The 72,089-nt window shown below is 40.0% G+C and overlaps 3 protein-coding genes across 4 annotated transcripts; 2 read left to right on the top strand and 1 right to left on the bottom strand.

The window, feature by feature from the left end:
- Window positions 1–14,989: 14,989 nt before the first annotated feature.
- LOC103704980 (uncharacterized) lies at window positions 14,990–16,715 on the top strand. The gene has a single exon (XM_039130918.2). It carries the CDS (start codon window positions 15,032–15,034, stop codon window positions 16,388–16,390), a length of 1,359 nt encoding a protein of 452 aa, XP_038986846.2. The 5' UTR covers window positions 14,990–15,031; the 3' UTR covers window positions 16,391–16,715.
- A 9,795-nt stretch (window positions 16,716–26,510) lies between these two features.
- Window positions 26,511–59,852, bottom strand: LOC103704946 (regulator of nonsense transcripts UPF2). Of its 2 annotated transcripts, none has more exons than XM_008788479.4 (18): window positions 59,742–59,852; window positions 59,457–59,513; window positions 53,978–54,045; window positions 50,574–50,661; window positions 49,324–49,526; window positions 44,877–45,221; window positions 41,759–41,863; window positions 41,428–41,555; window positions 40,228–40,404; window positions 39,961–40,042; window positions 35,883–36,167; window positions 35,585–35,782; window positions 34,331–34,432; window positions 31,559–31,810; window positions 31,250–31,468; window positions 29,775–29,945; window positions 28,511–28,696; window positions 26,511–28,034 (listed from the first exon to the last, which is right to left on the bottom strand). In XM_008788479.4, exons 2-18 carry the CDS (start codon window positions 59,473–59,475, stop codon window positions 27,048–27,050), a joined length of 3,615 nt encoding a protein of 1,204 aa, XP_008786701.3. In that variant the 5' UTR covers window positions 59,476–59,513; window positions 59,742–59,852; the 3' UTR covers window positions 26,511–27,047. The 2 variants fall into 2 exon arrangements, with proteins under 2 accessions (XP_008786701.3, XP_017697728.3); XM_017842239.4 differs by having other exon boundaries at window positions 31,580–31,810.
- A 3,998-nt stretch (window positions 59,853–63,850) lies between these two features.
- LOC103704947 (protein SIEVE ELEMENT OCCLUSION B-like) lies at window positions 63,851–68,902 on the top strand. The gene is made up of 6 exons (XM_008788480.4): window positions 63,851–64,197; window positions 65,872–65,967; window positions 66,244–66,692; window positions 66,794–66,903; window positions 67,365–67,990; window positions 68,077–68,902. The coding sequence occupies exons 1-6, from the start codon at window positions 63,997–63,999 to the stop codon at window positions 68,692–68,694; spliced, it is 2,100 nt and encodes a 699-aa protein (XP_008786702.2). The 5' UTR covers window positions 63,851–63,996; the 3' UTR covers window positions 68,695–68,902.
- Window positions 68,903–72,089: the final 3,187 nt, after the last annotated feature.

Here is a 72,089-nt window from a genome sequence, read left to right as displayed (position 1 = left end):
ATCGCCGTACTCCATGGTTTGACACTGCACAAAGTCGTCATTAGAAATCGATTTCTTTGTATCTAAAGTTTATTTTCATGCGATTCGATCTCCTTTCCTCTCTATATCTTCTTCAAATTCAAGACTCCTTTCACCCATCGAAAGGAGAAGAACAAAAAGAAAGCCATTGGGTAAGGTGCATTCTGCAATTCTTGTTTCCATTCCGAAATATGTTAAATTTCTGAAAAAAAATCTTCTGAATAAGGTGACATTGTTAGGTATTGTAAAGTATTCCATCAACCTTATGTTTTGCAACAATAGTAGTAACAGACTATATTTTATGATTGTAGCGAAAGATCGATTGCTAGAACATCATAGACCTAGGAAATTTTAGAAGACGGCTCCGAGGTTGCTCCAAATACGCAGTAATTAAGTTCTTGAATACTTCTTTATTTTTATTTATTCTAATTAGATGAAAGAGCTAATTTGAGTATTTGGAATATTGCTTTATAGATTGACAAGCAATGAAAGTACTTCGAGTGGGCTGACCCTCCTGCACAGACTGAGCAATTTAATTGGTGCTAAAATTTTAGATAAATTTTTAAGACAGAAAAGTTTCCCATAATATTCTTCTTCCTCACAGTATGAATGCCGCAGTGCAATAGGGAAACTTTTTTAATCAAGCAAAAGTAATCTGACAAATGTTTCAATGGAATGGTCTAAAGGTAGGTTCCTTGGCCATACTCGCACACAGCTTTTATTTGGCATATCTTCATCTAGGGGGAGATCCAAAGCTCTTTATTACGAGTAAAGGCACATAACCTAAAGATATATTTACCAGTCGCATGCCATTACTGTATTGCATGGCTGCTGCTTTTTGCTGTCCATTATTTGTGACATTATGCTCAGAGAGGTACCTAAAATTGAGGAAGTTGCGCCAAGGGAATCTGAGAGAAACATTGCTATGCCTCATGCATTTAGGAATCCTTGTCATGGCTCGGCATGGCAGGGTGTAGGGTGCTCACAGGAGGAACAATTTTTAGGAGTAGAATGCAAACTAGTTGAATTGCGATGATATGTGGACCTTTAGCATGCATTGTGTGTGGTGCATGCACTACAATAAAATAGGGTTTTGCCGACTGTTCTCCGCCGACGCTAATAGAAAGCGTCGGTAAATTTCGAAACAGCGCCGACCTTTTATGACGCTTTTATATAGCGTCCGGTAAAATTGAAATAAGACGACGCTTCGAAATTTGCCGACCTTTTACGACGCTTTTGTATAGCGTCGGGTAAAATTGAAATAAGACGACGCTTTGAAGCGTCGTCGGAGGAAAAAAAAAAGGCCAACAAAACGCATGGATCCCCTGCCTTTTTCCCCGATCCCCTGCCTTTTTCCCTCTCTCTCTTTCTCTCGCGCGCGCGCGGAGGAAAAAAGGGTTAGGGCAACAAACCCTAACCCTTTCATCCCCAGCCGCCATCATTCCCCCCCTCCTTCCTCCTCGATCATCTCCCCCCAAACCCCCCACCGAGCTTCGGATTCCCCTCCCCCTTCGGATCCCCCTCCCCTTCCGAGCTTCGAGGACGACCCCGCGCCATCGAGAAAGGTGTTCTACCCCTCCGAGCTAAGGATACGGCGGTGGCGGCGGGCGGGATGTGGTTCGACGAGAACATACCCTTGGAGGAAGCGTTTGATAATCTGAGATGCACTCGGGAGGGAGATGTGTTCTTTCCCTCACCACCTCTACTGATATAGATTTGTGAGACAACCCTCTTGTATGTGCTTTTTGTTTTTTAATCTAACTGTTGTTTTTTTTTTTGGAATTTGTTTGTGGTTGCAGGAGAGCAAGTTTCTGAAATTCTTGGGGTTCATGTGGAATCCACTGTGGTGGGTGATGGAGGCGGCGACCATCATGGCCATGCCCTCGCGAACGGAGGGGTGAGACCTGGAAACGCCATAATCTGATTGTTTTCTCTGGTGCATTTCTTCTTCTTTTTTATTTTTTTTTCTTCTATGACGAACCCATATGGGTTCTTGATTCTGTTCAACAGGGGAAGCCCCCAGACTGGCAGGATTTCGTGGGGATTATTACCCTGCTTCTGATCAACTCAACGATCAGCTTCATCGAGGAGAACAACGCTAGAAACACTGCGGCAGCCTAGGTTGCCATGAAGGTGCTCCCTAGACATCGGAAGCCATCTATGACACTGATGAGGTTGCCATGAAGCTCTGGCGGCCCACCCTGAAGCTTCTCCTGGTCACCATCGGGGACATTAGGGTCCCCGATGGAAAATAATTTTTTTTAAAAAATAAAGGCTTTTAGCGACGCTTTTAAGTGTCGCGAAAACGCGTCGCTAAAAACAGACCTTTTACGACGCTTTTACTGAGCGTCGGAAAAAACTTTTCCCACTCAGGTATCGGCGACGCTTCGGCAACGCTTTGCGTAGCGTCGGACGGATCTTTACCGACGCGTATAAGCGTCGGTAAAGATTATAAAAAGCACCGGGAAAGATTACTTTTTTTGTAGTGATGTCTTTTGAATATGAGTAATGTGATGTATAATTTTAAAAGAGAGGGTTATGAACTTATGATAACATATTTTTAGCAAGAGGGTTGGTGAGAGGTTGAGAATTCATTAAAAGAGGAGGCATTTGGGAATTGATAAAAGCATTGCACCTTTCTTTTAGATTGAACTTCAAATTATATCTTCCAGCGTCTTGTTGAGTAGATCTCGTTGCCGTGAGGTAGGAGGACTGTGAGGTCATCGCCATGGACATCGATAGAAACTTAGGGTTTGGAGCCTATGTAGCCTGGCTACCGTCGATAGAGGCGATGTCGAGCTCAACATGAAAGGAGATGATGGAGGCAATGCTATTTGAAAGATATACTATCGAGCATATCTCTAGTTTTCAAGCCCTAGAGAATCAAAAAAAAAAAAATCTTTTTTCGGAAAAGAACGAGTGAAGCAGGCATGTGACTTCGATATGCATCGCACTTTTCCAAGCCAGGTCAAAGTTCCATGTATGCTTTTAAGACCCAAATTGTTTAGGCTTGGTTTGCTTGCTTATAATTCAAGGATTAAAAGATATTTGAGCATGGTTTACCAATTGGAACTCGAGCTGTTCATGAATAGCTTAGCTTAAATCCAGGACAGCATTCGATCCTGGTCTGGGCTACAAACTTAAGAAGGGGCTTTGTGAAAAGCTCTGGGGATTGCCAATGGCTAGTTGCCGGAGTTCTCTGTTCTCGTTGTTGACGCCGATCTAGGCGAAGGAGTGTCCCGGCGTTGCGGGGGCCTGGCAGTCCAAGGGTTCCGGGCGGTGGGGCGAGCGACGGAAGCGTGCTTCGGTGTCTCCCAGAGCCACCCCGCTCATCGTCTTCTTCCTTGCAGGGTGTGCGATGGAACGGAAGAGGAAGCAACCGGTAGGGACGGCATCGGAGGGATCTGCGAGAGGCAAAGGTAAGGGTTCCGGTGCCTGGACGAGGCCCGGGCCGTGGGTGACCCAATGGCCCACGGCCGCGGAGGTGGAGAGGTTGAGCCACTGCTTCCTGGAGGTGCTTGTCCTCCCGGAGGGGCTGATCGAGGCGGCTCGGCTGGAGTGGGAAGGGCGGGCGGCAGTGGCCCGTAGCTTCGGCCGCCGTGTCCCAGCCGAGTGGGTGGCGAAGGATGTCGCCGCTCGGATAAAAGCGAAGGAGGTGGTGGCCATCCCGCTAGCGGACGGCTACCTAGCCCTGCGGTTCCGGTCGACGGAGGACCGGGACCGGGCGCTGAGCGAGGGCCCGTGGGTGGTGGCGGGGCAGCTACTCGCCATGAGCCCATGGGTTCCGGACTTCGAACCCGGGGAGGAGGCTGTGCAGACAGCAATGGTGTGGCTCCGCCTGCCTCGTCTGCCGCCGGAGTACTGGTCGACGTCGACCATCCTCCACATCGCCGCTCGGGCGGGCCGGCCGGTTGCTGTGGACGGCGTCACCGAGCAAAGGCAGGCGATGGGTATCGCCCGGGTGAAGGTGGCAGTCGACACCTCAAAACCCTTGCTACCGGGGGTGTTGATCTAGGGGAAGACGTAGGTGAGGTGGCAGCCCTTCATCTTCGAGAATGCCCCGGCTCTCTGCTCCCGGTGCGGGCGGATGGGGCACGAGGCCGTGGCTTGCTGCTTTCCGGCGACCGCTCGTGCCGGGGGGGGGGGGGGGGTACGGCCTCTGCGGAGGTGGATCCGGGGGGTGGGCCTGCTCAACCGCCTCCAGACGCCGGGGTGGAGGTCCAGGGACCGATCTACGGCCCCTGGATGGTGGCGTCGCGGCAGAGACTCCCGCGGGAGAATCGGCCGCCGCGGCCGGGGGAGACAATTGAGCCACAACCGGGGCCCGGGTCGTCTTTGACTCGGCCGCTATCTCCGACGGCTCGCCCAACCACGCCGGTGTCTCCGGCGGACACCGATGGCTGGCAGAAGCCAGTGAAGGTGGCACGCCGCCGGTCGCCACTGGCCATTGGGGGGAGGGGCACCCGGAGCCTCCCTTCGGCCCCCTCCAGGCAGACTCGGCCATCGAGTTCCTAGCCGAGTCAGGGGACCCGGGGCCGAGTCGGCGACCCGGCAAGGCCCCGGTGCGGGCCGATCCGGAGCGCAGCCGGGCGGTCACGGCCCGGGCCAAAACCCAAAAGCGGCCCAGGCCGCCGGCGGGCCTTGGCCCGCTTGGGGGTCCTGGACAAGGGGCCCAGCAGGCCCACACAAATATGGGCCGAGGAGCCCAGCGTACCCGGGCCCACAGGCCCGGGCGCCGGGGTCGCGGGCCGGCGGGGACGCAGGCCGCTGGCGTGGCCTAGGCCATCGGCGCGCCCCGCGCCACTAGCAAGCCATGCGCCAGTGGCGCGCCACTTCCCGGGCCCCGTGCCAGTGGCGCGCCACTCCCCGGGCCCGCGCCGGGTGCTGAGATCGCGCCCGGATCAACGCCCGGCGCTTTGGTCGCCTTGGTCGCGAGGGCCCAGGCTCCGTTGTGCCCGTGCGAGGACGCGTGCGGCCAGGCTCCGCTGGCCGTGCGGTCTGCTCAAGGAAAAGGGGTTTTGGGCCTTCAGACCCACCCCACGGGATTTCTCTTGGGCCAGGGGGGTGCAGGCCGAGAGGCCCAGTTACATCCGGGCCTGGGGAGTCAGGATGACCTTGTTCTGTAGGGCCAGAGCGAGGAACTGGTTGGGCCATTTCAGTACAGCCCTCCTTGTGGGGGGGAGTGACTTGATGCCTGGGCCCCCCGTGCATGACAGCCACGCCCTCCTCACGTCGGATATGATGCGTGAGGCACAGCCTTGGGACGTGCAGGAGGGCACTGATCCGGATGGAGTTTTCCGGTTCGGCCCTCTGCCTCTGGCCGAGGGAGAGCAGGTGGTGGCCACCTCCAATGGGAGTGGGGTGGGGGACCACCCCGTGCCGCTCCCGAAGGGGAGTCAGGCCATGCCACTGACGCCTGGAGGGGATACTGACCACACGGCTGTTGTAGAGCATGTCAGGGCGGCAGTCATGCAGGTCATATCTGATGAGCTCGAGGTGGGCCCAGGTAGCATGCTTGAGGCTGGCCCCGCGATCCAGGGGGAGGATGGGTCTGAGGTCGACTATGTGAACTATGATCCATGAGGATCCTAGCTTGGAATTGTAGGGGGGCGGCCAAGCCGTCCTTCATATCTTCCTTTAAATGGTTAGTGCAAGTTCACTGTCCGGAGATCTGCTTTTTGAGTGAGACCAGGCTATCTGGTGAGGGGCTTGCACATCTGAGACGGCGCCTGGGGAGGGACTGGGAGACATATGCAGTTGAGTCTCAGAGGTTGTCGGGAGGTATCCTGCTCCTGTGGAGGCGAGAGGTGGCGACCTTTGATGTCTTCCACAACTGCCCCCAACAGGTGATTATGATTGTATCGGCACCAGACGCCGCTCCATGGGTACTATGTGGGGTGTACGCGAGCATGGATTACAGGATCAGGAGGGTCCTCTGGCGAGAGATCACCAGTCTCACTGCCCAGGGTGTCCCGACAGTTGTAGTTGGTGACTTCAACTGCATCCTAAGTTCGAGTGATAAGAGGGGTGGGGCTGTCTTCATGGATAGAGCGGACAGGAGGGAGTTTCGCGACTTCGTGTCGCGTATTGGCCTGGTGGACTTAGGTTTATCCGGACCTCAGTTTACTTGGTGCAATAATCAGCTCGGCAGTGGAAGGGTTTGGGAGCGTCTAGACAGGGCTTTTGCATCCCCGGACTGGATCCTCCGTTTTCCCACCTGCAGGGTTAGTCACTTACCTCGGATCGCCTCGGACCACTACCCCCTGTTGATTTCTACATCATCGGAACCTTGTCATCACAGCCCCTTCCGCTTTGAGAAGGTTTGGCTATCGTACCCGCAGTTCTGGGATATTGTCCGTGATGCTTGGCGCACCCCGGTGCGTGGGGATGCTATGCACCGGATATCACGCAAACCAGAATTGGCTAAGAGGCGTCTCCGGCGATGGAATCGCGAGGTTGTGGGCGATATTTTCCGAAGAGTTGAGGGGGTTGAGACTGCGATCGCTGAGTTACAGAGGAAGGAAGATCTTGAAGGTGCGCTCTCGGAGGATGGCATGGGTGACCTCCGGGGGCTTCTAGCGACTCACCACTCACTACTACGGCAGCACGAGATCTTCTGGCGACAGAAATTCCGGGTTCAGTGGGTACATGAGGGGGATCATAACACCAGTTTCTTCCACCGGACGATGGTTATCCGGAGGCAGCGGAGCATGATCCACTCATTGCGAGATGGGTCTGGACATCGGGTGGAAGGTGAGCCTGCCATCCGACAGATCCTGCTAGATTTCTTCCGTGCCAGATGGACGGAGGACGAGGACTCCGGCGACAGAGTCCACCCCCCGAGGGTGGATGCGCGAATCAAGGATGATGAGAATGCAGTCCTGGTCCGACCGGTGTCGACTCAGGAGGTACAGGAGGCAGTCTGGGCCTTGGCTCCAGACAAGGCCCCGGGACCGAACGGTTTTCCCCCATTTTTCTTCCGACAGTATTGGGGTATCATTTGGATAGCGGTGGTAGAGGTTGTTCAGTGTTTCTTCTCTCAGGCGATGATGCCAGGGGATTGGAAGGCTACCTTCATCACGCTCATCCCGAAGCGTCAGGAGGCAGCAGACCAAGTCACTTCAGGCCCATCAGTTTGTGCACAACCTTGTATAAGGTTGTGGCAAGAATAATGGTCGGAAGAATGAAGCCCCTTCTGCCTGACATTATCAGCCAGGAGCAGGGGCGTTTTTAGCTGGCAGAAACATTTCCCATAATGTTCTGTTGGCCCAGAAGATGATGTGGGATCTTCAGCGAGCATCAAAGCGACGTAGCTTGATGGCTATTAAGCTGGATATGGAGAGAGCTTACGACAGGGTCAGATGGAGTTTTCTTTAGCAGGCACTGGAGGCGTATGGGTTCCACAGGCGGTGAATTGGTTGGGTCATGGGGTGTGTCAGGGGGCCAAAGTTCTCTATTTTGGTCAACGGCACACCGTCATCTTTCTTCGAGTCCACTATGGGGCTGCGTCAGGGATGCCCTCTATTATCTTATTTGTTTATTATTTGTGCTGACATTTTGTCTCGTGATTTGCAGAGAGTGAGTGCTCGCAGGGACTTGGAGGCCTACGTCCCCGCCCCGGGGGCCAGTCCTCTTTCTCATTTACTCTTCGCTGACGATTGTCTTTTGTTGGCCAGGGCGCGGATCTCTGATGCACGGGTCCTTTGTAGGGTGGTGGTGGATTATTGCGCGGCGTCAGGTCAGAGAGTTAACTTCCAAAAGTCAGCTGTTCACTTCAGCCCGAGCACGGAGAGCAGGGTCAGACAGGAGATCCGAGGAATTTTGTAGATACCTGAGCAGAAGGAGACATTGACCTACCTGGGAGTCCGCATCACAGGACGCAGACTACGGGTGGCAGAGTGCTCCAGTCTGGTGCAGCGGGTAGAGAGCAGGCTGGAGGGATGGAGAGCGGCCTCCTTATCTATGATGGGGAGACTGACTCTAATCAGATCAGTGTTGGGATCCATGCCAGTATATCTCATGGCCAACACCGTGGTTCCGAAGATGACGTTGCTGAGAGTCGAGCGATTGCTGCGGTGCTTCCTGTGGGGGTCACACGGCGGAGGACGCAGGGTGCATTTGGTGGCCTGGGAGCACGTCTGCCGGCCTACCAGTGAGGGCGGTCTCAGGGTGCAGTCCCTGTTGGAGCGGCGTGAGGCCTTCATCGCTCGGCATGCAGCTCGGTTTCTATTAGAGCCACATGGGTTGTGGAGTCAGGTGATGGTAGCCAGATATGACCGCGAGGGCTCAGGGGTGGCATGGAGGGGGCGGCGAGTTTCCTTCATATGGCGTGAGATTGCGAGGTACCTGCCGACGGTGTCAGCAAATACCAGGTGGCTGATAGGCGATGGGCGGAGTATTGATGTGACGACGGACCCATGGATTGATACAGTTCTACTGAGGTGATGGCCGACCATGGTCGATGTTGAGGCAGTGGAGGGGTTGCGGGTCTCCGATCTTCTTGCCCTGGGAGAGTCTGGGTGGGATGACGCCAGGCTACGACAGCTGTTCGGAGGACACCTAGCTGAGAGGATCCGGTCCCTCCCGGTGCCTGAATGTGGGGGGCCAGATGTCAGGATCTGGGGCACCTCTTGCCGGTCCAGCATCAGACTGGGAGACCTTTCCCAGGTTATCCAGCGAGAGCATGAGCCGGGACAGGACTGCACCTGGATCTGGAGGTCAGGGCTTCACCTGAGGGCGGCACTCTTTCTATGGAAGGTGGCGTGGGACCGCTTTTCGACGAGAGCAGTGCTGAGCAGACGAGGCTGGGGGATCCCAGCGAAGTGCGGTACATGCAGTGTCGAGGAGTCGATCGACCACGTGCTCTTCCAGTGTACGTGGACGAGGTTGGCATGGTAGTGGGCAGGGATCCCGCGAGAGGTCTGGAGTGGGAGGCTTCAGTTTTTACAGACGATACAGCAGTGGTTGGCCCGCCCTCAGACATGTCAAGAGGCTATCAGAGCGACCTGCACAGCTCATCAGATCTGGTTGGCCCGGAACGCCCGTACCCTTGGTGAGCGCAGGGTGTCACCAAGGTTTGTAGCGGAGTTCGCGCGAGCACAGGCATTGGAGATCAGACCCTCTTCCGATGGACCTTCGATAGCTTGGGACACCTGGGGTTCCCTCTCTGCTTCGGCAGCTTCTCAGATGGTGTTTTTCACCTGAGAACCCCCACCCCCGAGTTTCCTCAAGGTCAACTTCGACGGATCTGTACAGGATGGAGGTGCGCGGGGTGGTGCAGGTTTTGTGATACGGGGCCCGCACTCCAGAGTGGTGGCAGCAGGTGGTTGTTAGTTGTTCGGCATTTCGGTCCCTGGGGCAGAGCTACGAGCTGCTTGGGCGGGTCTTCGATATGCGAGGCAGGTATTGCGGGCTGGCTCGGTTGTCCTGGAGGGCGACTCGGCCACAGTCATCGGGTGGATCCAGGAGGGGCTGAGGGGTGTGGGCGCAGACCACCCCTTGGTTCGGGACATTGGGATGATGTGTGGGGTTGGGGTGGCCGTCGAGGCCAAATATGTATTCAGAGAAGCCAATGGGGCAGCCGATTGGGTTGTTGCCTTTGCGGCTCATCATTTAAGGTACACCCTTTGGGTGGGGGAGGCGGAGATGCCATTGGCACTCCATGAGCTAGTGTATTTTGACTTTATTGGATGTATTCATACACATAGTGTATGATAACCCGCTTTTAGCCAAAAAAAAAGAAAAAGAAGGGGCTCTGTGAATTTTGGTCCAAGCTAACCATCAAGACCTAATGAAAAGAGGCCATGCAACCTACTTGAATCAACCCACAAAATAGCGAATTGAACTGAGTGCAAACTAAAGCCTTCCTCTCACCACCTTGGTTTTGTCACATCCTATCATTGTTTTGCTTTCCTTCGTTGCGTTGTTTCAGATACTTTGTTCCACGCCATTCCTTGGAGGCACTGCAGCCAACGCCGCGGTCAATCCTTGGATGCTTTTTTTTTTCTTCTATTCTTATACAATCCTTGGCTGCTTTCTACCATGAATTACTGGCGCTGACCACCTCAAAGGCCGGCAGCATCTTGACCTCTTGAACCCAGCGAACACAAACTTACAAGAAACTACCAAAAACTCAAATCAGTCACCACCTTTTCTAGAATCTAAGTCTGCGTTGACGTGGTACTTTGACAATTCATGTTGCCCATATATCAAGAGCCATAATTTAAAAATAATTTAAATACTAAACTTATATTTAAAATTTAAATTTCAAATAATTACAGTTTATCAATGTTATGTAAGGTCTGATTTTGCAAAATAGCATTTAAACCACCTGAGATCAGATTTGTCCGACCTGTCGCGCTCCGTGGTTTGATAGTGCAGGAAGTCGCCATTAGAAATCGATTAATTTCCTCCTACCCAAAGCTTGTTTTCATGCGTTTCGATCTTCTTTCCTCCCCAAATCTTCAAACTAAAACTTGTTTCTTCAAATCCAAAACTCCTTTCCCAATCGAAAGGAGAAGAGCAAGAAAAATGCCATTGGATAAGCTGCATTTTGTAATTCTTGTTTTCATTCGGAAACTTGTTGAATTTCTAAAAAAATCTTTTAAATAAAGTACGTCATCAACCTTATGTTTTGCAAACAATAGCGGTAATAGACTAATTTTTTATGATTATAGCGAAAGATCAATTGCTAGAACATTATGGACCATGGAAAATTTTAGAAGACGGTTCCGAGGTTGCTCCAAATATGCGGTAAGTTCCTGAATACTTTCTTATTTTCATTTTCTCTAGTTAAATGAAAGAGCTAATTTGAGTATTTGGAGCAGAGCTTTGTAGATTGATGAGCAATGAAAGTACTTGAACTGGGCTGACCCTCCTACACAGACTGAGCAATTTGTTGCTAAAATTTAAGATAAATTTTTAAGACAAAAAAATTTCTCATAATATTCTCCTTTCTCACAATATGAATGATGTAGTGCAATAGGGAAACTTTTTTAATCAAGTAATTTGACAAATGTTTTTTTGTTTTGGTACAACGGTGGCTCACACCCTACGGGTGTGAATACGGCGAACAAAATATGAAAATAACAAAGAAGAAAAAGAATCTGGCACTATGTCTCGCTCCCTCCAAACAAAACCTCCAGAATGGTGAGCTACATAGGAAGCGGCCTAATCAGCTGCACAATTCGCTTTCATGTAAACGTATGTAGCCTGATGGTTATCACACTTCTGCAAGAGTCCGCGAATATCAAGTAGTAGCGGTCTGCCCTCGCATGCACGTCCCCGACCACTGATCCAATCAATCACTATGGCTGAGTCGCCTTCGAGGATGATCTGGTCTGCACCGAGTATCCATCGAGTATAGGATATGCCCTCCCAAGTGGCTCTAAGCTCAGCACACACCATCGAAAAATTTAAAATCCGCTGGCCTCCCGTCGCCACTAGTCTGGAGTCATGTCTCTAATGACGAAGCCTACGCCTATGCCTCTGCCTCTTCCATCAACGGCCATACTATCATCAAAATTCACCTTCAGAAAACTAGGGCGTGGGGGCACCCAGGATACGAAAACATATCTGGACGCTGCAAAAACAAAAGGGGTATCCTAGATGTCCCTAACCAACATGATGGGTGAAATTTCAGCGGTGCTAAAGAACTCCTCTGTGTGCAGTAATGCCCTGGTCTAAAGGTAGGTTCCTTGGCCATACTTGCACACAGCTTTTATTTGGCATACCTTCATCTAGGGGGAGATCCAAAGCTCTTTATTACGAGTTAAGGCACATAATTAAGCCTAAGATATATACACCAGTCACATGCCATTACTATATTGCATGGCTGCCACTTTCTGCCGACCATTCAGTGTCAATTATTTGTGACATTATGCTTAGAGAGGTACCCAAAATTGAGGAAGTCGCCTTAAGGGAATCCGAGAGAAACATTGCTCTGCCTCATGCATTTAGGAATCCTTGTCATGGCTTGGCATGGCAGGGTGTAGGGTGCTCAGAGGAGTAACAATTTTTAGGAGTAGAATGCAAACTAGTTGAATTGCGATAATATGTGGACCTTTAGCATGCATTGTGTGTGGTGCATGTCTTATGAATATGAATAATGTGATGTATAATTTTAAAAGAGAGGGTTATGAACTTATGATAACATATTTTTTGGCAAGAGGGTTGGTGAGAGGCTGAGAATTCATTAAAAGAGGAGGCATTTGGGAATTGATAAAAGCATCCCTTCCTTCCTAAATGCACCTTGCTTTATTTTTGTTGCTCTATAGAACTATGTTTAGATTGAACTTCCAATTATATCTTCCGAGTCTTGTTGAGTAGAGGTAGGAGGACCACGAGGTCATCGCCATGGACATCGATAGAAACTTAGGGTTTGGTGCCTATGTGGCCTGGCCACCGTTGATAGAGGCGGACTCAACATGAAAGGAGATGATGGAGGCGACGCTATTTGAAAGATATACTATTGAGCATATCTTGAGTTTTTAAGCCCTAGAGAATCAAAAAAGGAATCTTTTTTCCGGAGCGCACTTACCTAGAGTAGGCATGAGAATAACCTATAAGATAGGCAAGTGATTCTTTAAGACTTAGATAATGTTTAAACTTAATATTTTGCACAAGGAGCATTTGATGCACTTTTGTTACTAATTTACTTCCAAGGGGTGGAAAACAACTATCACTACACACTATGCGTAGAAGTGTTGCATCACTATGGAAGTGCTGTAAAATAATATTATAGCTATTTTTTGATTCAGAAGTCCCCCTAATAGAGACCATGCTTTACTACCGATGTCTCGTATATATATATAGTAGTCACAAAGATAAATGAAGTATCTTATGTCAAGCAAGTTGCTAGCTTTAGTCACTTTGAGAATGACTTGCAAACTATTAGTTAATCTCAGTAATAAATGGGGGTTGATATTAGATAATCTCAGCATTAGTGGAAGATATTTTGCTTAGTGACGTAGTTAGCCATGACATGCAATCCTTGTCTTTGATTCAATAATCCCGATTAAATTACTGCCATCATTCGGTATCCACCCTAAATACCATTTGCAGTGAACAACGATGCTCGTCGTCGCGTATTTATCTAAGTAACAACTAAAGAAATGTTCACTTGGAAGCGTCTTCTAGGTTGGATTTATTAACTACTTATGTAATGGAAATATCTCCTTGAGCAATGTCATTAGGACCACATTAGGACATGAATGGATTATTCTATAGGAATTTTCTGACCTATTAGAGCTCATGGTATCCACTTTAACGGCAATTGGCCTGCTCCCATGTTCTCTCAGATGGGCTTTATGTTTGGAAGTTTTAACCTCTAATCCTTTTTTAGCACAAGTGGTTAGATAATTCTAGTCTTGAAAAGGAGTTGTTTGTTGAAAACAATCTTTTTGGCTCCACCTGTTTGTTCCTTCTCGGTAATTAACATCGAGGCACAGATGAATTGAACCGTGTTGAGTCCATGTCAAGAGAAAACACCACTTGTTGCCAAGTGGTCGCTTGTTTTTTACCATGAAGTTTCCATACAACTGGTTTATCTTTGGATAGCCAAATTCTAACGCCGTGTGGGCCTCCTTGCTGTAGAATAGTTCTTATCTTTTGTTTATTTAAATTATAAATCTTTCTAAGATTAGATGTAAATTATACTTATACCTAATACTTTGAAAAACCCATATTTATCCTCTTGAAGTTTATTTTTATCCAACACTTTAACCTATAACTTAACAGAACGTTAATCAAATCATTAGTCTTAAATAGAATCTAAAATGACCAAAATAACTTTTAAGTGACATAACAACCATCCAAGTATGTGCATCTGCCTCCCCACCTAAAGGCAATTTTGACTTTTATAAATTATTGGATGTAAGTATAATTAAAGTAAACTGTAGGAGTAGTTTTCTTATTTGGTATTATTATTATTATTTATTTATTTATTTTGGATTGAAAGAGTTAGGGAATGCCTAACTCAGCATATTTATTAAGTAGCATGGTCCTTGTGGGAAAGAGTTACTTTGCCCCACCATAAAAGAATTTGGTCGGCATAAGAATAATTTCAATGGAATGGGATGGGAGAGTTGATGAGTTGGTTGCTCGTGGCAGCAAGATAGGTTGGAATCTTAGTAATTAGGCTGTGACCGGGACTAATGAAGGGATAAGTGATTACAGGGAGACAAATATCAGGGACATGTGTAGTAATTAGATCATCTGATGTCGGCAACAAAGATCATTTGAAAGCGATCGCGGTAAGTGATTTGAACATTGTTTGATTTTTAATCTTGCTTATGTTTGGAAAATATCCTTAAAATGATCTATATATACTTATTTTTATGTTTCGAAAATACCTTTAACAATTTTATCCTACACTGCATGTACTAGATTACTGTATCACAATGGCTTGGTTTTATATTTTCATTTGTGGAGTGCACATGCTATGTCCTGCTGCATGAATGATGCTGCATGAATGAAGAGCTACTAAGGTAGTAGCCTGGCAGTAGGGGCGATAATTTTGTCTGAGTTGCTTAGGTTCGAAATGTGCAGGCGTCGATTAAATTAGGAGACCAGATACCCCACGCCCGATTGGCTCGTTGGTGGTTATGCTTTTCTTCTACTTGTACTAAGGTGGTGTTGGAGTGACGTACCTACACGTGAAAGCGATGAGCCCACAGGTCGGAGAAGGCACGCGAAACCTACGACCTGTATCGAACACTTTTTAGTAGAAGGAGAGCTCAGTGGGGGCTGCTACGCAGGTGGGCTGGTCCCTCCCCTCTCTCCAATTTTTCACCAAAAAAAAAAAAGAAAAAAAAAAAAGAGCCACGATTGACTGCCGCGGAGGATATAATTTCTCGCTAATTTAACCTCGGACCAGTCAGAGTCATCCACTTCCCCTACGTCATCTCCATTTCCGCCACGTGTCTCTTCCTTCCTTCGAAGCGCCACTCTTTCCGCGCCTATAAGTACTCCCCCAATCCTTTCCTTTCTCTCCCCCTTCGCTCTTTCTACGCCAATGCCGCTTCCCTTCGCCTGCCTCTCCAGCTCCTCTACCACCGCAGCGGAGGACCGCACCTCCTCCACTGACGGTGACCCGACCGCTCCTCCTCCTCCTCCTCCACCACCGCCGCTGCGAACGCTTCAACTCTCCTCCTCCACTGCCTCCGACTCCAGCTCCTCCTCCGACGGCCCCGCCGTCACCAGCTCCTCCGCTGACGACTCCGCCTCCCTCGTCACCCTCCCCTCCATCCACTCCCTCGCCCACTGCATCCTCGACCCCCATCCCTTCTCCGCCTCCTTCCTCTGCCTCTCCTCCCTTCAGACCGCCGGCGGCGCCGCCGCCGCCGTCGCCGTCTCCGCCCCCACCCTCCACCTCTATATCGCCTCTGCCGCCGAGATCTCCGTCTACGACCTCGCCTCCTTCCGCCGCCTCGACTCCTTCCCCGCCGCCCCCGCCGCCGGCTCCGTCAAGTCCGTCGCCTTCTCCACCGATGGCCGCGCCTTTACCGCCCACCAGGACGGCCTGATCCGCACCTGGAGACGCTCCACCCGCTCCGGCCGCCACCGACTCGTGGCCTCCCTCCCCACCGCCGCCGACCGCCTCCGCCGCCTCCCGCTCCCCTCCAACTACATCACCGTCCGCCGCCACAAGAAACTCCTCTGGATCCAGCACGCCGACGCCGTCTCCGCCCTCGCCGCCGGCGGCGGCCTCCTCTACTCCGTCTCCTGGGACAAAACCCTCAAGGTCTGGCGCGCCTCCGACCTCCGCTGCATCGAGTCCGTGGCGGCGCACGACGACGCCGTCAACGCCGTTGCCGTCGCCGCCGACGGCACCGTCTACACCGGCTCGGCGGATCGGAGGATTAGGGTTTGGGCGCGGTCGCCAGGGGAGCGGCGGCACGGGCTGGTGGCGACGCTGGAGAGGCACCGGTCGGCGGTGAACGCGCTTGCCGTGAGCGGCGATGGAGCGACGCTCTACTCTGGTGCCTGCGACCGTTCGATCTTGGTGTGGGAGAGGGAAGACAGCGCGAATCATATGGCAGTCGCCGGGGCTCTCCGCGGACACCGGAAGGCGATTCTGTGCCTCGCGTGTGCGGGGGATTTGGTGTTCAGCGGGTCTAGCGATCGGACGGTGAGAATTTGGAGGAGGGGAGGGGAGGGGAGGGCGTATAGCTGTCTTGGGGTTTTGGAAGGTCACGGGAGCGGAGTGAGGTCGCTGGCGGCGGTCCTGTTGCCTCCGCCGCCGCCGGCGGCGGAGGCGGCGGCGGAGGAGGAGTACCGGGTTTGTAGTGCAAGTTTGGATGGGGAGGTGAGGGTTTGGCGGGTTCGGGTTTGGAAACACAAAGGAGTGGAAGCAAAACAAGTCTTGGTGTAGTTTTTTTTTTTTTCTGTTTTTCTACGATGTATATTCTTCCTGTTGGTAATGATATTGATACAAATTAAGGAGGTTATTTTTCCTACCTAAAATTTGACAATAGACTCTAATCTTTTCACATCTTCATTAGAGTGGGATCCAAATAAACTAAACTCTCAACAAGCTAGGGTTGATCTCGGCTTGTTTTATAATTGAATTAAGCTGAATTTCGAGTCAAACAAATGTTGCTAATAAGCGATGGCGATCGCCGGGATTTAGGAAAGGTTGTAGCTCAAATTCTTTATTATATATATATGTTAGTCAAATTTCAAGCCCAACTCAAGTTGTTTTTGGAAAGTTCTTTGCCTACAATTTTAGCAAAAATTAAATAAGATGATCGTAATGTACTTATTTAATAAAATAATATGTTATGCATTAAAATATGATACCATGATAATTACAATATTATAATAATTCTTGTAACAATCTATAAATAATATAAATAACAATTTTAATCTAATTTGTATTACATAATAATTATTATTTATCGCAATAATACATATAATAAAATATATAATTATGGTTATAGCAGCACATCTAGCCTTTATAACATCAAATTATTTTATAGTGATATATATACTAATTATCTTCATATTGATATAATAAGAATTTTATGATATTATTTTTTACTATTATAATTATAAAAATAAATTATATATATTATAAAAGTATATTGCTTTAATAGTTATTATAAATTTATAATAATTATTAAAATATTTATATTGCAGTGGTTATATATAACAATATTGTATGATTAATAACAACAAATTATTTTACAGTGATATCATTATTATAATAATGATTATTATACTAATAGTATAATAATTTAATAACAATATTGTTTTTTAGCTATAATTATGAAAGTGATAATTGATATTATAGCATAATAGAAAAGTAAATAGTTCACTGTTTGCCGAGGAGGTAAATTTGCCAGCTCATGCAAAATAACAATCTCTCTTTCAATGTCAAACAAACAAATAGTTATAATTACAATTACACTTATCAATTACAAACAACCAAACACAGCCTCTTCCTGCAACTGCAATTCTAATTCCAGATAATTGAATTGCTGATTATAATTGAGTTGCTAGAGACCAAATGGCCCCTTAGATGGATTACTTAAGGGTGAAAATGAGTTAAGCTGGGTTGAATTTTATGTTGCCCCAGCTCGAGTCAACACATAACAAATCTGTGCAGGCTCAGCTCGAGCTTGATCTGAGCTTAACAATGGCTACTCAATCTCATCTCATACAGGCTCAAGTGGAACCGAGCTTCCCTTTAATTTTGCAAGGTTTAACGTTTAGGTTTGTTAACTTTATTTTTTGAGAAATATGTAGGATATGAACTCGAACCCAATTGCAAGGCTTGTCTTTATGAGAGAGATGCCAACTAACTAAACTAACATTAGCTATTTCATTTATGATCCAACATTTAACAAGCCAATTCTGAACTGGTCTTGAGTAGCATGAATCATTTGCAGCCTTATTCTTAACAAGCTGATTTTGAGCTTTAGAATTGTTTAGGTTTCCGGTATATAAAACATATTCAATACGTTTCCTTCGTTTAAGCTCTAACGTCTTCGTCAGGCCAAGAATTTAAATTTATTCAAATCCAATCACAATTATCATGATTAGCTAAGGGTTTCACTTCTGGAATTTGATATGTTCGTAACGACCTTTATCCCATTGAAAAAGAAAAGAAACAAAAAATTCGACGTCTCTGACATTGTGGCAGCCTGTAAAGAAAGAACTCATACAAGCCTGAGCTGGTCTTGAGCAGCACGAATCATTTGCAGCCTTATTCTTAACAAGCTGATTCTGAGCTTTAGAATCATTCAGGTTTCCGACTTATAAGACGTTCGATTGGTTCATATTGGGATGACATCAATTAGGAGAGAATAAAGTGTAGATTGAAGAATCTTTGTAGCAAGCAAGAGGAAGCATTTGCCTACTTTGTTTTGCTAGTACTGTAACTATCTATATTATTTTCTTTCTTTCGGCATGCAAGCTATTGTTTAATTGCATTGTTGCTGCCAACTTCCTTTCTTTCTTTCTGGTAGGCCTCTGCTTCTTTTTCACTTCTGGAATTTGATACGTTCGTAACAATCTATGTCTCATTAAAAAAGAGAAGACACAAAAAATCAACGTCTCTGACGTTGTGGCAGCCTGTAAAGAAAGAACTCATGGCTGAGGGGGTTAGCTTGCATGCTGAATGCGTGAGCCCTACACATACTCAATAGTGTCGAATTCTTGCCACAACTTTCAACTTTCTAAAATGGGGCGACTGGCCCTCAAACTCTTTAGGTTTAGTATAATCAAGGTATGAACCACACCCTACATGGCTTTATGTATATATATTTTGTATGTCTATTATTAAGTCAATCATCATTTCAATTTAAAGAACTATGCCTCTGCGAGGTGCTACTTTATTGTATGGTCTTTTGTTGTCATAACCTAGGACCTCACAAAAAAAAAAACTAGCCGGATGGCATTATTTGGATTTCTTGGCTCTGTATATGCACCCAAGATCTACCCCAGTGCATAATAGATATCTGCACGGATCCTCATATATTCTCTCTATTTAAGCTCTGGTATCCTCGTCGGGCTAAAGGTTCACAAGCACCCTTATTATCCTTACCAATTAAACATCAGATCTTGGAATACATTTAAAATTAGGCCAATTATCTCTTTAGAAAAAAGAGCCAGGGCAAATAGACAAACAGTAGCATTAAAGTAATCACCGATTTCTTGCTCCGGCATCATGTCTTCTTCTCGTCTGATTAGTTCATCTGGACGCTTTCAGGCTTTTTTAAATGACACTACATGCACGTTATCAGAGAAAAAATTGAAGGGTAAGTAAACCAATTTATAGTCGTCTTTCTTGTCTTCTTGTCTAAATTATCCTATCTAATTAGGCTGGAGAACCAAGTCAGAAACAGGTAGGCTTTGTTTAACATCAATACGATTAGTTGGAAACCGGAAGGTGATGGCTCCGAGATGCATTAATAAATAATAATAATTTTCCAAACAACGGGTGGAAGCATACATGCATCATAGGATGGTCAAGTCTGAATGTGGGGTTACCGACACTTTGATGGTCACAAACGGGAGGCACCTTGCATGGATTTAGAGGAGGATGGTTCATGTTACTAATATTGATTGGATCAGCATCTTTGCAAGAATCTGTTGGAAAATAGGAAGAAAGATTTCTAGAGAGCAAAGGATGAAGAGGCAAAAATACTTCAAATTTTTCTTTCAATTTGGCTATTGCCTTGCTTGCATAAAACCACAAGACTTGCAAGATATTTATAGGACTCCTAGGTACATGAATAAATTCAAATATATGAACCACATAATGACCTTTCAACTTTCTAGACAGACTCTTTATACTTCTAGGAGTCTTTACATTTTCCAATACAACTTTTCAACTTTCTAGACAGACTCTTCATACTTCTAGGAGGCTTTACATATTCCAATACAATTTTTCAACTTTCTAGACATGTATATTATCAAAATAATAAATAAAGGGATAAGAACAAGTTTAATTCTCAACATGCTCCCCCCTTAAACTTGTTCCTCCAAGTGCTATCACTCCAAGCAACCTTCTTAGCTTTTAAAAAACTTGAGCACTAAATGGTTTTGTCAATATATCAGCAACTTGCTCACTTGACTTTACATAAATGAGCTTTACATCTTTTGTCTTCACATGTTCCCTTATGAAATGGAACCGAGTATCAATATGCTTTGATCTCTCATGATGAACCGAATTTTTCGCCAATGCAATAACTGATTTGTTATCCACATAAACCTTTGTTGAACTTTCTTGCTTTAGCTGCAACTCTTCAAGTAATTTCCTCAACCAAATAGCATGACAAATACATGAAGATGTTGCTATATATTCAGCTTCACATGTTGACAAAGCACCAATATTTTGCTTCTTCGAAGACCATGTAAACGCGGCTTCACCAAGATAGAACACAAACCCCGTAGTGCTCTTTCGATCATCATAGCTTCCAGCCCAATCGCTATTGTTAAATCCAGTCAACTCCAAATTTGCATGTGAAGAATAAAATACTCCATAATCAAGCGTACCTTTGATGTATCTTAAAATTCTCTTTGCTGCCTTTAGATGAAAATTTTCTTAGTTAACTTCACCCCATAATCCATCGGGGTATCAACTGGTTGACAATCATCCATGGCAAACTTCACCAAGATTTGTTTCGCATACTTCTTTTGAGAAATAAAAATTCCATTGTTTCCTTGCTTTACTTCAATGCCCAAGAAATAAGCCATAAGACCCAAATCGGTCATCTCAAATTCCTTCGCCATCGAGCCTTTGAATTCTTCAATCATGGATAAATTATTTTCTGTGAAAATCAAGTTGTCTACATAGAGACAAATGAACATAACATCACCCTGCAGATTAGTCTTCATATATATCGCATGTTCATATAGACATTTAGTAAATTCATTTTGAATAAAGTACCCGTCAATTCTGGAATTTCATGCTCTTGGTGCTTGTTTAAGCCCGTAGAGTACTCTTTTCAGCTTGTAGACTTTCTCTTCCTCTCCTTGCACAACAAAACCGGGGGTTGATTGACATAGACCTCCTCTTCAAGATGCCCATAAGAAAAGCGGACTTTACGTCCATTTGAAAAATTTTCCACTTCTTTTGAGCCGCCACTGAAATCAACATTCTCATTGTCTCCATCCGAGCTACTGGGGCAAACACTTCTTCATAATCAATTCCATACTCTTGCTTATAGCCTTTAGTTACAAACCTTGCTTTGTGCTTCTCCACCTCTCATTTTGCATTTCTTTTAGTCTTGAAAACCCATTTGACACCAATCGCCTTGTGTCCTTGTGGAAGTGAAGTAAGCTCCCATGTATTGTTTTTGGTAATGGCATGTATCTCCTCTTGCATCGCCTTTCTCCACTTTGATTCTTGACAAGCTTCTTCAAATGTTAATGGATCAAAACCTGCAAAAAGACATAGCATATTGAACTCATCATCAGTATCAATTTGACTTGTGACATTGTACAAGTCTTGGATGCTCCTTGCTCGCTGCTGGAGAAGATGAATTTTCAGCAACATTCAGCCCCTCGCTTGTGTCTTTTTGCTCCTTTTCGTCATCAAAAACAACCTGCTTTTGTTGGTCATTGCTTGCCCAATTCCAAATTTGCTCCTCATCAAATTCAACATTTCTTGACATCACAATTTTCTTGGTAGTTGGATTGTACAGCTTGTAGCCATGAGAATTCTCTCCCTAATCAAGCAAGACACACTTCTGACTTTTGTCTTCAAGCTTTATCCTTTTTTCTTCTTGGATTTTGGCATAAGCAACACCGCCAAAAATCCGCAAGTGGTTAACTCTTGGCTTCCGTAAACTCCATGCCTCCTCCGGTGTAGTATCACAAATTCTCTTTGTGGGAAACCTGTTAATCAAGTAAGTTGCACACACAACAGCGTCAGCCCAAAATTCTTTAGGAACTCTTCATTCCTTCAACATACATCGCACCAAATTCATGATGGTTCGATTCTTCCTTTCCGATACGCTATTTTGTTGTGGTGTTTGAGGCATAGTGAATTGATGTACAATTCCATTCTTCTTGCAAAAAATTTTGAATTCAATACCACGATTAGTCCATGCTCAATCCAAATCGACCTATATTGCAGTATTCTTTAACCAATATAAGCCATAAGTCTAATCCGCTCTAATACCATTGATAGTACTTCCAAAAAAACTAGCTCAAAAGTATTGTTTAGATTATTTAACTCTATATAAGTACCAATATCTACCTAATGCATAGTTAATATAAAATTAAGCACACACCCTCACGAGTTCCATAGGACATATTACAAAAGAGACATGTAAAACTAGCAATCTCACTAATCATTTCTAGTTTTGACAAGATTGTAGACTGGGTAAGATTTAGTATCAAAGCAATTGCTAAACTGGATCATGATCAAGGAGATAATTAATTAAGTCATCACCCATAACACCTGGATCAATGTGAGAAGGAAATCAAACTTAAGAACAAATAACTATAGCAAAATGGTACACCATATTAGAGTTACATTAGAAGTCACAAGCTAGCATCTTCTTAATCCAACCTCTTGATTTTGCCACACCCATGCATGGGATAAGGAGGGGGAAAAAGAAGAAGGTGATAACATGATCCATGTATATCTAAGTGCAAGTTGGCCAGTTGCTCTGCAAATCATCCAAAACTTTCTTCCACACTTTCCCACTTTCACACTTGTTGAGTATTATAATATCACTGAATCCAACGCAGCCTTCACGATCCAAAGCGGCGTTGCATCTTCTTCTAAAAATCTTATGGTGAGAGTGTGAATGCGATCCTTTCCAGGTCTTTTCCTCCAACTAAAGCTGTGGCAGAAGTAGGATTTTTATGAGCAGAACAGACAAAACATTGCCAACGTTCCACCGTTGGATAAGACGGTGACATTTTTAATTGCTTCGCAGTCAGAGAAGGGAGAAAAAAATACTATGAGGCCATGGTTAGCCAACAATAAGCCTCCTCTCTTTTTTATAGTAAATCAGATTTATTAAATTAATTTAAAATAAATATATCTATAGAAATTGGTAATTAAAATATTAAAAAATTTGGTAGAAATATCTAAGTAGTGTGATTAGCCATGTATGATACCATCCAATCTGTAGCGTTGTTTGTTTTTCTGTAAACATTGACTTGAAAAGATTGTGAAGCTGTCCTTATTTTAACTAACATCCGATCCACATGATGAATTTGCTACCCTATCCACTGAATTTTAACAATAAACATCTTCTCTTTTTTTTTAGTAAATTAGATTTATTAAATTAACGTAAAATAAATACATTTATAGGAATCGACAATTAAAATATTAAAAAGATTGGTAGAAATATCTATCAAAGTAGTGTAATTAGCTATGTATGATACCATCCAACCTACAGTTGTTCGCTTTTCTATAAACATATATGACTTTGAAAGATTGTGAAGTTGTCTTTATTTTCTAACAATCTCGTCAAAATGGACAATAAACTTTAACATCCGACCAATAAGACAGATCCATTTTTTTTAGCTCCAGATCCTCTCAACTATACACAAGATGCGATGGTGGTGAATGGAAGAGAGATCGCAAATTAAATAAGGTCTCTAAACCTTACAAGCCAGTGCCCATATGAAAATGTCCTGAGGAAATGCTTAACAGAGATCATCAACTTCGATTATCAGCTCTAGCGTTTCTCTTTATATTCTTTTCCTCGCCCACTAGGTAGGAACTGTGGGTGATCACCATAGAGTAGTAATTTTGTTTTTAGACATCAAGATGAAGCAATTATTGAATAATATTAGTTAAGTAATTGGATTATTGTCTTAAATCTAAGTACTTGATTATTTTTTTTACTAGTTTTGGCCTGCTTTTCTTTTAAAAAAATATAATGTTCTCATTGACGATTCATAAACTTTGAGGGATCAAGCTTTCATGTTCGTGAAGGCGTCAAATGACCTTTTAGCGAGAAAAAAACAAACAAAGATGGTTGCTTATTTATTATTCAAGGCCTATTGTGGATATTTGGTTACATGATATGTGGATTGGTGGGACATTTTTGTCCGCTCCACTAACAGTCTGACGTATTTTCCATTAAAATAGAGTATGATCCGAAACAGACCCCTTACCCGAGCCTGGCCCGAAAAAGAAAAAAAATTGACCCTAGAAACATTTTTTTAAAAAAAAATCCAAGACGAGCCTGAATTATTACATGACATTTCCAACCTCCAGTAATATCTCCTATAGGAGATATTTCCTCCTCTTTGTACTCTTTACTTTCTCGACAGGATGTACTTACTTTAGAGCTATATAATTTGCCGTTTTTACCAAAAAAAAAAAAAATGTTTGCCCTCTCTCTCTCAAACTAGTGAGAATGCTAGTGACTATTTTTGGTGTTGTATTTGTTGAAATGGGGGCTTCATTAATTTGTTGACAATGCTTTGGTGATGAAGGATGAACAGGGACAACCGATGAACGAATTAGAGAGAGAGAGAGAGAGGTGCTTACCTTCCAATGCAAGCTCTTTTTACCAGTGAAGATTATTACCTTGTAAGATCCTTAGTTACAGTGGATATAAAAGAACATTGATTTCATGTTGGATGAGTTCATGCAACATGCAGTGAAAGGCGTGCACGCAGCCACTAGCAAAGATCTTGAGGCTACGAAAGAACATGGTATGAATTCATTATCAGATTTTATTAGGGAGAGAAGAATAGGAAGATCTTGAACTTGAGAAAATCTCACTGCAAAAATGCATGATTTAATCACTATGCTGAGCTTGTGGATAGTGCTTTTGTTGAGTCATTCGAGTCTTAGCTAATTAATAGATTGGAGCCTAATGAATCCTGGATTTCTTGTTTGAGTCATCAGGTGGATTCATGCGGTTTCCTATTATTTTCTAATATTTTCTATTAATCATTAAATCACTTACTCAGGCACATAGAAGAGGTTATTTTGTTTTTATGTTTGCTTTGGTCCACAAGTTACTTGGTCATGAAATAATGGATGCCTTGTAATTTGATTATATAAGTGGAGAGAGGCATTTTGGTCATAAGCTGTTTCCACAAATCATAGGTAACATCCTAAAACACCTTTGCATATTTTCTACTGGGAAACCTCACTTGCAGGTCACATTTTCTCAAAAACCAGATCTGGATACAAAGTCCAGCCAACTATAGGCTTAGTTCTAGAACCCAAAATCCCAAAGCCATAAATTTTTCCTTTCCCCTAAGCTGTTCTGCACAACATCAGGTTCAAATGATATACTGTTAGAATTATAGTAAATTTCATGAGAAACCTAGTTAGTTTGGTTAATTAGCTCATTGGATGTGACCTTAAAGTAAGGATGTTACCAAATGATAGGTGATTACTATGGTAATGATTTCTAAGTTGTATAATCACTAAGACATAAAAAAATAGAAGAAAAAAATTAAAATGAATGCACAGAAGATGGTAAAGTAAAAGAGACTACAAAAAACAAAAACAGTTTTGCTTAAACTCAAGATGGTAGCTTACCAAGGCCACTTTCTCATTTAAGGACTAACTAAAAGATGGAAAATTTATGTGATAAGAGAGTTTCATGTTTTTTCACACCCAAAAGCCTATGGTGTAGTAATCATGGGAGGTAATTAGGGTGTGCTAGAAAAGGAGATTATCCAAAAAAAATAGTTCCAATAATATGACAATACCTTTTTTTATTATCAACATGAATTGGAATTCTAGGTCATTAGATCAGCAGCTTCTGCATTATTGCCACAACTTCAATATTCTTGCCGTAATTTCCTCATCCCCCATATTAAAGTGATTCAAGTTGTACCACAAAGCTATAACTTATGATATAATTTTATGACAATATACAAAAAACCATTAGCCAAAATATTCTTTTCTAGATGAAAGAAAAAAAAGTGCTGAAAAAGATGCTAGAAGCATAGATGAACCCTTCAAAGACCGGAGTTACCGAATTAGCTGTGTAACCACTGGATCAATTGATTCAATAGAATTCCAATTTAAAATAAAGTACATTTATTCTTTTGATTTTTATTAAAAAATACAATAAAGTACATTTATTTTTTTCATTATTTTAAATAGTAAGATTTTGAGAAAAATCAAGAAGAAAGAATTACATTTATTCTTTTTATTTTCTTATCAAAAAGACAAAAAATATATATTTATGAAAAGAACGACAAAACTTATTAATACTTTCATTATTTCAAATAGTAACATTTTAAGAATATCCAAAAGAATAAAAGTGTATTTTTATTTTCTTGATTATGTATTAAAAAGCAAAAAAAGTTAATTTTTTCAAATAAAAATATCATCGAAACTTTTAGCATCACAAAAGATATACTTCATTATATACTTTTTAAATCACAATAAAACAATCAGAGACTATCTTTCCGTGGTTGAGTCACCTTTTTTTTGTACAATTTTTAAAATCCGGTTAACTCGGTTTGGAACTGCCCGGGCGGCCTAACCTTGAGAACTATATAAAAATAATATCATCCAAGGCCCTAGCCTTAAAGCATGAGTCTGGAAACAGGGCTTCAGCACCTTGGTAAAACTTCAAGACACAATAAACAAGCTGCATCCATATCCACGTACAAGTCCGTTCTATTTACACTTCAGAACTCCACTAGTAGTAGGCTAACTGCTAGCTTTCATGTCAGCAACCTCCTTATACAACAAAATAGCTGTTATCTCACATAAGAGATCCAAATTTCCAGTACAAGCATGAATAATATCTAATATTAACTTCGAGATCTCCCATATTCAAACAACCCTAAGAAGACAACTGCATAAACAGCATCGGCAGATTCGTCAAGACTTTGCTCCTCAGCAGCTTCCATTGGCAGGGCTGCACTTTAAAAAGACATTTTCCCATGGATGAGCATAAGACCAAGTTTTGAGAGAATTTAATTTTGGATTTGTGACTGCCACCCTTATCAAATTTGAAAAACACAGGCTAAGATCGCAGTTCTAGCGACCTGTCCTTTCTGATAAACCTGCCATGCCATTCATTTGTAAGAAAAATCGAAGAGTACTCATGGCACCAATCACTGCCAACCATTCATCTTCTCCTACCATGCCCATGATAAAATCCACCAGATGAATGGAGCCGCTGCCGTGCTCCTCCTGTCCTTCTTGCACCATCCCAATTGCCACGACCCACCAGCCTACTGCTACCAACACTGCTCCCAGTTTGCATCCAAGTTCCAGTCTGGGATGAGATCCCATTTGATTCCTCCTCTTCCCTCTCATTGTACTCCAGGATCCTCTGCTTAATGCTCTGCTTCTCCTCCAGCTCCGCAGCCTCTTTCTGCTTTGTGCTCTGCACGAGTGAGCAGTCCTGAGGAATATCCATCTGCTTCGTCTGCTGCTTGCTCCCCCTCTTAAGAAGCACCTTCACCCTCACCTTGTGCCCTGCACCGCTGCCACCCTCCTCATCCATTGTCTCCTCCACGCTCTCCCCCTCAATGGTCCGTGTATCTTTAGACCCCTCAAATACATTCATTGGTATCTTCATGTTCAGAGTGGGCCTTGCCCGTAGCTCTAACTTGCGGGACTCCAAACTCTCCTGCATGAGGGCTCTCAGCTCTCGGTCAAAGTCCTCTTCCTCCTCAGGATCAACTTCCACCAGCTTCTGCCTGACCTGAATACTGTCTTCCTCATCAGAACCCATGGGCCCCCCATCATCCTCATCATCACCATCCCCTTCAGATCTGTCATCTGATCTGTCCTCATACAACAGCTCTTCCTCATCTTCATGTCCTTCCGGATCAATACTGCCACCATCTGAATAGCTTTCACTGTCTGGTGGTTCTTCATGCTTCCTGCCATTTTCCTTCTTTCCGTTTGCTAAGATGCTGCCATTGGCTGTGATGGTAGTGGCTGTTTGGGACAGAGTTTTCTGAGATTCACTATCCGAGTGCTTCTCACTGCTGGCCTTTTCTATTGAGGCCATGCGCTCATGTTCTTCAAGTTCGATCAATGCAGCATTAACTTCCTCAATGGATGAGTAACGAGTCATGTTTGGTCGTAACTCGGCAAACATATCCTGCAAGCATTTTAATTTATGAGCATGTTCACTAAATTTAACCTAGTGCAGAATAAATACAGAATTTCTTTCTTTCTTTCTTCTTTTTGTTTTCAAGAATTGCAGTGGGAGGACCATCTTCCAGGATCGAACCTGGATCCTCTCCTTGGTGCAAGCAGCAAGGAGAGAAATGTACCAACTGACAAACCAAAGTCCCATCAGCTGGGATATCTATGTATAATTCAACAATACTGTAAAACAGAAACTATGTCCATAGTCAGGTGTCTAAAAAGAGATATCTGGCTTAAAGGCATAAGTATTATGCATACTGCATACGCAAAGTAAACATAGCTATAAGGTATGGATAAGTGCACAGACAGTTAAAAAATAACCTTACATTGCTAGGAAGCTCAAAGCAAGTTATTGGAAATAGGAATATCATTATTTGATGATAGAATGCCAGACTAGCGAAACTTAACAAGTAATCTTTAACTAACCTGAATGTCAAACTCAATATCTAGTGGTATTGGACCTTTGCTAAGCACATATCTCTGAAAATACATCAAAAATCTATCAAGCTTCCTCTTTGAAGAACCTCGATCAAAATAATGACCACATGTCTGAAGAAGTGTTATTATCATCCTGATACGGAAGCAATCTTCTGGTGGATCCAGTGCATCTTGCTTTACAACAACAAAACAAGAAATAATGCTCTAATAAGAAATTCTAGCCAAGGTATACTTGCATAATTTTACACAAAGTAAGAAAATTAAGGAAAAGAAACACTGGATTTCATGAATAATGTTAGAAAAGTGACTACGACGAGAAAAACAAGATCAGAATGCACTTCTATTATAAATCATTATCCAGAATTCTATAAAATTAAATGACATCTCATGATTATGAAAAAATGAAGACAAAGTCATGCAAAAACATTTGAGTCGACAGTTTAATGATAGCTCGCAATCAAAAGATTCTATGCTTGAGTGTAATTGTTCTTTTTTTGTCCATTTAGGTCATTCATCACCAAAATCTAAGAAGCTGTAAGCTTCAAACTTCAAAAGCATCAAAGATCAGCTCTGTACAAGGTCCGCCGTACCGGTACCGGTCGGCATACCGGTGGCCGGCCGGACCGGTACGGTACCGGTCCGGTACGTACCGGCTGGTACCGGTCCCGTACCGGCCGGTACGCGGTGGTTTCAAAAACCACAGCGCGCGGCGCTGTGGTTCTAAAAAAAAAAAAAAAAAAAAATCGTACCGGTGCGAACCGGCCGGTTCGCACCGGTACGAGGCCGGTACCGGCCGGTTCGGATAAAAAACCGGAAAATACCAGTTTTTTATCCGTTCCGGTACCGGTCCATGGCCGGACCACCGGCCGGTATGGGCCGGTACGGCATTCCATGGCTCTGTATATATGAATCCCTCAAATGCAGGTTAATATAATTATCAATTTTTATAATTCATAACACAGATATAACACCTTGATGAGCATATCAATCAATATACTTGATAACTTCTTCTAATATGCACATTAACCAAGTACTTAATGCAATAAAATGGTAGTCAAATAACTAATCCTTACTGATATGAATTCCAAAAACCAGATATGGTTTTAACATTTAATCATTAGTGTAATTTTTTTCTAAACATGAAAGCAACAAAAGTTATACAAACATTAGTATAAAAATTGAAAACTAAAGGTAAGGAATATATGTAAAAAAATTCAATAATCAATAATACTAAGGAAGAAACTGTACTTACTTCTGGTGTTCCATGTCCGAAAATGATAATCAGGTATAATGTTTCAAAAATTACAGATGAATCAATATGCTCATAGTTGTATAGGTCTCCTAAGAATCGCATGTGAGCAAGGCGCCGCTGCTGCATCCCATAATCATTCAATTCCAACCCTAGCCTAATCTCCTCCAAAACCTGAAATTGTTTATGTTGCTTTTTAAAAAAGGAATTAAATAACAATATCTTTTAAGGCATTAGCCATTAACTGAAAATAGTAATCATCGCAACTGGGGGCCAGGAAATTCTACTGAGCATATTAATAAGAGTTCTAACATTCAGGTTAAAGGGTTGGAAAGCAGAACAGGAGGCCAGAGAAGATGGATGTTAATGGTGAAAAATGATATTATGGCTCTTAAAACTTTGGATGTCTAGCCCTTATACATGTCATGACCATTTATTGGTTGCTTATATCGTGTTTCTCTCTATATTCAATAAGTTTGACACAATGTAATTTCACTTGACCATTTTTTACATATGGCCTCAAAATGGATCAACATATGACAAATGTCATGTGATTAAATGAATTATATAACTCAACATATGAACTTCTGTAGGAGTTAAAAACTTAAATAAAACTAGAAAGTGCTAAAAGAAAATATGCCATGTATATACAATCATTACATCAAAAGGGTATACATCTAATGACCAAGTCACTCTGATTTTCAAAAGAAACCCAAAAATAAAAGAATGCTTGAAGTCCCGCTGCCATTGCCCCAAATGGCCGATGAATCTCCTTATGGTTTCATCGATTTCCAGAAATCATCAGATGAAACACCAGAAAATGATAAAATCACTCATTTAAGTCCAACCCGCAAAACATAAAACTCAAATCCTACAGATGACGTCATATAACTAAGAGTTCTAAGGGAAAGTTTCCATCAATATTATAAAAGCCAGAGAGATCATTCTTTCCAAATCAAAGGCCATAAGTCGCTGAAAGAAGACTAAATGAAATATAAAAAGACAATTTGTTTAGATGTTATAACAAATTATGTTAATCATTTCAGATTTAACAAGATAAAAAAAGAAAGCGCAAATCCAAGGATGGAAATAAAAAATTTGTATAGCCCAGGATCCTAAACTAACTTTTTGAAGATGGGGAGTATATACACTTCCACAAATTACAACCAGCCTAGATATCCCTAGTTTATAAAAGCATATAGCTACACAAGAGATGAGTCACATTAATCTGCTAAAGGTTCATATCTTGGAAATCACAATAAAATCCACATGTACAGACCATGTAAAGCTTAAAGAAAGGGGTCACCAACTTACCAGTAATCACGAGAATATAATATGAACTAGAACTTATATTCTTATGATGAAAGATACCAATAGGAGTTTAAACTGGCTTTTGAACAAACATGACTCTGGTTCTTATACCCATAATTTGGAAAATTGCTTGAGGTATAAGAACCCAAATTCCTTAGAAAACTGACCTCATCCACTACTGCTACTGCAAATTCACCATGGTAATGACTGAGGCCTGCAGTGAGTAAAGCAATCAGATTAACTTGACTGTACTTCCCCCTGTGGACCTTCAGAAAGCACTTCAAGATATATGATTCGCATTCTGCCCAAGGTAACTTGCGCAACTGTCTAACAACGTGTTCAACAGTGGACTTATTGAGGTCTGAAAAAAGCAATTTCCTGATATACTGCAGAAAACAACCATACAGGTAACTTATGTACTTCATTTGCAGCTATGTAATCTGAACAAAAGAATCGAAGAAATACTAACACTACACCTGATATAATGGAGGGCGTACTTTAGAAACTCTAGCAGATCGTTCAGGTGGTCTGCACAAGTAATAAGCATTTTCTGCAAGTGTACTGTGACGTGGATCCAAATTTTTGACATTCTTTAAACGCATCAGTATGTCCAACATGTTAGCCATGCGTATTGTAGTTTCTGGAGTTCGATACAGAAAACGGCCACATGTCTCAAGAAGATTGCAAGCAACATCTATGTTATGATGAGTGAAGTCATCTAAACAAGCCTGAACAAAAAAGAGATGGCTCTCAGGTAAACACAGTTTGAAAGCAGCATATGTTAACATGGACTATATACTCTAGTAAAAGTATCTGCACGTCACAATACAAATGGTTTACACCCCAATTGGGAACATCATACAAGAGCAGATTTGTGAAGGGAATATGCCAAAAAGATAAGTTGTCCATAGCATTTTAAACATGAGATACAGCCAAAACTCTGGAAGACATGGTAAGCTCAGTAAAGAAGATGGAACCTGACAACGAGGACCATGACATAGTCTAGACATGCAAGTGGAGTAATATTAAGCCATTTTAAGTCTGGATGTGTGAGAACAACTCTTACTGACGCAACCATGAATGCTGTCACTCCATTACATCTTAAAATAAACTATTCAAGCACAAAAGCAAGTTCAAGAATTTTCAGGTTTAAGTTTTGAAAATACTTCAGTACAATTTATTTCATTCTTTAGGAATTAGGAATATTAAATTCATAGTTTTCTGATAAGAAATCCAGTTTTGGACTGGAAAAGAAGGAGGCTTCAACTGTAACTAAGCCAACATTCTTCCAAATATTATCAACTCCAAGCTGACATACTTTGCTTTTTTTCGTCCTCAAAACCCATTTGTTACAATTGTCATACAGAGTAGAATAAATTGTCAGTTTGGGGTTATGGATAACTAACTCAAGATTCGTAAGGGCATTACACTACAGAAAATAAAACAAGGTAAGGCATACAGAATCAGATGAAACAGGGCTGCATTACATTACAGAAAATAAAAAAATGTCTAGCAGAAACCTTTCGTACAACAGGCTACATATCTATAATATATTTTCTACATGACCCAAGTTTGCTTGCTAATAATTTGGATAAGTAAATGCCATTTGTCGAGGAATCTAAACCACTCTAAATTTATACTAAACAAAATTTCTTCAACCTAAGTGACAGCTGAAGAAGGAACAAAACAGGCTTAGAGGAATAAAGATTCGGGTACAATAGAACCACATATCTAGAAAAGGGAGGATAATTCCTATATGTACAGAGACCTAAACCATGATGCTATTTTGGTTTACGTGAGGCCCACATGCAGTCACACCTGAACCACTCTAACAATGGTAAACTATAAATCCTAACCAGCCTGACGAAAAACCAAATATAATTTTTAGACACTGATTTTACAAAAAAAATAGTACTTGAATTCTCAGGATGAAAGGACATGTGCCTCACTTAATGGCAATATGACAACTCAAAATAGTTGATCCATGAATAATCAATATTTAAAATTAAACCTGTTAGACAACCATTGCCCTAAAAAATTTCATGAGTTGAAATTAGCCAACAAGAGCAACTTCTCCCTTGATTGAATGATTACAGATAGTATACAATTAAATAGTGAATATAACAAGTCCACATTACCATTACATAACTATTATATTCCCTTTTTCTGACATATGTGACCATCAGGTACTTCCAATCAGTCAATTTCTTACTTGATATCGGTGAATACCCAGAAAATATGATCTTGAGTCTCTTTGATTTGATTGATAGTTTGCAACTGCAACAATAATTTACTAAAGTTAACCTATTAGGAGTTTAGTTTTCAATCTTCTCTGCATTTAGTAAAGGCTACAAGATGATCCCTTGTGTCTTTCATTTTTTTTTCAATTTAACAATTTATAAACTTCCAACTTGGAGAATTAGCATCATAGTAATTTTAGACTATTAACATGCCAGTCACCAGTTAGTACTCGTATCTATACAGACCCCAGAACCTGATCCATTAAGCTTTAAGATTGAAATATAATGGACTTCTCATCAGCTAATCCACTTAATTATCAATAATTAAGCTTATTAAGGACAACTATTTTTGCATGGAGCACTAAAAAAAGGATTTTGGAAATAACAAAAAGGGAACTCCAACTTAGTTGGAAACCATGATATTGCAGAGCTTGATCTATAAACTTGGCTTTAAATATGGAGCGATGAATTAGATGGCCACAATAATAAGGTAATAAGAAATTTTACCAAAATTTTTAGTTTTCTGTGTCAGCATAAACTGTCAATATAATTCACACTCAAACTGACAATTATTTGTCATGCTACTCATTTCTCTGCTTCAATTAAATCTGATATTTTGCTCTAAAATTTATAAAGAAAAAAAGGATTAGTGTGAAAAAAATGACGAGATTAAGTAATGGAAGGTAAAGACTTAATATGACAGACCACTGAATGGTCATTATCCTGCTTATCCAACAATATGGCGCCGTATTTCCAAAAAGATATCTAACCTTTTAGGGGTTACTAATGTTCTCAGCTAACATACAACAGTTCATCCCTCACGCCAGCATACACCTAGACCAGTATAGTCATTTAAATCAAGTATTTATTGAAAAAAAAGCAAGCAAAAGTATCATCTTACTGTGAATAAATAGGTGTTCATCAGTCTGTTGCACTAAAACTGCAAGATCATAAACAATATTTATGGATACTAACTCAGTCAGATCTTAACTACCATGCAGTAGATACCTTCAAGCAACTAAAAACAAGTCCTGCAGGTGCAATTTTAAATTTGCACAGCTCTCCGATAAATCTGATGTTCTTTATCTTGGTCTCTATGTTTGTCTGATCCTGAACGAAGGTAGTAACAAAAGTGAGTCCACTAAGAATATTCAAAAAAATACAGAAAATGAACTTGCTTCATGTGTCAATAAGAAACTAGTCTTGCAGATGGGATGCACTTCTAAGATATAATGAAGTGGGAGAGGTAGCAATTAATGGGTAGGGGCTTCAAAAGCAGTAGACTATGATTTTCTTTATCAAAGAGACATGCTTCACATCATTAGCATACTCATAAATTATAAGCTTTAAGGGACCTAAGAACTCATATGACAGCGTCTTCATAGTAGATAAACAAAGGATTATAAAATTTAAATCCTTCAGGATCCTATATGCTAAAATATGCTTGAATAAACCTGTTGTTGCAACCATGGATTGCAAGAAAGTAGAATGCTTTTATATTGAACAAGTGGGTTCATAGTTCATGATGAGGGATCACCGAACGATCCCTAACCAGGCGATTTGGGGCATACCAAACTAGACTGGTCCCTAACGGATCGATGGCTTAGAGGCGAGATGGTTCACGGTGTTTCGTTCACTCTCTCCCATCTCCCTTGGCCTCATCTTGCCCTCCTTGACACCAACAGACGCCGATCACTCCCAAGTAACACTTCCCCCTTGTCATTCCCTCTCCCCCTTCCTCTCACTCCCTCTCCCTCCATCTCTCTTCCTCCTCGTCATCTCTCCTCCCCCTCCGTGAGCCCCCTCCCTCTCCTTCTCCCTCTTCCCCTCTTCATAAGCCCCCCTCCCTCCCTCCCTCCTTCCCCTCTCTTGCTCTCTCTCTCTCTCTCTTCCTTTCCTTCTTCCTCTCCCCCTCTCCCTCCTTCGTTCAGTATGCCCCGGGTTGGTACTATACATACCGGTACCGTATCGAACCAGCCGCCGGCCAGTATAGGCTCTGATACCTATCCGGCAAACCTTGCTCGTGAGTCATTTAGAATAGATAAATAAAAGGTGTATAAAAGAAGATGTGAAATATCCTCAAGTAAATTTGATGGCACAACTGCATATCATATAAAACAAGATTTTTTTTTAAAAAAAGGATGGATTTTATGACTTCATGAATACGTCTAGCCACATAAGTGTTGTATATACATATATATAATAGTAAAAAAATAATACAAACTGATCAATAAACTAAGAAATATAAAGTATTAAATGAACCTTTTTATTTATCAAAAAGTTGAACTCGTCTTCCAACATTGACAAAAGCATAGTTGGGACATCTTTCATACATGTCGACAATGTTGCTACCATTCGAGAATAGTATGGTAGTAATTCTAAGGAAGTCCTCGGGACATTGAACAAACTCCTAACAAGTTTCTTTCGATTTGCCTTCGAATTCAAGTAGCAAAATTCGACCTGCAAAAAAGTAAAATATTTGTAGGTATATATACATATATATATATGTTATGTATAGACACATAAACACAAGCATGCAAGAACTCCAAATGGAGATTACCGTCAACTGATCAATAAGGTCACGGCTCACACAACTTGGAAGCCTCTGAAACAGACCATCTAAGCTTGTACCATCAAGGCCTTTAACTTTATCCTTTTCACCTTCTCCTTTCCTTTCAGTGTCTTTCTCTTTCGATTTTTCTTTTGCAGATTCTTTCATCTTTTCCTTATCTTTGTCCTCTTTATCTTTACCTTTTTCCTCTGCTTTTCCCTCTGGTAAAGGTTCCGAGTCTGCACAGGCCTCAGCAATATCTTGGGCTTCCATGTCGGGCTCCGGGGCAGATTCCTTTGAAGTTTGAACCATATCTCTCCAAAAGTTAATTAATACCCAAAAAAAATCAAATAGAAGGATAAAAACAATATATACCATAAAAGAGTGAGACAAAGGTGACACAGAGACACTGACAGTGAATGCCATAAAATAAGTAAGGAGAGTGAGCATGCAGAAAGTATCTCAAATAGATGGGATGAAGAATGATAAGATGGCAAAGAACCCAAATTTTGCATCAAAGGTAGAACAAAGAACAAATGTCGCCCTAATAGATAAATAAGAACGTAGATACATTAGAAAGCATTTCCACTGAGAATATCAAGAATTTGAACATTTAGTCGCAAGGACAAGTCATGGAAGTGTAACCGTGCAGGATTCAGTCTTTGTTAAGTGATGAAAATGAAAAAAAAGAAAACAAACCTTGAATAAATAAGATATAAATTGGATGACAATAGCATTTAAAATTAAGATAAGTTTGGTGAAGAAATTCAAACCATAGACAAGCTTAGCAAGGTTTTGTTGTGTGATTCCCGGCTCCAATAAATAGTAAAGATTAATTCACTCGCTTAGGTCAAGGGTTACAATAAGTGGCATCAAAGAAACTTTGAAATATAAATGCAATCAGTGTTTTAAAAGACAGTTGCAGGCACACGAGAGACCGAACAGCATCTAGGCAATGCCTACATAGATTGTAACCCCAAAAAAAAATCAAAAAAGATTAACTGAAATTTTTTAATATAGATTCACTACAAAACAGAGATAAAAGGAAAAATAAACTTAGGGATAAATGTGAATAAAAGAAACAATTATATAATTATTCAAGGTCTAATATACATGACACACTAAGTAGAAAAATTACAGTTCCCCTATAACTTATAAAAGAGTTTTGATCATCATTTCTTCTTTTTCCAAAGAATGCTGTACAGCTAACATCATGCAACAAGCAGAAATTACTAAAATATGAATAACCAACACAAGGTTGGAAATAAACAACCAATCAAGAATTGGTAAAACTTGTAGTTGTCAGTAAGGTGTACTCAGCAATAGCTGTTCTCAGCTAAGATGCCTGACAATTCATCTTGCCCCACTTAATACCCAAACAACCCCAAAAGTTAGTCCAAACTTGACTCGAAAAAGCCTCCACAACCTAGGCGGGCAGCTCGGGCAGCAACTAAGAAGCAAGGCCACATATAGGGGCACCTAGTCAGTGGGCCAGGTAGAGCAACCGCAAAAGAATAAATAAGTTGTCATTCCCAGTTCTATCTAAACCGAAGGAAGTTATGCTAAAAGCATTTTGTTAAGTCATGTTCTGAACCTAGAATTATGCAATATGGAAAGTTGAATCATCCACAAGATTCATGTCAGTGAGAGAACACCTCTTACTAAAAAGCAATTAGATCAAAAAAAGCTTCTTTCCTTTTGGGAAAGGATTGTATTAAAAAGCAATTAGATCAAAAAAATAGCTTCCTTTTGGGAAAGGATTGTCCTATCCAAGAAGGTCCCTCCAAATCCTCTAGTATTTTTGCCAGAGGTTTTCATAATTTAAGTATCATAGCTAATTAGATTGAGGTTAGTATATATATCTTTCCATGGAAGCATGCTCCTAAAAAATGGAAAGATTTGCAAAGATGATCTTGGCATGAGAAACATTGAAGAGCTCAATTTTGCACTCCTTTGTAGGTAGGAACAAAAGCTTGTTAGTAATAATTTATGATTTTTGGAAGGATTTGAAACAAAGCTGCTACCACCCAGTGAAACTTAGGACAGGTTGGATTTGCATACAGATCATTTAGTATTTGTAATTTCCCTTGAAAGAGAGAAGTTTGGACTTAAGAACACACATCCAGTATGTGTGTTTGTAAGTGCACGCAATGTGTTCTTTTTTCAAATAAATGGCTAGGCTTAGAGTAACTGGTCACTGTACTCGCTACAAACTTTATGGGCCAGATAGACAGGCCAAAATACATGGAAGTAACTTGTAAACAAACCCAAATTCTATTGGATGCATCAAATAGAAACATATAAGGTTAGCTACTAAGCTACAGCACATCATCTTCAACAATTCAAATTAAGAAGAGTAGGAGTTGTTCTTTTACTCACATTACCGCTACAAATTGTTGATGGAGGTTTAGATCATCTTTTCAGATATGTTGGTCCTTTCTTCCTTTTAGTTTTGGATAAGGGGAACCCTAATTGGCTATCCTTTCACAGTTATAAAGTTGGGCAACAGGATGTATGCCAATATACAAGGTCTTGGTAAGGATATTAACAATGTACTTAGAATGTGCACTCAATGCTTTAATATCAGAGACATAAAGTTAAGCATCTAAACAACCACAGAAAGTGAGGAGCAAGACACCAACGGTAATTTGCTTTATAACTTTCTCTTTGTAATAAAGACATTTAAAAAATTACATGAAAAAACATGGAACGTAGCAAAATAAAGGAAATGAATGTCATATAGGAACATTACCTAATCAAAGCTTTAACAATTGAGGATTTTAACCAGCAAATTACAAATATGAAAAAACGAAGAAGTAGATAGTGTAAAGCATGACCCAATATCACCTATTTTATTATTTGCAAAAGCTTTAAATGCAAAATGACAGATTCTCTGCTGCAAAGCACTGCAACTTTCAACAAGCAACATCCCAATCATAGAAAGATAAATAAAAGGCCATCCGTTTTAATAGGTTCAAACCAAAGATTAACATGTGTGCAACCAATAAAATGAATAAATAGGATTAATGTTAACATGTGTGCCAATCTTTATTCTGGTAAAGTCATCAAATAATTGATTGAACATCTAGAATATATAAGCTATGACAAAAGATGCCTTCTCCATAACCATAACCATCCAGCCTTTTCCCAATTATTTGGGTCGGCTACAAGAAGCCTCCTGAAATGCTATAAAATTGCTACATGAAATTTAATAATTGAGCCCCTAACTTCAGATTTTCAGTACAGTCTTAGTGTAATCCTAGGATTTCCTAAAAATTTAGGATTGATGAGGATTTCAGTTTGCTTCTTCTTCCCCCACATTCTCAAAATATTTTTTAAGTTCTTCACATAACACGAATTTACTCCAGAGTCATCAGTTAGGTTTGCTGGTTATTTAATGTGGAGTTAGCAGCAGGAATCTTGCTAATCACACCATTCGTCAAACACAGGCAACAGCTTCAAAAAAATGCAATGACGCATCTAAAAAGAACATATATGCATGTGCATATGAATACATGCCCCAACAGTCTTATATTAGGTGGTTTAAGAACCTGACATTTTGCAAATGAATGCATCTCTGCTCCTTTTTATGTCACTCTCATTTTCATATCAATTCTCATTTTCATAACTAAGACATGCAGCAAAGCTCACCAGAGTCATCTTAAAGACTTAAACAATTAGTGAGTACAACTCAGATTAATCTTACCATTTCCAGATTTGTAGCAGAAGCACTAGCTAACCATGGAAAAACAAGGCTAGGATAATTCACCTTTAAAGATACCCTTAACTCTGAGCAGATTTTTAAGGCATTTTCATACACAAAAGATACTAAATGAGATCTCTGATCATGCTCCTTAATGGCTCTGAATTTACTACTTCAGCAAAATGACTGCATGACATGAGCAATCAGCTTCTAAGACTATTGGTTCCCTGACATATTTGATTACAATGTAGTCCTTTCTTTAAAATTATAACATAAATTTTAGGGCAATATAGTTTTCCATAAACTTTTAAAAACTCATTGGAGAGATGCCAGAAGATGAATTGGAATCATGTATACAGTTATATTCAGTCCTTTCATTCTTACACTTTGTTGTTCTCGTGTCTTCGGATGTTGCTCATTTAACTTGGGCTCAGCTTCTCCCAATAATACAGCAGGAACAAAAGCTCTGATCACAAAGAAAGCCAAAAATTGGATCAAAAGAACTAGAAACAGATTGAAATTAACAGAAATCTCATATATGGATGAGCAAGAATAGTATCTTTAACTCAAAAATCAGAGTCTATTAGTTCTAGTAATAGTTCTGAAGGCTAGCATAAAGAACAGTGATGAAAGTTTTACTGCAAAACCAACCTCAGATCAGGCAAGGATTCATAAAATGCCCTTGTATCTTCATCATCCCATACAGGTTCAAGCAAAGAAGACTCCTTGCCAGAAGCTGAAGATGATACTTCAACACCGGCGGTTACCCTAGTCGTGTGTCCATCATCTGGCATTACTGGAGGTTGCATATCAAGGGCCTCAGCCAAACTGTATATTGAAAGAAGAAAAAAAGAGAAAATCAGAATGAAGATGGGTCATAACAATGAAGCTAATGGAGAATAAATAAAAGGCAGAAAGGAAAGAAAAAAAAAATTATTGCAGGAAGTGAGACAAGGGGGGGCAGGCACAAACATCAAAGCAGTAGTGTTTGGCATGTGTTATGCACATGAAAAGAAGAACTGATGACTGTGATATCCTATCAGCTAAAAGATTTTACTTCTATTATTTATGAAACTCAATAAATATATATACTGCTACCTTTGGCACACCTCTTATTTATCTCCCTTGAGAAAAGAGTATAGATCCAAGAAAAAGGGTGTGCATTTATTAATACTTCGAGCACATATAGATATGATTGCCAGATGAAGTGATGAATGAAGGTCATGTGAGGTGTGAGGATTTGCAGTATAGAATAAGAAAGCACCACAAGTTGTGATCTCCGCTCTGATTAAAACTTTGTTCTGTTGACACATGTAACTTGAAAAGGACACTTCCATTATTAGACAGTATACTTTCTTCAAGATTGAGAAAACAAGCAAAGGTTGTATCCACTAACAGGGAGCTAGTATAGAGAGTCAAAGTAAAAGACGAAGGTGAAGTCAGGCTGAGAGTTTGCAACGTAAAATAGCAATTATCATCATCACGTGCACTGCACATGAGGAACCATGGAAGGCTGTTGATATTCTCCTAATTAAAGATTTTTGTAAGTTATGTAATTTGATAAGAAAACTCCCACTTTTACTTGGCATACCCCTTAACTCTCTCCTTGAAAAGGCTGAGAACGGACCAAAAGAAGTATGCAAATTACAGAATAGAGACGGTAGTACCTAACAGAGATAATGGTCGCTCAAAGTGATAGAATAAGATAGAAACAGGGTGTGTGAGTTTGCATTACAATATATGAAGAGATTAATCTACTCATGAAAACAAAAAAGGATATCAGAACAGGAATTATGAGACATTAACCTTAAAGCAAACTATCAAAAGATAAAATTTGGCTAACAAACTTACGAGGAGACACCACGAAATAGGTGATCATGAGACTTCCGAAGTTTCTCATAAGAAGCTGCATTCTCATCACTGAGCTCCCCTTTAGCGCTTAAGATCTTTGCATTCTCGAGTTCCATCATTTGAAGAGACTGCTCCATAAATAAAATCAGTATCATTCAAGGTTCTTAGCAAGTTGTTGCATAAACATGAAGGAAAAATCAAAGAATAAGGATAATACATCAAAAAGAAGGGATAAAACACATGAAGTACAACCAAAGCAAGCACCAGATGTACCAGGTTAAGAGAAGCATATTCAGTTTAAGCCAAATTTGCAGAGAGTTCCAAAACTTACATGGTGCTCAGATTGAAGTAGTTCAGCTACAGCATCATAATATGAGTGAAACGCTTTCTTGAAGATTTTTTTTTGATCTGCAGTGACATTAAGGTCCTTAAAGAACTGCAAGAGACATGGTAAAAGTTAATTGACGAAGAAGGAACCCACAATCATACAGTTAGAAGGTAGAGAGAGAGACAGATAGATAGATAATAAGAATCAGAAAATGAAGGTGACCAATCTAATACTTAACTGGACAAAAAGGCTTAAGAATTTAAGAAAGCCCTAGAAGGACTGACCTATGTTTCATCCAGCCAATAGATCAATCTTACTTTACATGATACACTGACAAGCTATAGGAAGCTAAAGATGATGGAAGAAATCAGTATTAATGAAAAAATCAATTTCACTCATTGACAAAGTCTGAACAATAACTATCTGAAATTAACAGCACTGCAACTATGCCTTTATACCAATACTTATGGTCAATACAGGAGCAAGTTTTTGGGTGCAATTCACTCTCTCTGCCCAATGCCATCTTTATGAATGAAATGGGACATGAACACAGCTTTCGTCAACCATGTGAAGAATTCTCACTGAATTTTCGCAAAGTGCAATACCAAGCCATCACAGCAACTGAAAGATAAGGAGAAATAATCTGCAATGACTAAAGTTGACTTATAGCTGAGTTGGGACAAAATTTCCTGGGAGGAAAAGGTAAAAACTTCCAACATTTATGCGAACAGAATAAGAGCATCTGCTGAGCCTGAGCTGCTGTATGTCTATGTCCAATAATTTATATATGTACTTATGAATGTAGCCATTCAGGACATACCAATTGCCTTTTAGTCACTCGAAGCTATTAAATGTTCTGGGTTTGTTGGAGCATATACTTTTGCTGAATCTATATATAAACTAAGTAATCTTTGACCAAAGAAAGTGCAAATGAATGGATTTTCCTCATAATTGGATATTAACTTGGTCAAACCATCCATCCTTATCGCGTAGCTGTAGAGTAATAGTTTATAACAAATACCCTGTGCTGATTCATAACAAGAAGTATATAAGCTTCAGACAATTCTCGTTCGATCCCTACAGGTTTGACTTTCCACAACTGATTCAGGTGATTGAAGCAAGTAGTGCTCACAGAATAACAACAGTATTAAGGAGACTGATGTGGGAACTCAACATGTGAAGGGTAATACATATAGGTTGGTAGACATTTCAGGACAGAGTTCAAACTCTTACAGTAAATGCAATAAGCAGGAAGACAACAGAGAATTTGCATAAGGGGAGGACCACATAGATCACAGTAATAGGATTGATCAAGCTATATCCATTTTGCCTATTAATCTCTTGACGTGTTTTTTTAACTGTTAAATTCTTAAAAATGAATAAACCTTCTTGAACTTAAATATGTGTTACACCATCAATGTTATGCAATGTATGAGTCTGAGTTTCATTCAACTTGAAAGTTAAATTTAATTTAGGTAGATTACTTTCTAGAGAAATCAATCATCTTCTTTGAATTTCCAAATCAACTCTAGCTGTCATGATGAAACGATAAAAGATAGCATAGATTAATATATATGAATATCATATCATTGCAAACCTCTTAACTGATCTGTGTAATAGCATGCATGAGAATAAGATATGATAAAGCAAACGGTATGTTTTGAGTTGTTCACAATCTATATGGCACAACAGAACAAATAGGGGGTGAAACTGGAGTTCAGGAACAAGTTCAACACCAATAATACAACCATCCCAACATCTATGCAGCAACCTCTTGCATCAATGCCACCAAGGGTATGGCAGATTGAAGTTCACAAGAATGCACCCAATAAATTTTAATTAATTTGCACCAACGCCACAAGAGCATCAATATATCAATTGTTATGGTTGTAAACTTGTAATCCTCTAACCAAACCACACTAAAAACAGAGTGACTGCTTCCAAGGAATCTGGTAAGGATATTGATCAGTTAAGTAAATATAGATGGCATCAATGAGCACGATTAATACAAAACATAATTTGAAAGTTGACAGCTTCCCACGAGATATTAGTTGGTTGATATTCCAAGCTCTCTTCACCAAAATGACAACTCTACATTCTATCTCTATTGGTAAACATTAGTTTGAAGTACTGCAGCCCTCACAAATTGTAGCCCACCTTCACTCTGAACAGGTCAGTCAAGAAAATTACCAACTTCTTATTACCACATGAAGAACAAATTGACAAGCAAGCCAATGTCCACATGTCACTATCTTTGGGAAACATCAGCCATTGAATCAGTAGAGTTTTTCATGAATTATCTACTTGATAACATAATCATCAAGAAAGGGATATCAGCCGCTTCAAGCCCTCCAATCATGATGTTTCATGGTATTGAATCTTCGGTAAATTAAATGCTGACCATTGACCATAATATGTCTGGTCGGGTAACCTAATTATCAATATTATCTTGCGGATTAAATTTTGAAGTATCAAGTACATAAAAGCAAAACTTACTACTTACAAGTTTCTATGAAATGTAACCTATCAAAACAGAAAGAAATTTATTTAATGATCCCACTGGTTTAATTTCATCTACAAGATGGATTATGCAACCGCATGTCAGTGCAACTATACCCAGCAACAAGCCAACAATGAGATTTATTAGCATATCAAAACTGTCTTCTGACTTTACTCTTTTCAAAAGAATTATGAGGACAGATATATAATGACGCAATGACCTCACAAGCACTGGATGGGTAGTAAGATCAAGTCAATCAGCAGTTCGAGTAGTCCTCTGTTACTCTGTAGAGACTTAGTGAGTATTAAATATATCAAAGAAGAAAACAAAATACTTAATGCAGAAGCATATACTCACATATGATAATACGTGTTGATACTTAAAAACAAGACGTTACTGATATCCAGATTAATAGATGACAAATGTGATACACTGGGGTGTTATATAATAGGATTCCACTGTCTTACAATGAAAAAGGAATCATATATTGACATATTACAACAATATTAAAATTCCCATAAACAGGTCAATCAATTTGGCAGAACAAGACCTAAACATTGTTTGCACTAAGTCAACTTTCAAAAGCAATAGCATATACATTTACCAAATGCCAGTTAGTACCTCATCATGAACTTCTTGTCCAGGCTGATGGAGCCCTATGAAGTACCTGCCTTGTCGAGCAAAACTGGTGAGAAGGGACAAATTGGTCTGAGTTACATCCTGATCCTTTAAATGTTCCAAGCTGGTAAGATCCTTTATAATATTTACAAAAATGCTGACATCCACCACAACTCCAACAAAATAAAGTTCCATAAGAAGTTTCAGAGTGCTCCTTTTCTTTATTGCCCTCATGTTTTTATCTGCATCCAAATCATCACCACATTTTCCAGGAAAGAAAACTTTCAAGAGGCCCTGAATAAAGCAAGGGGAGAAGTCTTTGTATCTCTGATGAAGCAACGAGCAGACCTACAAACAGGAACAGATAAATAGAAAAAGATTATGGCATCAAACAAGCTAATAGCACTTGCATGTTACCATCAATTATTTCTTGAAGACTTGTTTACAAAGTCTGGTCCATATAGCCAGACTAAAATACTAAGAGTTATCGATCTTCCATGCTGAGGAAGCAATGCTATAACTTTTTACTTTCCAGATAACAAGTTGATCCAATTCCATATACACTTGATTTAACAAGGGGGGAAATCTTTCGAGCAAATGACTTATCAACCTTGATCTCGAGTTCTTCTTTTGGTAACCATCACACCACAAAAAGCAGAAGAACAAGAGCATAAAAGATATAATGACAAAATATAGTGGCACAGTACAGTTAACAAACAATCAGATGAAGCCGGATTCCACACAACCACAATCAAGTGGAGAAAACACACTTAATTATGGCTATTAGACCCTATAGAAAACCAGTTAATTAAAATAACCAAAACGAGGGATAAGTGAACGTTCCCAGTTAGTAGAATAAGATGTCTTAAAATCAAAGTCGGAGGAACCAGTACCGGGCACCATACCATCCCCTGGCGGAACAACTCAGTATGAGCTGGGCACGCCCCGAGAGATGGCACACTGTCGAAACCGGAGAAGGAGAAGAGAAAGAGAGAGCAAGCGGGGGAAGGAGAGAGAAGGAGAGGCGGCGGACGCCGGCGGAGGCTACGATAGCCAAGGCCGCGGCCAGCCCCCTGCGGCCTCTGCCAGCCCCCCGTGGCCATCCACCGACGTCTGCCCCCTCTCCTTCTCCCTCCCTCCCTCCCCCACTCGCTCTCTCTTTCTCTTCTCCTTCTCTAGCTCCGATAGCGTGGCATTTTTATAGCTCGAACCAAGGTTCGTCGTACCGACCGTATCGACATACCGGTGCAGTCCGGTACCGGTACCGAACCGAGCCGAACCGGTACTGTACCGAAAGTGCCACAGCACGTGGCACTTAGCGCGTGACTTTAGCCATGCGCTCTCCCGTAAAGAACATAAAGCCATGCGCTCTCCCATGAAGAACAGCCAGTACGGGTGCGAACCGGCTCGGTTCGCACGGGTATGGGTATGTACCGATGCGAACCGAGCCGGTTCGTACCAATACAAGCCAATAACTGATTGGTTCCGACCCAATCAATAGCCGTACCATATCGGTGCCTGTCGACATCGATACGGTATGGGCTGAATCGACCGGTACCAATCGGTTCAGCAGGCTATGGCTCGAACCGTACTGGTGAGCCACCGGTACAGCTCAGAACGGGCGAAACCGCCCGGTTCGGAACAGTTCCGCCGACCATGCTTAAAATATAAAAATTGATTCATAATGTTGCAGGATTCTGACCCTTTTTTGGGTCGGTGATTTAATTTTCTTAAGTATCATAATGAGGTGGAACAAAAAACACTTGATATTTTATTGCAACGAAGAACCACAAAATTATGAATAAGATTATCTTAACTCAGTGATGTATAGTTTCCATTCATTTTAACTGAACTGTATATGTTGATTATCTCTAAATTATGCAACTATGCCGTAAACAAGTCAATATAGATAAACAATAAATCATCTCGAATGTGTAGACAGCTTTACCATATGCATTAGAACATATGGAGTATATGCGCTGAAAGGCTTATCTGTCAAATTACTGAATTTCACTGCAGTTGTATAACATCAGAAAAAACCATCAGCTTTAATTTGCATCACTGGATGCACACTTAGCACCAGCAGAAGAACAATAACATAAAAGAACCGTAAGTTATCCTCAGGCAAAGAATGGTCACCAAGCATGGGTTAGTAAAAAAGATCAGTAAGAGAGGAAAGGGTAAGAGCTATGCAGTGGTTATGTTCTTTCGGCCCTTGTTAGTACATCTAATAAAGTGGCCAGACTGTGTGGGCAAATCTAAAGGAAAAAGATGCATAAACAAAACTGAGTGGTAAAATGAAATGGTCCAATAGGGAATTAATGAAAAGGGTCTCAGATTGAGACATGACAAATAGATTACGTTGAGAATTCTAAGGAAGAGAAACTGCAAACTGCTCTTAAACAAGCAGCTTTCTATATTAACTTTTCCGCATAAAACATAACCAAAAAAGAATTTGAGACCTAGCAAAAGTGGAGATGATAGAGTTCTAAGCTGAAGATGTCAATATCCATGTAAAATATAAGATGGGACCATAGAAAAATGAAAGAAAACTTTACAAACTCCAGAGTATTTGCACGCACTTGGAGTACATAGCAATGACAGAAATAGGTTAATGAAGAAGATGTGGCCCAGAAAATAATAACAAAAGAATGATTTAGAAAGGATGGAGAGATGGAAAGATTGATCCAGACAGATGACAAATAAAGTTGTCAAAATCATCTGATAGATTTGGTGGATCTAAAAAACAAGATAATAGTGACTGATATAATAGAAGATGAATGAAGTAAAAGAACATGGATAACACCAAATGTTGTCAGATGAAAGTTATGAGTTATGGAATGAAGTTTGGGACAATAGCAAGCAAATAGACGCAAATATATACCCAACTAGTCTGATTCAGGTCATTTCCAGCTGGATCCTTATCAAGTATCCACCTGACAATGCGAAACATCCACAATTGTTTCGGAGCATCCAAATCAGTTCACAAGAAATGAAGGGCCTATGCAGGAATTGTGTGCAAATAATGGAAACACTATGAATTGCCCTCTCCTCCGCACTCTACTTTGCTAGAATCTCACGCCCATGATGATGATTCAACCTCTCCTGTATATCCTCCAACCTTCTTAAAACATGAAACTACAACACCCTACTCCCACTCCCAGATGCACTATGCACCTACCTCCACCTCCACATCCCATATCTAGCAAGGATTGAAGAATTGTGCCAGTAAATTGTTGACCTAACACTAGCATCATTCTTATCATTCCATCCCGTGCCACTGCTTGGCATGCATCACACAGCAGCATACCCAGTAATGACATGCAGCCAGTACCAGGCTGGTGTTGCCTGCTGATAAAGCACTAGCATGATATGTATCATGTTGTGTCATGCCAATCAGCACTTAGATCCATGATATCTAGTTCCAAAAGGTGCTATGCAAACACATCAAGTTGAATTTCATGAATTATTAGATACTTCATGATTTTGCTAGACACTCCAATTATTCAACTTTTGGCAATTCTATGTAGAAGTCAAATTTACTGTAACATTTAGCTTATAATTTCCCAAATTTATCAAATTATCAGGCAATAGGTCCAACTGGTGGCATGTTAAATACATATATTTAAACATATGTTCGCACACACATCAAGGATAGATTCTTTATAACACCTAGTCACTTGACAGTTGACATGGCATCGTGTGCCCCATAACATCAATCCCAAACTTGATAACAAAAGCATAATTAATGTAAACTTCGACTCTATAGTAATTACAGTCTACTTAAGACAATTCTATGAGACTAACTTCCAAGTATGAATCAACTTGTTAGGCACTAAAAAGGTTGTAGGCATGCTACAAGCACAACTCAAATGAAGATGCTGATGGACAAGATCAAAACTAAGAATAACACAATTATAAACAAATAATTACAAAAAAAAAGTTGTTGTAGCTCCAAGATTTTCAGAAATGGTTTCAAAAAAGAAATGTTTTCCTCAGGCAAACCTAGTAAGGATTAAATAGCTAACCAGGTTGGAAGATTAGAAAAGAGGGAGGCCAAATATGACATAAATTGTAGTAGTAAAATGAAATCCAAGAACAACTCCATTTCAGAGAACTTGTCCACAGATAAGTCCAAAACAAAGTAACATACTTAGAAACAACTGCAAGTTTGATGAAATGAATTTTTGTTTTTGTTCCTGACTATTCTTAAATAAAAAGCTAAACTCAATCCAAGATAAATAAAGCAACAAAGTACACAACCTAAGTCTTTGGAATATTATATGGGTATACAATTTTAATATGCACCAACTAAAAGGATAGATGTAAAAGTCCTAGAATCCTATTAGGTAGTCAGTACAGACTGGAAATGTTTTCAATAACTAACAAAGATCAGGCTGGACACAGATAAAGATGATATCTGCAAAACTGTAAATTTTTAATGTGATACCTGCACAGCAGCTTGTATATCTGAAGTTCTAAGCTTGGCATCACAAATAGCTGCCGCAGCTTCACTGACAAATTTGCTTAAGTTGACACTTCTTAATTCATCCATCAACCCTTCTCGTTGCTCATCATTTATCTGTTTAAGCTTTTTAATAACCGTTGTATTGCGTTTAATACTGGAGTCCAACATCCTGAGAAAACCTGAGTCTGGAAGAAAAACATTATAGTAATATTATGCAAGAGAGCCATCTAATTTGATCACTGCTCAGGCTGGTTAAGTACAATACTTAAGTAGCATTCAAGATATTAGTTCAAAGGGATATGAGTATATGACGGAGAAAGAGGGGAAAATCAGCTTCACTGGCAAGGTATGTAGGGGGTGCTGACAAAACTACATGCATGTAAATTTCATTCATAAAAAATTGAGACCGGCATATAAAAATAAATGCAGGTGAACCATATATAGAACAGTCAAAGATTTAATCTGGGCTGCTAGGCAGTTACATGGTGGCCCAAAGATACCAGGCCAAATGCCACAGAATTACACAAAACTAGTAATGTGAAGCAATTGAATAGGTCGTCATCTAATCACCTATGTTTAGTCAACTATGGTTTCGAAAACAGAAAAATAAATCATGACTTCATAAGCAAGGCTTAATAAAAGCTAAAGAGAAGTCACATAAAAATAGGACATGATTGAAGAACTGAAAGAGGGTAGCACCAATGCCAATCCTAAAACGGAAAATACTTCTACAATCATTTAATCATTACTTAAAACCCTAAGCCATCCAATCATCATAAATTGATAAATAAGAGACTTCTAAATCATCGTATTCACATTTTTATTGATAAGGTGAGGACCGGCATGATCACCCGACTTCCTAATATTGGGTCTAACAACCAGAACTTGCAAAAGGAAATAATTTAATCTAAATACCTATTAATTGTTTGCTTGTCATTACTTGCAAGATGAAATATTGCATCTATTCACCTCAAATGCTATTAGGTATATCACTTACTTCCATTTGAGGAGGGGCAAATTTTGATGTCTGGGTATCCACAAATTGTTTTGTTTTAGTTTTAGTAAACTTCAAATTAATGGGGCTCATCTAGCTTTTGGCATCTAAATCATGAAATCTTAGCCACTAAACCTACACTTAACTACCAAGTACCTACCTTCTTCCAGCAGAGCGAACAGAAAAAAGAGGGAAAAAAGAAAATTTATGAAGATGACGTGCTTTACCACATAGTTACCTGGCCTTTCAGGATTCAGATTGCTATGACGGAGAGCAAGTTTCACATCAATTGATTTCTTACATTCATCAAGACGTGCAGCACTTTCCTACAAAAAAATATATATATAAATATATTTATAAGGTTCCATTATGAGTTAATTGAATGTTCTGATCTTGAAAACCAGCAGAAGATTTTAAAAATATACTAATACCAAATATCTGGTGAATATCAACCAGCCTAAGAGATTTACAAAAACAAATGCAGACTACAAATACTAACCATGGAAAATTGAATGCAGACAAAAAAATTGAATAACAAAATAAGACTATAATTATTTATCCCTAAGAGTCACTAGTGAGCAGCAGTTGTAGCCATGCTTTAGATATCGTAGGACAGGGCAGGGCCATCCCAATTTTTCTATGAAACAGGACGCCCCGCATCTCACCACCCAGGATAGTGGATGTCCCATCTCGCCCTGCCCCAACGCAGGGTGGTGGGCCAACCCCCCATGCCATGGGTATTTAAAACCTTGACTTGTAGCATTCCTAGAATGACAGAATGGCACCCAACATATTCAAGAAAAAGATAAGAAAATGTCTAGAAGATTTCAGTAGCACATGTCCAACAACTAAAAGTTGATGATACTAACTGCAATGAAAAGGAGAAAGAGAAAACCAAACATAAAAGTTACACTAAAAATATAGTAACAATGATCTCCAAATTGCTAAATTACTTGAATATTTTATTGGCTAAAAGAATCTCTAAACTACTATTAGAGGGGGAAAAAAGAATAACAAAGTAACCTAATAAATCACAAAATTTATGCATTGCTAACAAACTACTCATGCATGAAATACTCATGGATTGCGTATGGACAATGTTATACATTCTTTGTTGGTGATGGTAGTTAACTAGTTATGCATAGCTTGTAATCGTCACCTCTTCCATGTCTGTTCTTGCATAAATCAGTGAATGAACATGACAATATTGTTTTATCTAATTTAGTATGAAATTAACCATCACCAACCATTTTTGCCTTGGTTATTTGGGATTATGGTCCTGATTTGCCAAACAATCCTATAATAATATTAACCCAAATATTGCTGAAATCTTTTCTAATACATTGTCATAATTTCCATTATCTATGCTGCAGGTTCGGTCTCCCCTCCTTTTTATTGACTCCTAGACACAAGCCACTTACAGATGCCTCCTAATGTCTTTGTAAATGTCTTAAGAGACTGCAGGCAACATAAAGGCAACCTCGGATCCTCCTAGGGCCTAGGTGCTATGCTGGCACCCCGAGGTCAAGGCAGCTCCAAAATAACAAATTTAAAAACCTAATAAGTAGAAATCTAACAATATAGTTATAATCCAAAACATCAATTGAAGTACCATACTGAACCAGTCATATCATACCGTATCGGTAAGTTATAGATACAACCAATGGTACATTACCACACCAGCACATGTACTACATCTCACTTTCATTGCATTGGCACCAATAGACATATCGTATGTACATGTGTGGAAACATACTATACCGGATGTATTGTACCAGTAAGGTGCCAATACTGATATAGGTATCAAGACTTAACACTAATCCCCAAAATGGGACATGAAATGTAAAATAAGATCTAGTGAGTCAAGGGAGGTTATCAACTTGGCGATATTCAGTGCAAATTTATAAATTGATATCATCTTTCATACTCAAAATTGATGCAAAAGCGAGCACCTAGGTATCCTATGCAGACAAGGAAAATATTTACCTTGCTCATGCCATTTAAGTGTCCTCAATTGGTGCAATTCTTATACAATCCTAGTACTTATTTGTTAGTATATTCTTCTTAGTTTTACAAAAAATGTATTAACACTGTCATCTCTGCCAAGTTCATCATCTATGCCTTTTTTCCCAATATTCAAAACCATATAATAAGTCATGCATAGCAATCTTCCACAATGCCCATGAAACCACTATTTGTAGCATTATACTTTTAATGACCATGAAAACAGTATTTTCTTGCTTAGTCAAATCCTTTGTCTTTTCACTAAGCAAGAAACTAGCCTCCATTATTAACCTTCCTAGCATAAATATGGGTTCTGCAAACTGCAAAGCTTAAGTCATCATTCTTGATTTTTGTTTCATCATCCTCTCTCATAACTAGCAGTGTGGCTTACAAGATTCCAGTATATTTGATGCAATTTTGTTCATCAACTTTGTTATTATAGATACGTACCACAATAGTTCTCCAATCATTTGGCATTTTTCCTGTTACCACAATCACATTGTAAAAAACTTAATGAATTTGTAGAAGTAGCTGAATTCTTGTCTTCTCATATGGTTTTTCAAATCCCAAGCAGTACGCATCTTGCTTTAATGCTTTACCTTTTTACATCTTTTCCAAAGCCCTCCATTATCTATTTGAATTGGAGTACTTTACAAAACTCTAAGGGGCTGTTTGGTTGCCCGTGAGTTTTTCTTGAACAGCTGATCATAAAACAAAATTCACTATATGACAGGTTTTATGAAAAACTGGGGAAGACCTGTTTTTCATTAAACCCATTTTTTCAGGTTTTATGACTAGTCGTTTTTGGCCAAACAGGTTTTAAGAAAACAATCAGATGACTATTTTTGTAAAACTCCATCATTTTAGACTTTTTGTAGATGTATTTTAGTAAAACTCAAACAGCCCCTACAAGTGATGATGGAGACCTTACTCAAATATTGTATATTTCATATTTAATTAATCTCCTCATCTTTCATCAAAATCATAATTTCCTCAAATGCATCTGGTTAATCTTCTTCTCATCATCCTAATTATTTTGTTATTCACCTTCAAGCCCAGCATATTATATAGATCATCAGAAACAAATTTTGGCTTAGGTGTTTCTAACTCAAGAAAATACCATTCGATATGCAAAAATTCAATGATTAAAGTGTCTATCACACCATGTTATTGTATTGACACATTCTATGCCAACAGTCTATCAGCATTGTACACTAGTATGCGCCTCTATACAATCCATACAATCTAGAATCAACATGAAGAGGCCTACATTGATGTATATCTAAGTGATACATACTGCCAAGTAGCAATACAAACTTAAACTCAGCATTGTTGCAGAACACAACAGGCAGCAGTATAAGCTGAAACCCTACAGTTGCATTTTAGATCCATGCCTAACTATCCTAAACATATAGCACAATACATATAGCATGTCATCTTTTAAAAAATAACATACATTAATCATTTCCAAGGAAAAGGAAGACCAAATGCTTTCCCATATACATAGTGGTAATCCTGATATATAAAACAAAATAGAGATAATTAGCTATTTGAATCAAAGATCAACTTTTACTAGTTTCACTTAATATTTGCACTTAAGGACTACAATATATCACCTAATCAGATGAACTACATTACCTCATCATCCTGTTTATCATGATGTTCACCAACCATCCGACACTCATCTTCTGGATGTTCCATTTCTCCTATATCACATTATCAAATATCAATTATCATCAACTAAAACTACAGGACATCAAGCATTAAAAATAACAGATCAATACATAATAATAAGTTACACTTTAAGAGTGTGACCTTTGAAAATTACAATCTTGACAAGAGCTGTCAATGTGCAATACATTTGGATGACATGAACTAGGCAATTGTATATAAACATTAGTGACACTCAAATGAAATTAATCACATTTTGAGAAGAAATAAGAAAAGAAATAACATTCATTCAGCAGGAGGGAAGGCTCTCTCCTTTAAAAGTGAACAAAACAAACGTGAGAGATGCTCCTGACAATAGGTAGTAAAGAAGAAATAAATAATAATAATAATACAAACTTCCCATCTCACCTTTTGTAACATTTATGACAAAGTTATCCAAACACAGATTTTTATGATCTTCAAAAGTGCTGACTCTTTTGGATACTGGAAAAGATCACAAGTAAGAAACTCATCTGCAATTTATAATCTTCTTACATCAGCTTAAAAGGCAGCACTTGGGACACACACCTAAATGCCATCATGACACTACAACATCATCATTTCAAATGATTTTATGAAAGTATCAAACCTACTTCTTCTTTTATTTTGTGATAATATAAGTTTTTTGTTTTGTAAAGAAATTTTACCATTATCTTGTCAATAATAACATAGCAATCAATATTGCAAACAAAAATTGGAAATATACACATCTACAATACATATTTATACATATAAAAATATTTAGTATCCTTAAGAGAGTAGACTGTTCTGTCCGTTGAGAAACTTGTTACTTAAGCACCTAGGCAGCAAGAACTTCAAATTTATTGGAAAATTGCCATCCTAGGACCTGCTTCTAGCCATGTAAGCTTCATTGTTAATGCTACCTCAGATGATTGTTTCTTTTCATCAAGTGAAGAAAATGTTAAATTAGAATATATACTACCACCACTTATATTGCAACAGTAAGTTATTTAACTATCCTGCCTTGACTTCTTCCCCTTAATCCAATATAAAGAAACCAACAACTAATATTCTAGCCACCGAACTTAAGGTTCCTCATTGCCGCATTAATTCTCCCCTATCACTAACCTCAACCACATTATGATACCAAACATCATGCTTGTTGCAAGGTCTTGAATCTTTCCAGAATACTGCCACTTTTCATTTTGGGACATTAATTGATAACAGAGTGCTAGCTCTTTCATACCTATTTTTCCTTGTTAGTAGAAAATCTATTGATTAGTCAACTAGGCCAAATTCCCATCACCTCCTCTCACACTCTTTTGGACTCAAATTTAGCTCAGGTCATGGCAAGAAAATATCTTTGTTGGTTTGAACTCTCAATTGCTACAAGCAAGATCACTAGTCAAAAACTTAAAGCATTGTTTTCTCAAGCAAAAAAAGGGGGGGGAGCTAAAGATTAGAGCTCAAGTACGAGCAGGGTGCAAATTTGAATTCCATTGGGATAAGCGCATCTCTTTATTGATCCATTGATTTTGCACATACTTAGGGCCTATTTGGATTTATAGTTTTACTAAAACCAATGAATGTAGACACATTCGGAAGTGAATTTTACTTAAACAATTGTTAAACAGGGATAAGAAATGTTTTAAGTTTACTAGATCCTTTATAAAACACAAATGTTGGGTATTGTTAAAAGCTGAGGACCTGCATTTTCAGAAAATGAGATCTCATGAAATGCTTTTGGCTGATAAGGAGACCCTCAATCGCGCACAACTTCCCTTTTACCCACATAGTATCCATCCATCCAAGGTCTATCGTACCGACCCGCATTGACCATGCCATAGTGTACCAATAAGATACTGATAAAGTATCAAGGTTCGATTTGACACAAGAGCAAACTAGTTTGTACCAATCCAAACCGATCAGAATTGCCCAGTACCGCCTTATACCGAACTGTACCACCCGATTTTGGGCAATAACATGGCTAGAAGTGAGAAAAGTTGTTGGAACCTTGTGTCGGTACAGGATGTGTATAGTGCCATATCAATCATACTGAACTGATAACATACCAATACAGTTCCTGATACCAGTTTTGCAATCCTCAATTTTTCCTTCTTCAAAACCCCTTCCCTTTGAGCCCCCTTCCCCTCATGTACCTCTTCATATTTCCAACTTGATGATTCACTCGTCAAACACTGGTGAAGACCAACTCTAGCAATACATAGTCCAACCTCTACATAGAGATTAAGCACCTTGAAATCTAAAATGCCTCCAGATTTCTTTTCTTCTTCTAATGATTATGTTGGAAAACCAACACCTTTTATTATTCCCTCACGAAAAATCATGATCTTAGCATATGCTTCTTATAAGACTTTCCTATAATCAAACCCATCTACCATGTTAAACCAACTATACTTCAAAAACCCACCTACAAACCCATCTTTCTTGCATAGAACTTTTCCCCTAAGTGCTACTCTCCTCCTTTTCTTGTTTCTTGCTTCTGTTGATATGTTATTCCTAGCCATATTGAGGATTGAAAGGGCATGTTTTGGTTAATTACTTAGTTGCAACCCCCTTCATTGGATTACACACTATTGTACGTGCCTTTGGGCATTAAAATTTTCCTTGCTTCATCCTACTATAATGTCCAAAACGATACTCTGTTCCTGAGATATTTGGGTCTTTGATATTGTTTTTCAGTACCGGTTTTCATTACTTCGAAGGTTGGAACATTTATGGGTGTTGGGTTTTCTAATCATGGTGAAGTATGTATCCGGGGCTCTAGTTTACATCCAAGGTAGGGTATTGATATCCAAAGTCTATGAAGTATGTATTTTGGATCAGGTTTTGACCTATTTGAAATATGTATTTTGGTCTTTGATCTTTGTCATGTATATATTCGTGGTTGGGTTCACAATATTACCTTCTTTTCATTTTCCTATTTACCAATACAGAATTTGCTTCTTTCATTATTGCTTCAAATAGAAGCTTGGTTAGGGTTCCTGGTTTCCCACCATCCTTCTCTCCAAAAAAAAAAATACTAACCTAATTGTATTCTTTGGCCTTTCTATAGTTTCCAAGATATTTAATTTGCCTATTATTGAAGTTCATTTACCTACAGTATCAATGATTTAATAATTATTGCTTTCTCTAGTTAAATTTTGATATATGATCTGACCATCTCCCTATTATGTATATCAACTTGGTCATTTTTATTAATTGTATATATACAAATTATCAATAAAGATATCTGTATTATTTGTTTTATAATTTGTAAAAGTTAGAACAACAGCTTCTTTAGCAATCACTTATCACCCCAGGATTCCTTTGATTTGCAATTTCATTTTATCTATTTGCATCTTACTCTTCTATGATTTAGTCATCACTTAGAAGAGGGGACAAGCTCACTGATGATGACAATGCCCTCAGAACCCATAATAAATTTCAAAAACCAAACAACACCTTTCGTTAAACCTAATGTTCGTTGTTGACCCTTTTCCTATTAGCTTAAGCTTTTGAGCCAATTGTTAATTAACAAAGAGACTACTTGCCAAACTTTGTTTTGACAAAACATAGCTCAGCTTCTAGATTTACAAAGCTAGGATTTGTATGAGTCACTACTAAAATCTGGCTTCATAAATTCTACCAATAAAACTTGTGTTATGAAAACAATTGTATGAAGCATAGCAAGCAAATAGCCCCTCAGTCTGCATCCTAGTATTGTAGCATGTATACAGGTTGATGATAATCATACTGTACAATCAGCATAGTTTTTACAAGTATTATTTTCCTGTAAAGTTGTGTATCTCTTGGTATCGTCCACCAGGTACCATTGATTTACCATAAGATAACAATTTATAATGGTTAAGTTTTGTAGTATGGTATAACTTGGTGCAGTTATCCCTATGTTATAGTACTCACATGTCTTATTTTTCCACCCACGTTATTTAATCTTCACCAAATGTAAGATAGGGTTGAAAGGAGCATCATCAAGATCTAATAGAAACTAGCACCCTAATCTATCTATGGTGTCCCTAAGAAATGATCCTAGATGAAGATTTGGTGAGCATTCACAACTCATAAATTCCTAAAGTGATATAAAATGAGGTAATCCATTTTAAAAAGAAAATAGGAAAAGCATCTAATATGTCCTTTTTGAGCTGAAAAAAATGATCCAAAACATCCTTCCATACATAAGCAATTGATGCAAAGGATTATGGTGAAGTAGATGGAAGTAATCCTTGGTAGAAGATCAGAGATATCCTTGCTGTCTTTTACAATCTTCCATTATTATATGACTGATCAGATTACTGTTGGCAAAATGTAAGGCAGAAAACAGAGACAATTTTTAAGAAGATCCTCCATTGCAATAACAAACTAAACTTAGAACAAAGTTGAATCTTAAATACGAAATTGATGTATTACTCTCAAAGCTATTGCAATAACACCCAAAACTTACAAGAGAAGAGTCAAGTCTCAGATACCAAACTGAGGTGTTGCCCTCAGGACTGAAGTTAATCAAATTCACTAATTACCAAGATTTGTTTCAACAAGAAAGGTAGACAATAGGGAAACAGATTGTTCAGGACTTCTTTTAACTTAAAGTATCCTTCGAGATTGGAAATAAAACATGACTTCAGAAAAATTCAAGAAGCAGCTTACAGATTAGAAGAGGAGGGTGTTACCAGTCCGGGGAAAAAATGACCTTGTTCAAGGTTGTTTTCTCCAACACAATGTAGGGAAAACTAAAATTAACCCGAATCTCAGCAACAAAAAGCCAAAACCTAAACCTCCAACAACCATAATACCCTCCTTTCCATTCAACAGATGATCACAAGTAGTCTCAATGCAAAATAATTAAAAAAAAAAAAAGAAGAGTTTCCCAAGGAGCATCAGCATATGCAAATCATGCATCTTAATTAACTGTCAAATCATGTTACATCATAAGTTTGGCAAGGAAAGTTGGCTGTAAAATCAAGAAAAAGTCAGGAAGTTATTAATTAACAAATGAAAGAAGAAAGAGATCAACAAACAACAAAAAAAATAAAAAAAAAGAAAAGAAAAGTTCTCAAAGACTCAAACAACAGTTTAGATGCTAAGAACTATTTCACTAATTATATTTTTCCATATTGTAGATGCAATGCATATCATCCAACTGCCCAGTTAATTCATCTTTTACATTATTTAACTCTCACCAATCGACACCGCAAGGAGATCCTTGCTCCCGATATCTAAGACCAGTTACCATAAAACCACAATTTTGAACATGCAAACTCCTATTACAAACTCCATTTCTTACAACAAAACTATCACCAGCCATAAGCATATCGCCGAAAATCACAATTCACAAAAGAGTAAAGACCACTGCATCAAATGGCCAGCAAGAAGCAATTGACCAAACAAGCATATATTTTAAATTTAAAAAAAAAAAACTGCGAAATACCTTTAGTAGGAGGAACCATCTGGCTCTTCAAAACGCTCGCACCGTTCAGAACATCAGCTGCAAAAGATAAACCATTCCAAACGTCAGAAGCATGCTCCGCACAAATAAGCAGTAAAACCTAGAATTTAATCATCCTGGGCAGCGTTTGGAGGGTGGGATCCGAGTGGGACTGGGGTTTCGATTCGGATTAGGGATAGGGCTTGGATTCGATCAGGGCGGAGTGGTGGCGGTGACGGAGGTAGTGGAGGCGGAGGGTTTTTTGGTGGGCGGAGGCGGCGTCCATACCTTCGCCGGAGGTGGCGATGGCGAGGATCGGAGCACGGCTGTCGGAAGAAGGCCGAGCCCTCGATGAACCATGAACGATGGCTCTGGGTACCGAGCGCTCGATAGGCGCAGGATAAAAGAGGGAGAGAGTTGTATTATAGTACACGTGGACATAAAGGTGACGTGGAAATCCACGTCAGCAATCTAAGTAGGGAATGAGAAGATTGAACCTCAGATCAACCTCGATTTGGGTTTGATCAAGCTCGGGTCTGATCATACTCCACTTTACATAAATTACAAGCTTAAATCCTGGAATCAACCTTGATTTGTTTATCATATTATTACTTTACCTTAGCCGCTATATTTTAATGCGGAATGCTTTTATTTGACCTAATTTTTCTTCACTAAGCTAGATGATCTTGTATAATTGGATTTTGCGACACCAATTATAACATGAGCTTGCTTTTGAAATTCTTTGTGTAATGACAATCTCTTAAGCAACTTATTTGATTTTCTATTTAATTTCTACTGTAATTATGTTCTTCTTATCGCTCCTTTCTCCTTTCCTAACTCCTATTCTATTTTCTTTCCTTTTTCTTATACATGAATCGCTTACTTGAGATACTAATATTATTTCAATGCTAGAATTCTACAAGATTGGTGGCATCCTTTATAACTGTGATTGTGTTTTGCAGTCAAACCATTGTTTTTTATGGCTAGCCATTCCTCTTAGAGTTCAAATGGAAGCTTAGAAAAATGCATATTTTGAGTCTTGATATTTGCACTTGATAAGAGCTAATTCGATAGTGGATTATTACAAATGATTGGGTAATGAATAATTTTTTGTTAGTCGAACAATATTTAGATATCAAGATGATGCAGTAAAACCATACTAAATACCATCTTATGGTAACATTATCATTCATGCCGAATATAAGAACTAAATAAGAACCATGTGGCAATTACTATATTGGTCTACATAATTTATGCACAGGATAACATGGAGCTCCCACTTATAATAGGTCATGATAATGCAACAACATTAATTATTTTAGAACATTTGATAATATATATTTACGCGGAGCTACATGTAAACATGCCCGCATACCCTATGAGCTTAAATGATCTTCAATTAAGGAGGAAATAGAAAGATAGCTTGTTGTTTCAATGAAATAGAAAAATTATGATCCACAAGAAAACCGTAAGGTTCATTGCAAGAACAATTACTTATTCTAAGGGATGTCAACTGATTGTATTAAAAACTTTTGCAATAATTCTTGTAGGGCATGGAAAATTGATTCCATTCAAATATTCATTAGACCATGGCCGCTACCGCATGGAAACTATTGCTGTATCAATATCTTCCAGATTATACTGCAATTATATAGTACTATCAAAATACGACACCAACATTTGAACATGTACTGGGATCTTTGCCACAAGTAGCTTGGGAATACATGCATAAATATACATACATATATATATATATATATATATATATATATATATATATATATATATATATATATATATATGCGCGCGCTATATTTGTGAGAACACAATTTAGAATTATTATATTTTGGCCATTTCGAGATGAAAAACAGGATTGCCCCTCGATCAAACTCCATGGTATACAAAGTTTTTTCTCTAGCATAATCACTAGGAGAGCGACGGAGCTCTTAAGGAAGCATTCCCGGACCTATTTCTCCTCACATCAATGTTAGAAATCTTGATTGCAGAATTTTTAAGTACGAACAATGTTCGAGAATTATTGCCGCTAAATTTCGAACTAAGGTTAGAGCACAGCTCGGATGACCTTAAAGTCGGTAGAAGATGAGCTAGACAAGATAGCTGACGTGTCGGAAGTTGATCTCCTCCGAAGATGATCTATAAGAAGTCCGCTTGTCGAAGAGTTTCCGACGGAAACCCTCCAATACCTAAATCCGAATAGAGAGGCAATAGTTGAAAGAAGAAATTTCAGCAGAGTAGAGTTTTCTGAATGAGAATTATACGGCATAATATGAGCTTACCCAAGAGCCCCTGGACCACCTCTTTATATAGGGTGGTCTGTTTTGCTGTTACCTGAGTTGATACGACGCGCGCTAGTGGTCAGTCGTTTGTTTACGACGTGGGCGTCATTCCACCTGGATGGCGCATGACACGGACCGTGCGCCGAATGTAGAGTTGCAACAATTGTCGGTTATCGGAACCGTCAGTTCTTGTTGACACATGCCGATTGGCCCCTCGGCTGACTGGCTTCTCTGTCGGAGCCAAAGTTGTTCACCTCGGTTTATTCCAACTTTCAAGATCAAAGAGGTCGGTCTTGTTCGAGGTCGAGGTGTCTAATGTTTTTGTTTTATTAAGACCTATTCAAAACCATTCTGAATGCGGATGGAATAGAAAGTCTCCAACAACTCAAAACCATTACTAGCAAGGTAAGGCTCCAAAAAAACAAAAACCTGATACAGCGAAATGCAAATGAGATTGAAGCAATTCTTTCTTGGTCAAAAATGTTACTACTTTCTGAGTCATCGAGGAATCGCTTCGCAATTCACTAAATCCAACTGAAAAATACCACTACCAGAAAAGTTAAAAAATCTTCAATTGGCTGGCATTCAACAATCGTATTTGTTTTGCTCAATCTGAAAAAAGAATGATAAATGCACCTCCATCCAGCCCTCTTTGCTGCTAAGAAGAAGAGACCACAAACCACCTGCTCCTCACTTGCAATTTCTCCGAGGGTATTTTTCTACGGATCCTATAAAAGCTGAAGGTTAGCTCTCCCCCACACTACAAAAAAAAAAGAGGCATTAGCGATGCTTTTTAAGATTTTTACCGGTGCTTATAAGCATCGGTAAAGAGCTTTTCGATGCTTTCTAAAATGTCACCAAAGAATAGAAAAATAATTGCTGACGCTTTAAAGCGTCGCTAATTAGTTAGCGTCGGCAATTAACGACGCTTTATAGCATCGCTAATTGAACCGTAATTCTGATTTTAATGACGTTTTAAAGCATCGTTAGAGTAATTATTTTAAAAAAAATTATTTAAAAAATTTTAAAACTCTATATATAAATCCAACTACATACACAACAAAAGCCGTATACATATGTCACAATCAAACATATTTTTTAAAATATTTATATTGTCAAATATGATTACATTTATACTGCCAATTTATATTTACAATGTATTTAGAAAAATATAAAAAATATGCATATAAAACTTCTAAATAAAAGCTATGACCATTGAGAAACAATGGACGCAAGATAGGGTGTTTCAACAATATATTTCAATGCTGAACAACTGTACAGTATACGATGGCAAATGGAAATCGGCAATCTCTGGAGTGGTGGCAGCGAAGGCCAACACCGGCTAAACAAGTCGAAGACGAGTCGCCGGTCGGCTCCAAACAGAGATAGCTTTAGCCATTAAAAGCTTCACCTCGTGGTAGCATCAATGCATGGAGGGGGGGACCTTAAAAAAGTCTCGTCCAGCCCACCCCATGGCTTCACCCCCTATAATGGCCATCGTCCATAACTTTACCCTGTAAATATCTCTCTCTAATAGTAAAAGCCGGGTGGCAAAAAGATTGCATGCTCTTAATAAATGGAATGGGAAGGTAGTTCTATAACAACGTAGAATTTCACCCAAAAATGCTAACCAAAAGATATTATTTGGATTCCTTGATCCTGTATAAGTACACAAGATCTACCTAACGAATAACCAATGTAGAACCATCAAATTCATTCAAATCTAATGACAAACACCACGATCAGCCGTGATCAGTCCCAATGGATCAGTGCTACAATATCCGACCTGGCCCTGATACGATTTATAATAGCTTAGGTTCTCATCCAAAAATGCTAGCCAGAAGATATTATTTGAATTTCTTAATCCTGTATAAGTATTCAAGATCTACCTAGCGAATAACCGATGTGGGACTAAATACACACCTGCATGAAGCCATAGTCTTTGGATACCGTGTAGAACAAGCCGAGCCCTCATGAGTCACGAACCAGGAAGGGGGCACTTTAGGACTGTAAAGGGAGAGCAAGGGTGCCCCCAGTTGCTTAATGTGACCAGAATGGCTCGTACCAAAAGTATCCAGAGGGAGCCCTGTCTTTGAAGCAAGGTAGTTGGTTCACTCGGGCTTTATTCCATCTGCTCCCATGCTTCTCCCATTATATACGTTGCCTACCTGCAACCAAGCTCTGCGGCCGCTGCTACTACCGTGCAGCCTTCGTGTCCTTTGTTTTGTGCAGCCGTTCTTGTGGAAATGGCGACGTCGGCAATATCGGCAGCACAGAAGATGCAACTAATTAAGGGAGAGCGCCACCTTTTCTCATCGTCGGACGATAATATTGTGATGAAGCAAATCCTGGCCACGCATTCCCCTGATGGCCGTGATGTCGATGCGAGGCCATTGTTCCACCTCGTCCAGGACATCCTGCAACGAGCGACTCCTACTCTTATAGTGGTATATTTGACTAGCTAGTTCCCTCAAGCACGGTACAAAATTTTATGGTGTTTGATTACTTAATATACAATATTATAAGTCTTAATATGCTAACCAAATCTTCTTGCTTATAGTTGTGCTCCATAACCATTTATTTATAAGGAGAAATTATTAGTTAGATCAGATTCACCGCTGACAAAAAAGAAAAAAAGCACGCTGCATGCATGTTGGCAGTCGATCTGATTTAGCTAAAAATTTTACATCTATAAGGGCATGGTTAAGATCGTTGTGCTGTGACGGCTTTATTTTTGCTCTGGCTTGAGTTTCCAATTATGGCAAACTTTGAGATTGGCATATGGACAACTGCATTAAAAGTGATATTGAATCAATCAGGCGCTTAACTTGGGAACAGGGTGCCTCAATGTTTATTTGTTTTGGTTCATTTATATGTAATAAAAAATTTATTTGAAATAAGATTGATATATAATATATTATAATAAATAAAATTTTAAAAATATAAAAAGAAAAATTACACAATCCGACTTCTCAAGTTGAATGAGTGCGCTGACTAGATGGTTGGGAACCATGGTCTGAACTCCAGTCCCACCCTCACTAGATTTTGGCCAAGCTTCGTCCTAGTTCTAAAGCAGCAGCAGCAGCAACAACAACCACTTGTTAATGTAGAACTAGTGGTGTGAAAATATAAGATCATAAGAATTGATCAAGTTATGATTTTGTGGCGCCACTTATATATCAAGCATAGTTGGTTCATGATTCATGACTACAACTGTGCTGATTGTCCTTGGATGTTGAAGAATTTTATCATTTATACATTGTTACGTTACAAGATTTTTGTCATTTTTAAAATGAAATGACTACGTATAAAGATATATTATATGTACTTGAATTAGATATAATCTTGAAAAACATAAATTTACTAATTTAATTTGAATAAAATGAATTAAACATATAAATTCATGCATATGTTAGTTTATTTCAGCTGATTCATTGACAAATTATGAATGAACCAAATTTTGCACGGCATTTAGTTCAACTAGGGAACATATTGTCATAAACTAGTGTGAAACAAGAAACTCAAACAATTGGCACCAAGATATAAGACATGCATAGCCACACGGGCAAGGGCATTGATGCACTGCACATCTCACACATCGCCTAGTGAAGTATTGGACCAATAAATAATTCAGTATTTGTCTGTCACATTGTTCTTTGGAGAAAAATATAACAACCTAAGTTCTCACCCAAAAAGACTAACCGACAGATGCGTATTAAGTGCTTAAGATCTACCCAATGATAGCTAATACAAGACTAAAAATATAAATGCATGGGTCCTCACATACTCTCCCTATTTAAGTCCTGACATTTTTGTCGTGTTAAGGGTCTAAATCCATTCAAATATAACTATAACTATCACAAATCTAATCACAAACACTACGATCAACCCATGGTACTTAATCCAAATAGGCCCATGCCGCAATGTCTTCTAGTCCATATGAGCTATGTGCAAAATTCACTCTGACATCATTTATAATAACTTAGGATCTCATCCGAAAGACCAACCGTCAGGTATTATTTGGATTCCCCCTTTAAATTAAGCTCACCAACTTTACTTTTGCTGTTGTTGTAGTTGATAAATGTCAAGTAAGCTCACAAGTTGTTCTGGTTGATGAGCAGACTCAGATGGAGGATGTGGAAGACACAGCACATCATCCTGCAGTTGTTGGAACGCTCGAAGCGCTTGCATACACCATCCACAGGATTTCTAGCGAGGTTAATCATGTTAACCTCATTATATTTATGAGATTGTTCCCCATTTTGAACCATTTTTAGCATTCTCCTCCTCATACATTAAACTAGCTAGGCTATTGCCACTTAGTGTATTAAATTCTATTGATGAGCTGCTTTAAACTATTGAAGTGAAGGTACATTTTTGTAGACTTTTACTTGCTCACAAACTCTGCTTAAGATCACTATCTGGAAAACCTAAATGCAACAAGTCTTAAGCTAACAACATACATGAATACTTCTTGCACCATGTTGCTATAGATGATATACAAGTGCACCAGTGGCAGTGATGCCCATGCAACAACACTGGCCTTGTTCAACATGTTGTCAAGCTACACATGGGATGCAAAGGTTGTCTTAGTCCTAGCAGCCTTTGCAGTGAACTATGGGGAGTTCTGGCTGACTGCCCAGCTTCATACTGTCAATCCCCTTGCGAAATCTGTGTCTCTACTTAAGCAAGTCCCTGATATTATTGAGCACACTGATGTTCTTAAGCCGCGATTCGACACCATCAACAACCTTATCAAGGCCATGGTGGATGTCACAAGGTGCATCATTGAGTTCAGGGAGCTCCCCTCAGAATACATCTCCCCCGAGTCCCCGGACATGTCGATGGCCATGGCGCATATCCCTACCGCCGCCTACTGGGCCATTAGAAGTGTTGTAGCTTGTGCTGCTCAGATCACTATGCTTATTGGCCTTGGCCACGAGTAAGCTCATGATGCTCTTTTCTACATCAGTAGCAGAAAACTCATGACTATTTCCTACTGTTAATGTTTGTTATCCCTTATTTTTTTTTGCTTGTTTCCAGGTACGTGAGCTCCACCACTGATACATGGGAATTGTCGAGTTTAGCTCACAAAGTTGGCAACATTCATGAACACCTTACTAAGCAACTTGCCCTGTGCCATCAACATATTAGTCAGTACTTAAAGCCCCAAACCATATTGTTTTGATTTAAGCTAAGACAATTCTTGGAGCTCCAATTCCAATTGAAGCAGATCTAAACTATTGAATTTGTGAATGCTTTTTCCTTGCTTCCTGAAGACGTTCACTGTTACCTGACCCCTGCTCTATTCAACTCTGAAAACTATTTTCTCCAGCTCAAGACCGAGTACAAGTTTATATATACTGCACTGATAGCTGCTATTTTTGCTGGTTGAATTCCTAGCTGCTCTCTACGTTCTTGGTTTCTTTCTATCACTTCTATCTAACACAATAATCTCCTCTTATTTTCGCTCCCTATACCTTTCTCTTTAATAAAATTCTGGTGGTTACATCAAACAAGAGAGAGAGAGAGAGAGAGAGAGAGAGAGAATTTGTGAATGCCAAACAACTCTATTCATTCTGACTAAGAAACTACATCCTATCTTTTAATGCAGATGAGAAGAAGCACGTTGAGGCTTATCAGACACTTGTGCGACTCTTTCAAACTGTCCACATTGATAACATGAAGATCCTTAGGGCGTTCTTATACTCGAAGGATGATCTTCCCCTCATTGATGGTACTAGCAAGAAAAGAGTCGGTGTTGATGTGCTGAGAAGGAAGATTGTTATGTTCTTCATCTCGGACCTCGACGTCCCCCGTGAAGAACTCTTAGTTCTTGTTCAGATATACAACGACACTCACCAAGGGAAGCTCGAGAGGCCCTACGATATCGTCTGGTTGCCGGTCGTTGACAGGCACCATCCATGGAACAAAACCAAGGAGGAGACCTTCAATCGCTTGGCATCCATGATGCCATGGTATTTGCTGCACGACCCTTCGCTGCTCGACCCAGCTGTGATCAAATACGTCAGGGATGTGTGGCGCTTCGAGAAGAAGCCGGTGCTGGTGGTGTTGGATCCTCAGGGGAAGGTTGTGTGTCCTAACGCCCTCCACATGATGTGGATATGGGGCACTCTGGCCTTTCCTTTTACCAGTAACAGGGAGGAGGCTCTTTGGAATGAGGAGATTTGGCGGCTTGAATTCCTCATCGATGAAATCGATCCTGCAATACTGGGATGGGTATGAGTTCGAGTTCTCGTAATGTCTTTGTTTAATTTACTCCATACATAAGCACCAAAGAATCACTCTTTTGTCGTGCTTGATAGATGGGAGAAGGCCAGTACGTTTGCCTATATGGAGGCGAGGACATCGACTGGATTCGAAGGTTTACTACACTCCTGAGGCGTGCGGCACAGGAGGCAAAGATCCCCTTAGAGATGGTATATGTGGGGAAGAGCAATCCAAAGGAGCGAGTGAAGAAAGTCGTGGCGACGATCGCTGCGGAGAAGCTCAGTGGCTACTGGCAAGACCCGGCGATGGTGTGGTTCTTCTGGGTGAGGCTGGAGAGCATGTGGCACTCCAAGATGCAGCACGGCAAAACCATCGAGAATGACCCCATCATGCAAGAGGTGATGACGATGCTCACCTTCGACGGCAGCGACGAGGGCTGGGCCCTCATCAGCCGGGGCTCGGTGGAGATGGTAAAGGCCCAAGGCAAGAAGCTCATCGACTGCCTCTCGGAGTTCGACAAATGGAAAGCAACTGTGGAGGAGGAAGGCTTCATCCAAGCGATGACAAATGCATTGCTGCCATACCACACCACTGAGCATTGCACTCGTCTCATCCTTCCCGGCGACACCGCCCCGATCACGGAGAAGGTGGCTTGCAACGAGTGCAAGCGTCCCATGGAGAAGTTCACCCTCTACAGCTGCTGCAATGACTGAAACTATCATCAGCGTGCATTACATTTTCCAGCCTTTGGAAGCTTGATTGGGTGTGACTCAAGAGCATGCTTTTTTAGCAGGTCTTGCGTTAGTAACGTTTGAAGTGTTTTGCGTTCTATGGGATCATCGTCCTTGCGAGGTTTTCTCAGTATTGTAATGTGTTTTTGTTATGGACCTAAGAATAAAATTTTTCTGCTTTTCTATGATAGATGTAACTGAGCAATCTCGAGAACTGGTGTTTCTTGTCTTCACCTAGTTGATGGTTAATCGGAATATTAGTTTCACGGGACACAAGTTTCTTTCTATAAGCTTCACTGTCCTTGCACTATTTACAGGGAACTACTTATTATTATTAGTATTATTCCTTTAATATTACCATCGGATAAACATTTGATTGATAAGGTCCATCATCACATAACAAGCTTGAATTTCTAAGTAGGAGAAGGAAATTGAAATTTTATAAATTGCTCGATCGGTCCTCCAACAGAAATGATGTAAATCAGCTCTAGCTTTTTCTCATCCTTGGACCATTGATAATTTAGCAAGAAAGATTGACACAAACCCTACTAAGGCTAATGACCCAAATCCAGCAAAATTTTTCAGGTCGATAATATGCAAAAATTTGCAGAATTTTTTTTTCCTTGTTCTAATGCTTTTGCTGAAAAGCCAACGCCTACGAAAGTGGTTTTTGCATATTCGGCTAACTATAGAAAATAATATATTTCAAAGTGGCTTTGGTTGAGTATCTATTTTTCTAAAAAAAATTATATAAAATATCTATTATATTCTTAATAAAAAATGATCTTATCTCATTCTATCTTAAAGCTTAAGAATATCTTTTTTAAAAAAAATATTCTAATTTCCAATCGGTAGAAATTAGACTTTTTCATATTTCATTTTTTTATAAAATATAAAAATTTTATTTTTATAGAAAAGCTATTTTATTTTTTTTATTTTGAAAATTTCAATCAAATATAAAATAAGTCTGAAATTTAATTATGAAATTTCCCATGGGCAGGGCCCACTTTCCTCCTCGAAACATCCGGATATGCTCTCTAGCTCTAGATGGAATGATGGATCCATGACACACGTGCGAGTCGCAACAGTCTCGCACGCCCACGTACTCTTTGGCGCCGAATGAGAGCGCCCACCTGTCAGGAGGAAAGCCCCGGGGGGTTCTATATACACCCCCCCTATTGCTATGGACACCCCCAAAAACCAAAAGAAAATACCCAAACTAACCTTTAGTGTAATTACCATATTGCCCTTAAAATTTTCTCAGTACACCCCCCCTTCCTCCTCCTCCGTTTCGTTTTGAAAAGGAAAAAAAAAACACCCCTCAAACCCCCCTTAAACCCCTCGATCCATTTACATCGTTTAGGCGATCTTTGAAGGAGATTTAAGCCCCATTCGAAGCATGGACAAGCAACTAGTAATTTGGGACGAAGAATCGGCCGCAAAGGTACGTGTTGCACCTTGTTTCGAAATTTTTTTTTTTTCACGGTTCGTGCTCCGTTCGGCACTGGATCGCCGAACAAAAGGCTTCTGTTCGGCACAACCGAACAGAAGCCTTCTGTTCGGCTGCACAGTGCCGAACAGAAGGCTTCTGTCCGGCACTGTGCAGCCGAATAGAAGGGTTCTGTCCGGCTCTGTGCAGCCGAACAGAAGCCTTCTGTTCGGCACTGTGCAGCCGAACAGAAGGCTTCTGGTGCCAAATCGCGTGCCGTGCTGAATTTTGTGCCGAACAGATCCTCTGATTCATTAATTCTTGGTGATAAATTATTTTATATGTAGGGCTATGCTACAACCGAATCGAGTATAATTGGATCAGAATTTGTACTGGATTACACAAGCGAATTTACAACTTACGAGGTATTATAATGTATTGTGCAATTTTGTATTAGTTTAGCGAGCTATTTTTACAACTGTGTACTTACATAAATTGTTTAATGTATAGATCTTCAAGAGTAGAGAGGACTTGTGTAATTGGTGTCGTGAAGCTGGGAGGCGAAATGGTTTTGTTGTTGTAATCAAATCATCCGATGCAGGTACCATTTCTAAGAAACCCAGAATTACGTTAGGTTGTGAGAGGGGTGGGACGTACCGAACCAAAAAAGAAAAGCGAATAAAGACTGCCTGTGGGACAAAGAAGTGTGGATGCCCTTTTGCATTAAGAGGAAAGAAATTGGATACTGCGGATGATTGGATATTACTGGTCGTATGTGGAGTGCACAATCATCCCGCTGCAGAGAATCTGGAGGGGCACTCATATGCAGGGAGATTATCTGAGCAGGAGACGGAATTGTTAGTGGATATGTCGAAGAGTTTGGTTCGTCCAAAGGACATATTATCCACATTGAAGGAAAGAGATGCCCTCAATGTTACGACTATCAAGACTATCTACAATGTACGTCAACGGTTTAAGGTTGTAGAGAAAGCCGGGAGGTCTGAAATGCAACATCTATTAGGTAAATTATCAGAGGCTAAATATATTGAGTGGCATAGGAATTGTACTAATACGGATGTTGTGCATGACTTATTTTGGGCACACCCTGGCAGCATTGATTTGTTCCGTGCATTTCCCCGTGTGTTGATAATGGATTGCACGTACAAGACGAATAGGTATCGTCTTCCGCTCTTAGAGATTGTGGGGGTGACATCTACTGACATGACATTTTCAATTGCTTTTGTATACTTAAATTCTGAGCGGGAAGAAAGCTATACTTGGGCATTAGAGAGATTGCGCAGTGTCATAGCTGATGATGTTTTGCCTGAGTTGATTGTTACAGATAGAGACTTGGCTTTGATGAATGCAATTCATAGAGTATTTCCTACTGCTAGACATTTATTATGTAGATGGCATATTAGTAGGAATGTTTTGGCCAAGTGCAAAAAAATTTTCGAATTGAAGGAGAAATGGGATAAATTTATTATGAGTTGGAATGTACTAGTGCTGTCCTCCACGGAAGACGAGTATAATGATCGCTGGAGTGCACTGCAGAGAGAGTTCGGTACCTATCCAGATGCACTACAGTATGTGTCAGATACTTGGCTGAGCAAATACAAGGAAAGATTTGTTGCGGCGTGGACGGATACATGCAGGCACTACGGAAATGTGACGACAAATAGGTATCACAAATAAAGACTCATTTAATTTTAATTTGCCTCAATTGTTATATCTAACTTTCATTTGTTTACTAGGGTCGAGAGTGCACATGCAAAGCTCAAAAAGCAGCTTGGATCAAGCCAAGGAAGTTTCGAGTCATCTTGGACTAGAATACATGGATTGATTGAGTTGCAGCACAGCTCCGTTAAAGCCTCATTGGAGAAGAGTTTATTGGTAGTGCAGCACAACTTCAAGCCAGCTGAATTCAAAGAGTTGCGAGGTTTCATAT

Source organism: Phoenix dactylifera, chromosome 13 (assembly GCF_051530095.1).
Source record: "Phoenix dactylifera cultivar Ajwa chromosome 13, Ajwa_hap1_PhDact_Kaust_v1.1, whole genome shotgun sequence".
In the NCBI taxonomy this organism is placed as follows: domain Eukaryota; kingdom Viridiplantae; phylum Streptophyta; class Magnoliopsida; order Arecales; family Arecaceae; genus Phoenix; species Phoenix dactylifera.
This window is presented reverse-complemented; position numbering and strand designations above follow the sequence as displayed.

Bases quoted from the DNA above. Each gene is read 5' to 3' on its own strand.
- LOC103704980 (XM_039130918.2), top strand. From the start codon at position 15,032: ATGCCGCTTCCCTTCGCCTGCCTCTCCAGCTCCTCTACCACCGCAGCG.
- LOC103704946 (XM_008788479.4), bottom strand. The intron at 41,556-41,758 runs GTAAGTTTTGGA...TTTATGGAGCAG, and splicing joins TACTTCAATCTGAGCACCAT to TCTCTTCAAATGATGGAACT. The intron at 29,946-31,249 runs GTCAGTTTTCTA...AAACAATTTCAG, and splicing joins CAGTAGCAGTAGTGGATGAG to GTTTTGGAGGAGATTAGGCT.
- LOC103704947 (XM_008788480.4), top strand. From the start codon at position 63,997: ATGGCGACGTCGGCAATATCGGCAGCACAGAAGATGCAACTAATTAAG. The intron at 64,198-65,871 runs GTATATTTGACT...GTTGATGAGCAG, and splicing joins CGACTCCTACTCTTATAGTG to ACTCAGATGGAGGATGTGGA. The intron at 66,904-67,364 runs GTCAGTACTTAA...CTTTTAATGCAG, and splicing joins CCTGTGCCATCAACATATTA to ATGAGAAGAAGCACGTTGAG.